The sequence below is a fragment of the Chiloscyllium punctatum genome, chromosome 22 (genome assembly GCF_047496795.1).
Source record: "Chiloscyllium punctatum isolate Juve2018m chromosome 22, sChiPun1.3, whole genome shotgun sequence".
In the NCBI taxonomy this organism is placed as follows: domain Eukaryota; kingdom Metazoa; phylum Chordata; class Chondrichthyes; order Orectolobiformes; family Hemiscylliidae; genus Chiloscyllium; species Chiloscyllium punctatum.
This window is the reverse complement of record NC_092760.1, coordinates 49,412,846-49,484,934: the sequence shown is the minus strand read 5'-3', so window position 1 is coordinate 49,484,934 and position 72,089 is coordinate 49,412,846. Positions and strand designations below refer to the sequence as shown.

Sequence of the window (72,089 nt, the reverse complement as noted above, 5' to 3'; positions counted from 1 at the left end):
AAAACAGCTCTCAAAGTCACAAACCACATCCTAAATAACTATGACAAAGTTTCCCGCCTTGACTTTCTTGACTGTCTGCAACCTTTGACCACACTACCCTCTTCCACTGCCTCTTTGCTGTCATCCATCTAAGTTGGACTGCTCTGTCCTGGTTCCACTCTCACTTGCCTGGATTCTCTTCTTGATTGGTCACCACTACCTCTAGTGTCCCACATGGATCTATTGTTATCCCCATCTTACCTCTCAGCATCATGTGGGCTCTCAGTACATAACCTGAAGGCATAGCATTAACTTTCACCCCCATCATCACCTCTCGACTCCTCCTCTATTGTTGAATTATTATGCTGTTTTTATATTACGTTCTTATTTGACATTCAGTACTAGATAGGCAGCAATTTTCTTCAATTAAATATTGGGAAGACTGTAGCCATTGTTTTTGGGGTCCGCTGCAATCTCCATTCCCTAGTTACTCATTCCATCACCCTCCCTCACAGCAATGAAATGAAGCCAAACTGTTTACACCTTGGCTGTCACAATCAATCCAGAAGTGAGTTTCCAACCTAATCTCCTGCACTCACTGCGGCTGCCTATTACCTCCTCCTGATTTTATGTCTCAGCTCATCTGCTGCAGAAACCCTCATTCATGCCTGTGACACCTCAACTATTCCATCATTTTTCTGATTCTTCATTCAGCATTCTGCCATCACAAATCTGGATAATTGAAGTAATCTGAAACTCTACTGTCCTCGTCTTCACTTTCAGCACCTTTGTCACGGTATCAAAACAGTTCTCATAATCACAAATGATATCCTACCTAACTAATATCTTCTATTGTTGGACCAAAGGGTCAATTTCTGTGCTGTACTTCTCTATGACTCTATGATTATCTAATTCTTGCTAAACTATGCTGGATCTCAGTCAAGAATTTTTAAATTCTCACCCTTTTTCCAAATTCCTCCATGGCCTCACCCACTCATATCTCTGTGACCTTCTCCAGCTCCATAATCTTCCAAGATATCTACATTCTCTATTTCTGATCTCTTGTACATCCATTTTTGTAATAGCTACACTATTGTTGCCTGCGCCCTCAGGTGCCTTGGCATCAAGCTCTTCCGAAAACTCGCTATTCATTTTCTTCCTTTTAAGACACTCCTTAGTACTTATCTCTTTGACCAAGGTTTGGATCATATGGCTGAATATGTGACTCTCAGCCATACTCTGTTCTACAATGATCCAATGAACTACCTTAAGATGGATTATTATTTTAAAAAGGTACAAATGCAAGTTTTTGTTCTAATTAAGAAAAGGCTGGAAAGAATAAACCGGAGCAAGTTGTTACATTTTGTGATGTATTTTAAAGTTGCCCCCCATATTTGGAAAGAGATTCTGATTAAATCCCATATTTAACAAATTATTTTTATAACATTAAGTTCTACTGCAGGACTGTTTAGTGATGAAAGAAAGTTGCGAAGTATCTTTCTATCCTATTCCTTTTAACTTTTAATACATAATTCAAACCTTAAAAGTGGACAATAATGACAAATGCAGAAGGCTTATTTTAAAGCATTACTGTAACGCTTCCTTCTCAAAAACACCAATAGAGACTACGCTTTTAGAAACAGCAACATTTAAGCAAATGCAACACCATGGAATGTATTGCAATGTAAGAAAGCATTTCAGCATGTAAAATGTCTCATTAGTTTGCTCCCTTGCAACTACAGCAGGCTGACAGGGATGGGTATTTTAAACAGGTTATGTTCTGGATAGTAGGCATGAAACTGAGGGAATACATAGAAGCATTGAACATTACAGCGCAGTACAGGCCTTCGGCCCTCGATGTTGTGCAAACCTGTCATACCAATCTGAAGCCCATCTAACCTACACTATTCCATGTACGTCCATATGCTTGTCCAATGATGACTTAAAGTCGGCGAATCTATTACCATTGCAGTCAAAGCATTCCATGCCATTACTATTCTCTAGTAAAGAAACTACCTCTGACATCTGTCCTATGTTTATCATCCCTCAATTTAAAGTTATACCCCCTCGTGCTCCCCATCACCATTCTTGGAAAAAGGGTCTTCCTGTCCACCCTATCTAACCCTCTCATTATCTTATATGTCTCTATTAAGTCAGCTCTCAACCTTCTTCTCTTTAATGAAGTCCCTCAGCCTTTCCTCGTAAGACCTTCCCTCCATACCAGGCAACATCCTAGTAACTCTCCTCTGCACCCTTTCAAAAGCTTCCACGTTCTTCTTATAATGTGGTGACCAGAACTGTACACAATACTCCAAGTGCGGCTGCACCAGAATTTTGTACAGCTGTAGCGTAACATGGTTCCGGAACTCGATCCCTCTATTAATAAAAGCTAAAATACTGTATGCCTTCTTAACAACCCTGTCAACCTGGGTGGCAACTTTCAAGGATCTGTGTACATGGACACCGAGATCTCTCTGCTCATCTACACTACCAAGAATCTTACCATTAGCCCAGTACTTTGCATTCCAGATACGCTGATCAAAGTGAATCACCTCACACTTGTCTGCATTAAACTCCATTTGCGACCTCTCAGCCTAACGCTGCAGCTTATCTATGCCTCTCTGTAACCTACAACATCCTTTGTCACTATCCACAATTCCACCGACCTTAGTGTCGTCTGCAAATTTACTAACCCACCCTTCTGCGCCCTCATCCAGGTCGTTTATAAAAATGACGAACAGAAGTGGACGCAATACCGACCCTTGCGGTACACCACTAGTAACTGGACTCCAGGATGAACATTTCCCATCAATCACCACCCTCTGTCTTCTTTCAGCAAGCCAATTACTGATCCAAACTGCTATATCTCCCACAATCCCATTCCTCTGCATTTTGTACAATAGCCTACTTTAGCATGAGCGTGGACATAATTAGATCATGCTCAGAGCTAGCACAGGAACACTGGGCTAGATGGTCTCCATCTATGTGATGTATGCATAGAATCCAACAGCATTCATCAATTTTCTAAATTCTGCAGATTACATACAGTCACTCCTAAAATTATATAGATTGCATTCTGTAATGACCGTTATCAAATTTCAAAATAACTACAAATTAAAGTTGATGATGCTCCACAAAAGTAGCTATACATCTGATCTTATATTGGATGATTTCGTCACCTCTTCAGAATCAAAAACAATTCCAATTAAGTCATATTTGACAATACAGAAAAAGAAATGACAGAAATATATTTGACACAATTATGTGTCCCAGCTGTAAATGTGAGATATCAATTCATCTTTAGACTGTTGTGGATTTTACGATGCATTCCATTATACTCATAACAGCATGTGGGGACAACATAAAGAACAAAGAAGGTTGGCATCAATTGCACTATCAAATGAAAACAATTAAAGAAAGATTGACAGGAGAATGTGTATTTTGTTAGATGCAAGCAATAACTTAAATATTTTGGAAATTTAACAGATATTTATTTAAAACAGGATTATTTAGTGCAGTGATATGGGACTGACTTAAAAAAAATTGCTTCCAATAGGTCATATGATGAAAGTTAAACCTTAAACTAGATTAATTCAGCCTCATCAGTGAAGTGTTGAGCATAAAATAATTATCTCTTTGAACCTTGACCTGATAGTTCAAAAGAAAAAGGTCATTTGAAGAGAGGTTAAAGAATATAATATTGTGAAATATCTAATATAAAAGTTAAACATTGCACATGGAATCATCAGCAAAGTTTAAAGGTTTGCACTTATTATCGAGCAATATTCCTTTTAAGTTTTCACAGGTCAAATGAGCAAAGTAAAAACAGATTAGGTGTATTTTGTGATTGTTGGGAAATAGAAATGTGTTGAGTTATGCTGTTCAACCAAAATAAAAGGTGTTTTTGGGCACATTCTTGTGCTTTTGTTTTTGAAAATGTTATTCAAGGGTTGTGGGCATCATTGGCAAGACCAGTAATTACCATTTTTAATTTCCCCAAAAGGATAGACAGTCCTGCAAAATGTTTGACTAAGGTACACCACTGTGTTGTTAGGATGGGGGTTCCAAACCTTTTGCGCACTGATGTGAAAGAAGGTTGATTTATTTCCAACTCAGGATTATGGATCTTACAGGTGGAAGTGGTCTGAAACGCTCACAGCCTTTTATCTTTGATGGTAGTGGCCGTCACAAGTTTCACAACTGTTGCCAAGAAGCTTTAACGAGCTGCTGGAGTGTATCTTGTTGATGGCACATATGATAGTCATAATGCACCATTGCTGAAGTCATGAATGCTTAAAGTGGTGGATGGGGTGCCAGTTAAATGGCCCCTTTGTCTTGGATGTTGATGAGCTTCTTGAACATTATTGGAACTGCACTCATTCAAGATCTATTCTATCACAGTCCTGGCTTGTGCCATGTGTGAAGTCATAACCTAAAAGATAGGTCTCCTCCTATATGCTATATCCAATGTCTTTATGAGATATTGTGTGTCAATATAAGATGTTGAAGGGGTGGTCATTTCCTCTGGTCCCCCAAAAGACAGGCATACATCCTTCATTCCAACCAAGTCCAAGTTGAGAATTGCAAACACGGAATAACCATGATGCCTGTGAAACATGCTTTCTTTTGTAATATTTATCACACATCAGTGATCCTGTTAAAGCACAGGATTTGGACAGTAGCACAACAGACCTTTGGGTTTGCAGGAATTGTCTTGATAGGTGAGTATTTGAAGAGCAAATAACTGCAGGCCACAGACCGGATTCCGTTAAGTCAGTGAAAGTAAATTAATACCTTCCACAAAAGAAACTCAAGTGATCGTGGAAGGGAAAGAATTCTGATGGCTGAAAATGTGCTGTTAAGATGCTTGGCTGAGGGTGAAAGGTGTGAGGATGATGCTACTGTAACAAGTTTTTTTTTCCTGTTTGAGTCATAAACACAGAAGTTCCATTCTGTCTGGTTTGGAGAAGTGTTAGAGCCAGTTTGAATGTAGCTAGCAGATACTGCCTCAGAAAAAAGGCTTACAAGTTAAGAAACCACTTGAACAATGAGAGGGGAATGGCCAGTTCTCCTAGCTCAGCTTTACTCTGATTTGGTTGGGTTTAGCAGCCAGTATTTTTGCAGCTTCTGGTCAAAGAAACAGCTAAATAGAAGAAGGTGTTCCATGCTGAATCTCTTTCTCTCTCTCTCTCTCTCTCTCTCTTTTGCTCTCTCTCCTGTAAGACCCTGTATTTGATTTTACCTTTTTTGCCAAGGGGTATTCATGAGGATTGTTGCAGGAATTTGGAGCTGCATCATTAAGTTGGCATGATGTATTGGGTTTTTGGATAGGTTAAGTTATTCTGTAGTCTCTTGTTTGTGTTTCATTCAGTACTCTGTAAATAAATTCTGTTTTCTTTGAAACAGAGGGGTTTTGACCAGCTGCATCCCCTCTGGAATATCCACTTTACATCTTCTCAACTAGAAAAATTAGGATCTGGGTTACCTTCCTGAAGTGTTTTGAGGGGGTCTGGCCTGGTGCATAACAGAATAGTTTGGTGGCTCAATGCTTAGCACTGCTGCCTCACAGCGCCTGGGACCCGGGTTCGATTCCAGCCTCAGGCGACTGTCTGTGTGGAGTTTGCACATTCTCCCAGTGTCTGTGTGGGTTTCCTCCTGGTGCTCCAGTGTCCTCCCACAATCCATAGATGTGCAAGTTAGGTGAATTGACCATGTTAAATTGCCCCCAGTGTTCAGGGATGCATAGGCTAGGTACATTCGTCACTGTATAGATAGTTTAGTGGGGTAGGGGAATGGGTCTGGGTGGATTACTCTTCAAAGGGTTGGTGTGAATTTGTTGGGCCGAAGGGCCTGTTCCCACACTGTAGAGCCTGTTTCCACACTGTAGGGATTCTAGTCTAGAGGTGAATTACTCACCCAGAAAACACAGCTCTAACCTCCTCCTATAGACCCTGTATTTATCAGGTTACATTTCTGATCAAGCCGCTCTCAGGACTCCGATGGTGGGAAATTCATCAATATAATGCATCCCTTGAATGTAAAGGGATGTTAATACTCTTGTGTGGCACAGTTGTTATGTGCTACATTTTAACCTGGGCTTGAACCTGTCCAGGTCTTGCCATAAGCAGATATGGATTGCACCGTTATGAGGAGTTGTAATGAAATTGAGCACTGTGCAATCATCAGCAAAAATCCCCACTTGTGACCTGATGATGGAAGATATAACATTGTTAAAGCAGATTAAGAGGATTGGTTCGAGGAAACTGCCCTAAAGCAGGGCACTATTAAATGTGTCCAACAATGACAATCATGTTTCTTTGTGCTACATATTAATCCCAACTAGGGTGGCATTTGTCCCGCTGTCTACTGATCTCAATATTGCTAGGGCTGATTAATGTTATACTTGGTCAAATACTAGTGTGATGTTAGGTGAAGTCACTCTCACCTCAGCTCTGGAATTCAGCTTCTTGTCAATGTTGGGACCAAGGCTATAATGGAATAGGGAGCCAAGACTTCCCACAAGAATTAAAACTGAGTGTTAGCAATTTATTAGTTAAGTCCAAGAAGAAAAGGTCACTGATAGGGATAGTCTATAGACCACCAAATAATATCACATGGTGGGGGCAGGGGGAATAAACAAAGAAATAACTAATGCCTGTAAACATGTATGACAATTATCATGGGGATTTTAATCCACATGTCGATTGGTCAAACCAGCTCGGTCAGGGTAGAGTTGAGAAGGAGTTCATTGAGTGGATCCGTGATTGTTTTCTTGAACAGTATGTAATAGATCCCATGAGGGAGCAAGCTATCCTATACCTGGTCCGGTGTAATGAGACAGGAATAATTAATGACCTCATAGTTAGGGATCCTCTTGGAAGGAGCGATCACAGTATAGTTGAATTTAGAATAAAATACAGAGAGAAAGTGTGAAGATAAAATCCAATATCAGGGTCCTGTGCTTAAACAAGAGAGACTACAATAGGATGAGAGAGGAGTTGGCTAAAGTATATGGAAACTAAGACATTATAGTGGGACAGTGGACGAACAATGGAGGACTTTCAAAACAATTTTTGAAAGTGCTCAGCAAATGTATATTCCAGTGAAAAGGAAGGACTGTAAGAAATGTGGTAATCTGCCATGGGTCTCTAAGGAAATAAGGGAGGCTGTCAAATTGAAAGAGAAGGCATACAAAGTGGCCAAGATCAGCAAGAGGCTAGAAGAATGGGAAAGCTTTAAAGGTCAACAGAAAGCCACAAAAAGAGCGATAAAGAAAAGTAAGATAGAACATGAGAAAAAAAGACAGATAGCAAAAGTTTATATGAATAAATAAAACGAAAAATAGTGGTAAAAGTCAACACTAGTCTTCTAGAGGGACGAGAAGGGGCATTTAGTCATGGGATATGATGAAATGGCTGAGGCATTAAACAGGTATTTTATATCAGTCTTCACAGTGGAGGACACGAATGACATGCCAGTAACTGACAAGGAGAAGAAGGTAGATGAGGACCTCGAAACAATCACAGAAGAGGTAGTGTTGGGCAAGCTAATGGAGCTAAGAGTAGACAAGTCTCCTGGCCCTGATGGAATGCATCCTAGGGTGCTAAAAGAGATGGTGGGAGAAATAACAAGTGCACTCGCAGTAATTTTCCAAACTTTGCTGGACTCTGGGGCAGTTCCAGCAGATTAGAAAACAGCAAATGTGACAGCACTGTTTAAAAAAATGTGGTAGATAGAAGTTGGAGAATTATAGACCTGTTAGCTTAACCTCTGTCATGAAGAAGATGCTGGAGTCTGTTTTCAAGGAAGGAACAACAAAGCGACTGGATAGAAATTGTCCCATTGCACTGATGCAGTATAGGTTCATGAAGGACAGGTTGTGCTTAACTAATCTTTTGGAATTCTATGAAGACATTACGTACATGATGGACAACGGGGACCCAGTACATGTGGTATACCATTATGTTGAGACAGAGCCATCTTCAGATTTGGGATGGGACATCTTCGTGAAATCCTGATGAAGGATTTTTGCCCGAAACGTCGATTTTCCTGCTCCTCGGATGTTGCTTGACCTGCTGTGCTTTTCCAGCACCACTCTAATCTAGACTCTGGTTTCCAGCATCTGCAGTCCTTGTTTTCACTCATCTTATTGAAATAACTAGTTTTGTGTTCACAATGAAATGTAAACTCCAGTGGTTACATAAGCTCTTCTACAGCAAAAATCAACCAAATTTTTAAAAAAGTTAATATACTGTTGAAATATTATTATTTGTTAAATGTTTAGCTGTGTTGTTGTATCTATTCTAACAAGTCTGAAACACAACTAACCATAACAGATGACTCAACCAGAAGGCATGAGTATCTAAAAACTATCAAGATTTTTCTGAACAGCACCGACCAGACTGCCAACAATTCTGTAGAAGGACATATCACAAGCATAAATCACTTCAAAAATGGCTATTTTTAGCCTACAATTCTGACTAACACTGATCACATTAATATGCAAATCATACATGTTTATTCATTCCTTACGAAAATTATCTAACAAATTCTGCAATGGAGTAAATTTGGTCAATGCCAATCTCTAAACTGATTCCAAACACTAATTAGTATGCATTTATAGAGTCATAGAGATGTACAGCATGGAAACAGATCCTTCAGTCCAATCGTCCATGCCGACCAGATATCCCAACCCAATCTAGTCCCACCTGCCAGAACCCGGCCCATATCCCTCCAAACCGTTCCTATTCATATACCCATCCAAATGTCTCTTAAATGTTGCAATTGATGTTAATAGACATACTCTGCTTTTAAAGGTGTAGCAACTTCACTGATTGTATTGTGAAAATAATTGTAAATCTGGTTAAACCTGTCATGTTGGATTCCAGTTTCTTTTTGTGAATTAATGTTGCTGCTGCCTCCACCACTTCCTCTGGCAGCTCATTCCATACACGTACCACCCTCTGCGTGAAATAGTTGCCCCTTAGGTCTCTTTTATATCTTTCCCCTCTCACCCTAAACCTATGCCCTCTAGTTCTGGACTCCCCGATTTGAGAGTCAATTACTGTTATTAATGTGGCTGACTGAACATGACCACAGAAATTTATGCAGCAGCAACATTAATTCACAAAAAGAAACTGGAATCCAACATGACAGGTTTAACCAGATTTACAATTATTTTCACAATACAATCAGTGAAGTTGCTACACCTTTAAAAGCAGAGTATGTCTGTTAACATCAACAACTCATGACTGCATGCCATGGGCAGCACAGCAGCTCAGTGGTTAGCACAGCTGCCTCACAATACCAGGGACCCAGTTTGATTCCAGCGTCAGGTAACTGTCTGTGTGCAGTTTGCACTTCCTCCCTATGTCTGTGTGCTGTCTCCAGATGCTCCTGTTTGCTTCCATAGTTCAAAGATGTGCAGGCTAGGTGGATTAGCCATGGGAAATGCAGGATTATGGGATACAGTAGGGGACTGGGACTGAATCTGGGTGGGATGCTCTTTGGAGTGTTAGTGCAGACTTGATGGGCCAAATGGCTTCCCTCTGTAGAGGTCCTATGATAATTAGATTCTGGTACATTATGGTACTGAGCCATATAGATCATGAACTACCCAAGTACAAATTCAAGTCGGTAGCCTGTTTGTTGTAGGTGTGCTTTGGCTATCAGTTAAGGAGAGAAAAAAAGAAACCCAAAAGCTATTACCATTATTCAGTGAATGATGCTGGAAAGTAAAATAATATGGAAATCAGAATAAAATGCAGCTATAATACTCTCAACATCGAGTTCACCTATGAATATCCTTTAGATTTGTACAAGAGGATAATCATCATGATGAAGTGATGTTCCAAGATAAATCAATAACTGTTAGAATGAGGAGACAATACTGAACAAACGACATTCTCCAGCATCTGCAGTCCTCACTTTCTCTTGCTATCTGGGGAGAGTTGTGTATTTCACAAGGAGGCTCAAAATCAATATACTGTATAATTATGAACATTTGATCAGTGTTCATAACATTACTTACATATACTTTATAAGAAGGGAAATTAGACTGTCAACCATTACAGTTAACTATAGTGATGAGGTGCTGATTTAAATAGAATCACTGAATATATCTCAAAACAGGTAATGTACTTTTTAATCTCACACACAAAACATTATTTGTCATGAAGCATTTTTTTTTCCCCAATGGGAAGTTCCAACTTTTGTCCCAGATGACCCTACTGCTCAGCAGTTCTGTAATCTTAGTCAGTAGAGTAGATTAACCATAAATATCAAGTTGTGAATTGGGTGAAACTCTCCACTATTTGATGTCATACCTAGCACAAAAGAAAATGGCTATGGTTACAGACCAATCTTTTAGCAACAGGATGTCACTTCAGAAGTTTCTAGGTCAACCATTTTCATTTGTTTCATTAATGACCTTCCTCCCCACCATGGTGTCAAAGTCAGGACATCAGCTTACTTCAAAGTTTTCAATCGTATTTACAGTTGCTCAGAAAATGAAGTTGTAGTGATTGTAATGAGGACCGCATATAATACAAGTTTCCTGATTGGAGCTGTTAATCTGGTCCAATCAGCGAGCCCTGGCTGACAGATAAAAACAGGAGATTCCCCGGGTGTCCTTAGAGAAGGAGCACGCGGGTGTCCACTGACACCCTGGAGTTGTGACTGGCCACTTGAGTGTTAAAAAAGAAAGAAAAAAAAAAAAAAAAACAGGAGATTGTCACTGGCCACTCGGGTGTTTTCCTATCTTCCTGGTGGTGGAAATTGAATAAAGATTCGTGCACGTTGTGTCTTTCACTGTGTCTCACACCTGCGCACACACACACACCATGGGTGCTGGGGAAAAAATAAGCACTACCGTACTTAGGTGGTAGTGTGGGGGTTAAATAAAAAAAAAAAAAGAGGACATCAAATAAGCACCACCGCAGTTAGGCAGTAGTGTGGGGGTTATTAAAAAAATTAACCAGGGTGTTGCTTGTCAAAGAAAAAAATAAAAAAAAATAAATAGGATGGTAAGGGCACTGTTTGTCACTGGCCACTTGGGTGAAAAAAAAGAAAAAGAAAAAAAAAAAGAGGAATATTCACCTACACACACACGCACACCATGGGTGCTGGGGAATAAAAACAGGAGATTTTCAGGGAGAGGTAGGCGCTGCAGGGAGTGCATTATTTCCCCCTCCAACTCTATTTTGATTTAATCCCTGCCCTCCCCTTCACTGTTTGATCACACAGCATTGCCCTTTTGTGAAGGGCACTGCTTGTCACTGGCCACTCGGGTGTTTTCCTATCTTCCTGGTGGTGGATACTGAATAAAGATTCATGCACCTTGTGTCTCTCACTGTGTCTCACACCTGCATACACACAACATGGGTGCTGGGGAAAGAATAAGCACTACCGAAGTTAGGCGGTAGTGTGGGGGTTAAGAAAAAAGAAAAACGACAGAAAAAAATAAGTAAATAAACAGAAGGGTCAGACATCCTGTTCACTCTGAGAGCTGTTGCTGAGGGAGCTGCATCAGTGTCAAGGACTCTCCATGTGTAAACACAGAGTGACTTGGTGGCGGGAAACCAGCCTCTGTAGTGTTTGTTCAATTACTTGGAAGGTGAACATGTTGGGGAGCTATCCTCATGCAGGAAAAAAAACAGGAGATTTTCAGGGAAAGGTGGGCACTTCAGGGAGTGGACTGTACCATTTCCCCATCCAACTCTATTTTGATTTAATCCCTGCCCTTCCCTTCACTGTTTGATCACACAGCATTGCCCTTTGATGAGAAGGGCACTGCTTGTCACTGGCCACTTGGGTGTTTCTTTTCTTCCTGGTGCTGCAAAGTGAATAAAGATTTGTATACCTTGCATCTTTCACTGTATCTCAAACCTGCACACATAACATGGGTGCTGGGGAAAAATAAGTACTACTGCAGTTAGGAGGTAGTATGGGGGTAAGGGGCAAAAAAAAGGGGGAAAAAAGAAAAGAAATAGGAGGGTCAGGGGTTCTGTTCACTCTGACAGCTGGCTCTGAGGGAGAGAACTCTGCTCTTCTCCCTGTGTTAAAAGAGGAGACTGATTCTGTTTCCTCGTGTTAAGGAGAAGTTTATTCTGAAGTTCTCTGTTTTTTCTTTATTGTTTATTGAGATTGTTTGCTTGTTTGTTTTCTGGCTTTTCGTTTCTTTTTTGCTTATTTGAAGCTGTGTTCAGCTGCACAGGCACCTTATACTATCACTGGTGCTGCTACAGCTTGGGCCTGCTCCCACTACTGGAGTCTGGACCTTGCCTGCACTGCTGCTACTGCCTGGGCCTACCTACACCTACCTTGAAGAAGTTCTCCTTCTCTCTCTACAAGAACCTCACTGAGTCTCTCTCTCTCTCACTGTAACCCCCAGGCTATCTCCTCTGCCCTGAAACTACTCTTGGCTACCTTCTCCCCAGCCCCACTTCCCTCCCATTTATCTCTCCACCCCGGGGGCTGCTTGCCTTCATTCCTGAAGAAGGGCTTTTGCCCGAAATGTCGATTTTCCAGCTCCTCAGATGCTGCCTGACCTGCTGTGCTTTTCCAGCACCACTCTAATCTGGACTCTGATCTCCATCATCTGCAGTCCTCACTTTTGCCTACCTACACCTGGAGCCTGCTCTGACCACTGCTACTAAAGCCCTATCCACACCCAGGCCTGCTTCTACTGCTGTTGCCTGGGGCCCTTTTTAAAAGAGGGAAAAAAAAACAGGAGTTTAGCTGTTCAGGGAGAGTTCAGCACTGCAGGGAGTGGACTGTACTATTTCCCCGTCCAACTCTATTTTGATTTAATCCCTCGCCTCCCCTTCACTGTTTGGTCAACAGCATTGCCCTTTGATGAGAAGGGCACTGCTTGTCACTGGCCACTTGGGTGTTTCCTTTCTTCCTGGTGGTGGGAATTGAATAAAGATTTGTACACCTGTTGTCTTTCACAGTGCCTCACACCAACACACACACGGGTGCTGGGAAAAAAATAAGCACTACTGCAGTTAGGCGGTAGTATGGAGGAAATTAAAAAAAGTAAAAAAAAAGGTGTCCCTTGGCGTACCCATTTGCCACTGGGTAGTGGGGATCCCCAGTGGAGAGCTCTCTACATGAGAGTCCTCCCCCTCTCTCTCAGAGATTTTGGGTGGGGGGTGCTGCACATAGCAGACCCATGCGACCGCTGATTGCAGTGGTTCACGGACTCCCAGCCCAAATGCTTGTTCTGTGGTGCTGTGAAGTCCGTGAACCATGTTTATATTGGGTGTGGGCACTTGTGCTCCCTTTTTGATTTTCTCAAATACCTTCTTCTCTGTTTTTGGTTGCACTTCTGTCCCACGCTCCTGATCTTTGGGCATCCAGTGCAGAGCAGGGAGGGTAGGTCAGAGGCCCTTCTCATGGATCTGTTCCTGGGCCTGGCCAAACTAGCCATAAACAGGTCCAGGCAGCGGGCTGTGGAGGGGGTCTTAGGGCCGATTGCCTGTCCCTCTTCCGTGGTTATATCAGAGCTCGGGTGTGCCAGGGGAAGGAGCACGCCATGTCCACCAACACCCTCGGAATTTTCAGGGAAAGATGAACGCTGCAGGAAGTGGAGTTTATTATTTCCCCCTCCAACTCTATTTTGATTTAATCCCTGCCCTCCCCTTCGCTGTTTGATCACGCAGCATTGCCCTCTGAGAAAGGCACTGCTTGTCACTGGTCACTCAGGTGTTTCCTTACTTCCTGGTGGTGGAATAAAATAAAGATTTACACACTTGATTTTTGAAAAAAGTAAAAACAAAAGAAAAGAAACAGATGTGTCTGAGGTTCTGTTCACTCAGAGCTGGCTCTGAGGAAGCCAGACCAGTGTTAAGTGCTATGCATGTGTAAATAAAGGGTGACTTGGTGATGGGATACCAGCTTCTGTGGAGTTATTTCAAAGCAGTCCTTATCATTTTCTAGCAAGACCTGGAAAACATTCAGCTTTGGGCATTTATTGCAAGGAAATGACTGTCTCCCTCAAGACCTTTTTCTCTTGACATTCAATGGTTTTATCATTGCTGAATCTCCAGCCATCAATTTGGTGCTTGCAATTGACCAACCACATAAATACTGTGGCTATTGAGCAGATGAGAGGCTGGGAATTTTGTGGTAACTCACCTCAATGCTTGCTCACCACCGACAATCAGGAGGGTGATGAAATATTCTCCAGTTGCCTGAATGAAAATAGGTTCAAAAACACTAAAAGAGACAAGAAGGTTTGAGTTATAAGGAGCGGCTGGATAGACTGGGACTTTTTTTCCTGGAGCATAGGAGGCTTAGGGGTGGCCTTAAAGAGGTTTATAAAATCATTTGGGGCATAGGTGAGGTGAATAGCCAAGGAGTTTTCCTCAGGGAAAAGGAGTCCAAAATTAGAGGGCATAGATTGAAGGTGAGAAGTAGCAGATTTAAAAGTAACCTGAGCAGCAACTTCCTTCACACAGACAGTGGTGTGTATGTGGAACAAGCTGCCAAAGGAAGTCATGGAGGCAGGTACAATTACATTTAAAATACATTTGGACAGGCACATTAATAAAAAATGTTGAGGGATATGGGCCAAATACAGGTAAATGGGACAAGTTTCATTCAGAAAACCGGTCGGCACGGACAAGTTGGGCTAACGGTATGATTCCATGACAGTATGCCAACTCAATCCAGGACAGAACAGCTCACTTAATTAGCACCTCAACCAGCAGCATTTACATCATCACTGGCATAGTGACATCTATGAGATGCATTGCAGCAACATGCCAAGGCTCCTTAGAAAACGCCTTCCAAGTAACTTCTGCTATGTAGAAAAAGCAGCAACCCTTCAAGTTCCCCTCCAGGTCAGGCCCCATCCTTTCTCAGAAATAAATTGCCATTCCTTCACTGTCACTGGGTTAAAATCCTGGACAACATTGAGGGTAGCCACACTGGAGTATTACAACAATTCAAGAAGGTGACTCACCACCGCTTTAGCAAAGGAGGAACGGGCAACAAATGCTGGAATGATTTAGGCTTGTGTGAATACATGCCATTCAACTTCTTCATCTCACAAACCCCCGCTTCTATACAAGTATTCAAACAGAATCGGCTGATACATTTATTTAGAAAGAGGGAGGAAAGGGTTACCATCACACTGCAAATTGTCGAACACCCATGATCAGTAATCTGATCACACACACATACGAAATTACTAAATCAGATCAAAGCTTCGAAATATTAAGGCAATTCATAGGCAACTAAAAGCATATTGTAGGTGAAGAAATTGCCCTGCACGTTTCAGGTCAGCCTAGATTCCGTCAATTAACTTCTTGAACTAGGCCAGGCAAAACTTTCAATTCTTAAACTTTTTTCTCTCTGTGTGTGTGACTTACCATTGCTGCTGTGAATTAGAGTCTCCAACTTGAGCAAAGTCGCACTGGGGTTAGCAGCAGCGAGAATGATTTGAATGCCCCCCTCCCGCCCCCTACGGTGTTTGAAGTGAAAGCCCGATCCGCAGTTGATCGCTTTGCTTCAGATGGGGGGAGCTGCTCTCAGCGGCTGGAGGAAGCTCTCTCTCTCTGCACTTCAGCTTCGGGGAGCTCGCAACGTCATCGCATGCCTGCACTCGGCTGGTCCGTGTAAAAAAAAGCGAGGGCCAGTCCGCAAGCGCCAGCGGAACTGAGGTAACCAAACTGGAACAAAGCATTGAGGAACTAGGTGGCTCCGTCTGTTTGATTTGATGTGGGTTAGACAAGTCTTCAAGCCCCAACTCTTGATTTTGTTCAAACCTGTGTATTAGGGATGCATGGCCATCACGTAGCTGAGTAATAATTACAGCAGGAGTGAAGCGGAGGCACACGTCTGTTTCCTTCTCAATGACAGACAGCTCCATGGTTTCGACCTGTCTCTTAAGAAAGATTCAGGGGAGGAACTTGTGACTGCTTGTGAGGAAGAATGATCTGGAGCAGTCTTAAATAGCTATTAAAACATTAATTATAGATGCCTGGTAAATATCTGTGTTACATTCAGGAAAATAAACCAGCAATGAACTGTAGCTTTTAACATTAATTCATTTAAAATTGAACGTGAAATTCACAGTGTAACAAAATAACAAAATGGCCCGTCTCTAGATGATAAATTTGAAGGATAAGCAGAGAAGAACATTGAACAGTATAGCGCAGGACAGGCCCTTCGGCCCATCATGTCGAAGCCGACCATGATATTATTCTGAACTGCCTGCCTGTAGTCTGCATGTCTGGACTCCTTGCTAGTTTATGTGTCTGTTGAATTGCCTCTTAAATGTTGCTAAGGTATCTGCTTCTACCAACTCCTCTAGCTGTGATGCCCATTTTTGAAATGTTATGCTGCCTTTTTGTAATGAATTGTGCTCTCAATTTGTAACATGAAAGATCATTGATTTGACAAGTCAAACCCTGAAGGATTTCACTGTTCCTTCGGGGACTGCAGGCCGAGAAAACAGAGGTGATCCAGTGAAATGATGTGGGAAGGAGCCAAGTTAAGTCCCCATTGTCTTCATGCCACTGTAAAATGCCAGACTGCCTTCTGTTTAACACCCCCCCCCCCCCCCCCCCAAAGGCATTGCAGTGGCCAATTAATGACCTCTTTCTACCTCTGGCATTTAACCAGTGGGAAGGGGCTTGAGCTTCTTACTACATATTTGATATAAAGAAAACTCTTCATTTGTTAATAGAGATGTACAGCACAGAAACAGACCCCTCAGTCCAACTTGTCCATGCTGACAGATATCCAAAATTAATCTAGTCCCATTTGCCAGCATTTGGCCCATATCCCTCTAAACCCTTCCTATTCATATACACATCCAGATGCCTTTATCATGTTGAAATTGTACCCACCTTCACTACTTCCTCTGGCAGCTCATTGCATACACGCACCACCCTCTGCATGGAAAAGTTGCCCCCTAGGTCCCTTTTAAATTTTTCCCTTCACCCTAAACCTATGCCCTCTAGTTCTGGACTCCCCACACTAGTGAAAAGACTTTTTCTATTTACCCTATCCCTGCCCCTCATGATTTCATAGACCTCTGTAAGGTCACGCCTCAGTCCCCAACACGCTAGGGAAAATAGGCACAGCCTATTCAGCCTCTCCCTACAGCTCAAACTCTCGAACACCCATGTAAACCTTTCCTGAACCCTTTTAAGTTTCACAACATCCTTCCTATAGTAGGGAGACCAGAATTGCATGCAGTACAGTTGGTTCTGCTATAACGCATGTTTCTTCAGTGCAAATTGGTTTTAATGCGATTGAAGAATTTGGACTGTTATTTGTAGAACTCATACTTTCCTTATCTGTATTGGCTATATTGTGATGTTGGCCCCATTAGTTTAAATGACGTAACTATTGTGTGATTTTCTTATAATGCGAGATTGCACGAGAACAGAACTATTGAGTTACATCAGACCAGACAATTCTAAAAGTGGCTTAACTAATGACATATACAGCATGATCTCACAACTGCAATACTCAATGCATTGACCAATAAAGGCAAGCATACCAAAAGCCTTCTTTACTGTCCTGTCTATCTGCAATTTCACTGTCAATGAACTATGAACCTGCACTCTTTGTTCAGCAACACTCCCAAGATCTTCCCATTAAGTGTATAAGTCCTGCTCTGATTTGTCTTTCCAAAATGCAGCACCTCCCATTTATCTAAATTAAATTCCATCTGCCACTTCTCAGCTCATTGGCCTATCTGATGAAGATCCCGTTATATTCTAAGGTAACATTCCTTGCTCTCTTCTATACCAGCAATTTTGGTGTCATCTGCAAACTTATTAACTATACCTCCTATGTTCACATCCAAATCATTTATATAAATGATGAAAAGCAGTGGACCCAGGTCCTTTAGACCTTATTCAGCAGCGGTACTATCACCCACACTTTGGAGACAGAAATGTTGAAGTTCCCCACCCAGGGCAAAACCTCTGCCCTCAACACTCCTGGTGCTTCCTTCAAGTGCCGTTTGTATATAGTGCTTTGAACACAACAGTCAAAACACTATTTGTATCATCAATAGTATCAGGTGAGGTGCCGGAAGATTGGAGGTTGGTAAACGTGGTGCCACTGTTTAAGAAGGGCGGTAAGGACAAGCCAGGGAATTATAGACCAGTGAGCCTCAGTGGTGGGCAACTTGTTAGAGGGAATCCTGAGGGACAGGATGTACATGTATTTGGAAAGCAAAGGACTGATTAGGGATAGTCAACATGGCTTTGTGCATAGGAAATCATATTTCATAAACTTGATTGAATTTTTTGAAGAAGTAACAAAGAGGATTGATGAGGGCAGAGCGGTAGATGTGATCTATATGGACTTCAGTAAGGCGTTCAACAAGGTTCCCCATGGGAGACTGATTAGCAAGGTTAGATCTCATGGAATACAGGGAGAACTAGCCATTTGGATACAGAACTGGCTCAAAGGTAGAAGACAGAGGATGGTGGTGGAGGGTTGTTTTTCAGACTGGATGCCTGTGACCAGTGGAGTGCCACAAGGATCGGTGCTGGGTCCTCTACTTTTTGACATTTACATAAATGATTTGGATGCGAGCATAAGAGGTAGAGTTAATAAGTTTGCAGATGACACCAAAATTGGAGGTGTAGTTGACAGCAAAGATGGTCACCTCAGATTACAACAGGATCTTGACCAGATGGGCCAGTGGGCTGAGAAGTGGCAGATGGAGTTTAATTTAGATAAATGTGAGGTGCTGCATTTTGGGAAAGCAAATCTTAGCAGGACTTATACACTTAATGGTAAGGTCCTGGGGAGTGTTGCTGAACAAAGAGACCTTGGAGTGCAGGTTCATATCTCCTTGAAAGTGGAATCGCAGGTAGATAGGATAGTGAAGAAGGCGTTTGGTATGCTTTCCTTTATTGGTAAGAGTATTGAGTACAGGAGTTGGGAGGTCATGTTGCGGCTGTACAGGACATTGGTTAGGCCACTGTTGGAATATGGTAAAAAGGTAAGGGCTTTTGCCCGAAACGTTGATTTCGCTGCTCATTGGATGTTGCCTGAACTGCTGTGCTCTTCCAGCACCACTAATCCAGTATTTGATTTTCAGCATCTGCAGTCATTGTTTTTACCTTGTTGATTTTAACCCTACTGCGAATCCTCTTGCAAGGATGCCTGCCTTGAAGAAGTTTTCCTCCTCTCTCTACAAGAATCTCAGGGAGTCCCTCTCCCACTGCAACTCCCAGGTCATTTCCTCTGCTCTGAGCTTTTATTCCTGATGAAGGGCTTTTGCCCGAAACGTTGATTTCGCTGCTCGTTGGATGCTGCCTGAACTGCTGTGCTCTTCCAGCACCACTAATCCACTGTTGGAATATTGCATGCAATTCTGGTCTCCTTCCTATCGGAAAGATGTGAAACTTGAAAGGGTTCAGAAAAGATTTACAAGGATGTTGCCAGGGTTAGAAGATTGGAGCTACAAGGAAAGGCTGAACAGACTAGGGCTGTTTTCCCTGAAGCGTTGGAGGTTGAGGAGTGACCTGATAGAGGCTTACAAAATTATGAGGGGCATGGATAGGGTAAATAGGCAAAGTCTTTTCCTTGGGGTGAGAGAGTCCAGAATTAGAGGGCATCAGTTTAGGGTGAGAGGGGAAAGATATAAAAGAGACCTAAGGGGCAACTTTTTCACACAGAGGGTGGTAAGTGTATGGAATGAGCTGCCAGAGGAAGTGGTGGAGGCTGGTACAATTGCAACATTTAAAAGGCATTTGGATGAATATATGAATATGAAGGGTTTGGAGGGATATGGGCCGGGTGCTGGCAGGTGGGACTAGATTGGGTTGGGATAGCTGGTCAGCATGGACGGGTTGGACCGAAGGGTCTGTTTCCTTGCTGTGCATCTCTATGACTCTAAGTGTCAATAATCTTCTCACTGTAGCATTATTGATGTCAATGCCTCCACCAATCAGACTCAATCTCTCTCAGATTAGTGTAAAAGCACTTCTGGAAATAAATTATAAAAGAAAAAAATGTAAAAAGGCTGTTTTGAAAGCTCTTGTAGTGCAGTGGTTCTGTCCTTACTTCTGGGCCAGATGATCTGGGTTGAAGCCCTACATATTGCAGAGGTTTATGATAACATCTCTCTGAGCAGATTGATTTGGAAATACTTTAATAAGGCTGTTTTGAGTGTTCTTGAGGTTCAGTGGTAATGAACCTGGGTTCAAGTCTCACTTGTCTAAGACAGGTGTCATAACATGTCTGAACAGCTTATTAAAAATATCAATTCTCTTCTTTTACAACTTTTTTCTTGTTTTGTCTTCAAATGACTGCAAAATGTGAAGATTTTGATGAGGGTGGCCGGCGTTTCAGTGGTTAGTACTGTTCCCTTACAGTATCAGGGACCTGGGTTTGATTCTGGCCTTGGGCGACTGTGTGGAGTTTGTGTCTGTGTGGGTTTCCTCCCACATTCCAAAAGATGTGCAGGTTGGGTGAATTGCCCATGCTAAATTGCCCATAGTGTGAGGTGCATTAGTCGGGGTCAATGTAGGGAAATGGGTCTTGGTGGACTTGTTGGGCTGAAGGGCCTGTTTCCACACTGTAGGGAATCTAATTTAATTTGACAAAGTGAGTATTTTTTCAGCTGTACTCAAATATTGTAGCAATTTTGGGTAGTGGCAACAACAACACAATCATTTTTGATATGATTTTACATTGAATAGATCAACAGCTAATTTTCTATTGTGCCTTTTAGATATAAAACAATTCAAAACACTTATAGGCACAGCAAGAAAAGTAGGCAGAACAAAAATGGGAGGCACTGGAATTTTTTGCAACGTGGTTCAAATAAAGAGAGGTATGAAGAAGGAATAAAACTGGCTTCCTTGAACAGATTTATCAGAAATCTTGTTAAATAACTTCAGGGACATTTACCAAATTGGACATGAGTTTGATAAAATGGTCCAATCTCACTCTTTAAATGCTACTGCACTGTCTGGGATGCTGAAGCTAATGTTACTGTTTTGTTACTGCAGAGATGTCCAGGATGTTCCACTTTCTAAGTGTTCTACATTTCATGAGAGACATCCTACAATATATTTTAAATATGGGTATTGGATTCTTCCTACTTCTCTATCATCCCAAACATAGGGGTGGCACAGTGGCTCAGTGAGTTGCACTGCTGTCTCACAGCACCAGGGGCCCAGGTTTGATTCCAGCCTTGGGCGACTGTTTGTGTGGAGTTTGCACATACTCCCTGTGTCTGCGTGGGTTTCCTCCAAGTGCTCTGGTTTCCTCCAACAGTCCAAAGATGTGTAGGGTAGGTGAATTGGCCATGCTAAATTGCCCATTAGTCAGAGGGAAATGGATCTGGGTGGGTTACTCTTCAGAGGGTCGGTGTGGGTTGAAAGGCCTGTTTCCACACTGTAGGGAATCTAATTTAAAATATACAGAAACAGATTTTCATATAATACCTTGTGATCTAATTATTATTCTTTTGGACAATGTGCTTTTGCCATATGGATCACTAGCTTTTTAGTTATAGGTGGCAATTTCCCCAACCACTCTGGAGGAATGCACTCTCCTAATCTTTCACCCCCATTTCAACATGTTCAGTCAGACTCAATGATTCACTAATCACTTTCTCCCTAGTAGGTATATAAGAACTGTTGCTGAGACAGTGCAGAATGGATGGGGGAATGCATTAATAATTGTAGAACATGATGAGCTTGATTACCTCACTAAACATCTGGTCTCTTCCTTAATATTATCCCCAAGAATTTTAAGAGAGCTGCAAATATTTACATAATTCCAGCTAAGTATGCACTGCTGATATATTTTGGCAGTCCATACAATGCTGAAAGGATCTCTGCGTTTCCTTGCTTTACTCTTAATAACCAGATCAATGCAACTGCCTTCTATTTGTCTCTCTTTTAGAGGTTCTCCCGTATCTTTTGCAATGATTTTGAAAGCTGGCTTCTCATGCAGCTTTAATATTTTCAAATTCCTTCTCCAAAATAAGTTGCTTGAGACTAGTTATTGCTTTGCAATATGAAAGGGCAGAATTAAAAGAATTTAATTGCTAAGAACACAATACCGTTGCTCTCTGACTTAGAGATCTGTTTTTATGTGCGTTCCTTCAAGCCTAAAGTTTATATGGATGAGAATAGCTACCTTGCCGGCCCAACTAGAAGAATCTTGATGAATAAACAATAGGAAATTTATTGCATTATAGCAACTATGTAAAGATGACCTGAATATGATCTGTATTGCTACAGAGGTTGTTAGAAGCATTGTAGCCTCAGATTTGTCTCCTCCCAGCTCTTCTTTACTCTGACTACATTCCTATGAAATTGTCATAGTGCATGGTGCTTACTGCACAAAATCGAATGCTAAATATTGCAGATCCTTTCAGGTGCATATACAGCATAACCTCCCAAGTCTTTTTCCTTTGTACTATAATTGTTGAACATTTGAAGTGTTGTTGTTACCTGTTTGTTTATGTCACAGCATGGAGGTGAATCCCGCTGTTAATTAAACAAAACACTCAGAAAAGCTTGCCTTGCCTCATAATCTGTTAAAATATGAGTGACAGAGAGCACCCAAATTCCACTATTTAAAGAAAATAACATCAATTTATTTTTTAACTCTAAAAGTGAGTATTAAATAACAATTATTCACAACTCTAAGCACCCCCCTTTCTTTTAACTGCTTATTATCTGCCACCAACTCTAAAACAATATGATGTTCCAATAAGACACTTATTAAAATTACATCAGCTTAATTTCAAAACCACACTGTCACTGTCTTCTTCTGTGTCTTTCTTCTTTTGGTTGAGGGTCTCCCTGGGTTTTCGTCTTTCTTTTTAGTGCAAGTATGTTTCATATTAAAAAGTACCTTTCATGGACAGTGTTTTCTAATTTCTTTGAGAGTAAGATTTTAGATGGGCAGTTAGCTCTCCATGAGTTTCTCTCTCTACAGCAGTTACTGTCTGACCAATTTTCAAAATGCCCGCATTTTATACCCCTCAATATCAGACCGTCTCATTGGTTCAATGTTGGCAATACAATAAATTCAAACTCAATTGGGTTTTAGTTTTCTGGGGCATAATTTAAACTGATTAAATTTGAATTGTTGTCAAAACAGCAACCAAAACTCAGCTATCCATTTCATCACCAAATGTTACATATTTTCAATTTTCCAGTACACTCTGAGACTGCCAACTTGTAATCTCTCAGTTCAGAACAGCATTCACTCTCTCTTAAAGATACAGCACACACCTTCATAACACGTACACTGCATTTTGATCTGGACACAATCTTGGAATCTGAATTTGCAGCAATTTGATAGGAATGGAAAATATTTCAGCTGGATCATTTTTGTGACAATTTCCCAAATCATTTATGATAGAAAGCAGTTTGTTTATTCCAGCATAACTCACTACAGAAGATTCTGTTTTTTAGGTTCTGCCTTGTGCTTATGGAGTCCAACAAAACTTTGAACCAGCTTTTTCTTGATTTTTTGCTGAATAATGTCTTACACATTTTTAATAAGATTGAAGTCAGTACACACTCTTATACCCAGGAGTTAAAATTCTTGGTTGGGAAATTTTTGTTTTTAGTATTTGGTGTTCCTATTTTGAAGGATTGCCTATAGCCTACATTAAGTGCAATACTCTCTGGACCATGTATTTGAACATTGGACACCTGTGAATTGTGTTTTGTAAACCAAGGCACATTTATTTCCATAGTTGAAAAGTGTGGTGCTGGAAAAGCAAGTCAGGCAGCATCCAAGGAGCAGGAAAGTCAACATTTTGGACATAAGCCCTTCATCAGGAATGTTTGACTCTCCAGCATCTGCATTCCACACTTTCTCTCACACTTATTTCCATGTCTAACTTTAAATTCATGAGACACTCATTGACACAAATATCTGCATGCAAAAATATTTGGTCTTGGTCACTGATTTCCCTCAAACCAGTCTAACCTTATCTTCTGCTGGTGACCGTCCTACCTCATTTATCTCTCTGTATGTTCATGCCAGTTGAATTTATTTCCCCTACAATTTTGGCAGACCATAAGAGCAGAATATAAGCCATTCAGACCATAGAGTCTGCTCCATCATGGCTGATAAATTTCTCAACCCCATTCTCCCACTTTCTTCCCATAACCCTTGAACCTATCGATCTCAGTTTAAATATACTCAATGACTTGGCCTTCACAGTCTTCTGTGGCAATGAATTCCATAGATTCACCACTCTCTGGCTGAAGAGGTGTATCCTCATCTCCATTCTAAAAGGTCTTCCCTTCACTCTAAGGCTGTACCCTCGGGTCCTAGTCTCTCCTACCAATGGAAACATCTACTCAACATCTACTCTGTCCAAGCCATTCAGTAATCTATATATTTCAGTTAGATCCCTCCTTACCCTTCTAAACTCCATCGAGTATAGATCCAGAGTCCTCAAATGTTCGTCATATGTTAAGCTTTTCATTTCTGGGACCATTCTTGTGAACTTCCTTTGAACCTGCTCCAGGGCCAGTACATCCTTCCTGAGATACGGGGCCCAAAACTCTGCACGATACTCCATATATTACAAAAGAGAAATACAGGAAGTGTGGAAATATCTGGATAAGGTTACCAGTAGTAATGGAAAAACAATGTTACAGAATAGAAACCAAACTCTTGGGGTGCATTCATCTTAACTACTGGCACTAATTACATACTTACAGAATCTGAATAAATCACAGAAAATGATGAAGCACATTTGATTAATTGTTTGATTAGAGAAAAGTTAGATATTGTTAAAGAAATTAATGAAGTCTGGATTATGTAAACTGTAAATATATTGACTACATAACAATAATTGCTTTGTCATGTTCCATGTCCGGTTTCATTTGAGCCTTTTTCATAGAAGGCCTACTTATCAGTGAGAGTAGTTCACTTGATACAACACCCACACAAGATTAAAATGGCTGATAAAATGGTTTACTCTACTTTTTATATTGATTACAGCAAGTTGCCATTCCCAAATCTTATCAGGAATCATACATTCCTTCAGTTTACTTCAATCCTTATTATTTACACTCCACACACTGTGGACGTGCACTCACTGTTTAATAAAGTTTTTGACCAAAAGCTTCATTATTGTACTGAAGCTTCCTGGAACTAGTACAATTCCCTCTGCCTGACTGGTGTCACCATTTTCTCCTTTCAAAGTTTCTAATTTTGAAAACCATGCTATTCCATTTAGGATAATTCATTGTGTAATCACATCTAAACCATATTTTTATTGAAAGATTTTTAAAATAAAATTATAAAAAATTACAATTCCAACAAACCAACAAAAAATATTGTATATTTATGTAACAACGAGAAAAAAAAACAACAACACAAACAAAACACAACTGTACTCATGGGCAAAATAAGAAAATCAGTAAAGGTAATGATAAATAAATAAAACAGCTCAGTACAACAAAACATTAGCTCCCGACCTCTGAGAGCATTGAATATTACACATGAATTTATTTGAAATTCTTCCCTCAAGGACATCAAGAATGCTGGATTAAACTGTCATGACTACACAAAAGTCCTCGTTAAGATGTTAGATAAATCTACATCCAGATAGTCCAAAAAGGGCTGCCGTATCCTACAAAAATTTTCAGTTTTCCAGTGTACCATATTCATAAAAATGACCAGAGCAATATATTCCATGATAAGTCTCTGCCAACCTAACAGACCGGGGCGGGGTGCGGGCTTTCAGAATCCCAACGCATTAGAATATTTTACTTTGCAGACAAAGTGAGAATATTAAAAAATTTTTCCCATGAGTGTCCAAAGAAAATATATTGGGTAGGCCCAGGAGAAGAGAGATAGGGTCCATCTTAACTTCGATCTCCAAGCCCCCTCTCTACAACTCCTGCCACAGCACTTCAATACGTACGGAGCCTATGGCAAGACCACAGACAATGCGTGAGAGTATTGATACTTATTTTGCACTTTGGACATAATGAAGATACTCCCTCCTTAAATTTTGAGAGACAGTTTGGGGCCGAATGGACCCTATGCAGAATCTTTAACTGCATGGCATGGTCCTATGACAAATCAAAATCTTCCTTGCATTCATGCAGGTATCTCCCATGTCTCCATAGAGATCTCAACCCCTATATCTCTCTCCCAGACCCCACAAAGCCGCTCAATGTCTTCTGAAAGATCACCACCTAGCAATAGATACAGAGTATTAATCGAGAGAGTACTTCTAGCATGAAGCACCCTCTTCTCCGTAATAGATCTGTAGGGGTCGGTCAAAAGTGTGGTTCCTTTATGAATAAAATCGCTGACCTGAAATAAGTGAAAAAGGTTTCTACTAGTAAAGCTATACTGACAGGCTATTTGGTCGAAGGACATCATCATTTCACCTTCAAATAAATCACCCAAGGAGGAGATTTCCCCTAGCAGGCCAGAGCTTAAATCCGGGATCTATTATCCCTGGATGAAAGCCCAGCATACCAGCTAGAGGGGTAAGAGAGCACATTTTGGATATATTACCCTCACTCTGTTGCACTGCCCTCCATGCCATAACAGTATTAATAATTATCAGATTACGGCAATATTCCATAGCCGTCTTCATTTTATCTAAAAGCAACAGGCTAATGAGGGGACACTTTGCCTGGGAGGCCTCAATATCTAGCCATATTGATGCCAGATCCTCACCAGCCCAGTCACTAACAGAAGAAGATAGAAGGGAACTTAACTGGTATCTTTTAATATCCCCCCACCCCATGAGGCAACTGCAAGTTAGCCAGCTTGAAAAGAGGTCACCCGCGGCGTCAAATAAAGGAGCTAAACCAACTATTAAGTCTCTGGAGTGTTTGCCGAGGAAACATTAAGGGGAGCATATGTATAGAATATAGCAAACAGGCGAGAGCATTCACTTTGATAAAAGCCACCCAGCCTAGTCAGGATATTGGAAGCACCTCCCATCGCTGAAGATCTTGCTTAATCCTATTGAGCAAATGGGCAAATTTACCTTAAACAACGACTAATCAAAGACAGGAGTAACAAAGATGCCTCGATAAAGAAAGCCATCCTGTGACCGTTTGAAGGGGAATGGTGATTCACCCTCGACCTCAGATATTCTCCTAAAACCCTCCATAGGCATAGTCTCCGATTTCGAAAAATTAATCTTATAATCCATAAAGGAGCCAAATGAATTGATACATTTAATCAACTGGGATACCAAGGCCACTGGATTTGACAAAAAAACAAGAACATCATCTGTGCATAATGTGATCTTATGCGATTTAGATCCTACTTCCCAGGTGGCTATATTAGGATCATTACGGATCGCCTCTGCCAGCAGCTCAATCAGCCAATGTGAAAAGTAATGGCAAGAGAGACTGCCTTGCCGACTACCCCTACAAATATTAAAATTTCTAGACCTCATACTGTTGGTGAGAACTGCCACCAGGGGATCAGTGTAGAGGACCCTCACCCACCTGATAAAAATCTCCCCCAGTCCAAATCATTCAAGGATGTAGAAAAGATATGGCCACTCGACCCAAACAAGTGCCTTTTCTGCATCTAAGGAGATCACTAATCCCAAAACCGACTGCTGTTGACAAGCTTGAATCATATTCAGCAACCTCCTAGCGTTATTAGAGGATCGATGGCCTTTTATAAAACCAGTCTGGTGGTCCTTGACAATGGAAGGCAGTACAGTTTCCAATCTTAACGCAAGAACCTTAGACAAAATTTTAAAATCAGAATTTAAAAGTAAGATTGGTCTATAGGAGGCACATTCCTCTGGAATCTTCCCTTTCTTAAGAATGAGAGTAATATTAGCCTCTGTCAAGGATGGCAGGAGGCAATTGTGGCTATATGAATAATTAAACGTGTCTAATATTGGTTCCGACAGTATACTTATAAATTCTTTGTAAAACTCGCCTGGCCCTGATGGTCGCCATAGTATCTTCCCACTCTGTATCTGTTTCACAGCCTTCTGTACCTTTTTTACTGATAAAGGGGCATTAAGGAAAGATGCCCGTTCAGAGGTAACACCTGGAACATCCAGGTTCTTAAAGGAAGACTCCATCTTAGCCCATCCATCCTCACAACGTTCAGACTGATATAGTTCAAAATAAAATTTCCGAAATGCAGTATTGATCTTTTTGGAGTCTCAAGTGACCATCCCAATCCCATCCCTAATTGAGTTAATGGTTCGAGGGGCATTCTTTCTCCTGCCTGACTTGTCACCATGTTCAAATTGTCTTTGTTTCACAAAGGAAAGTTCCTACCATGCTGTCTGCATAAGCACAGAATTCAAGGTGGACTATAGAGCTGTAACCCACTGCAGCTAAGCCACCAATGGCTTATCAAAATATGCCTTTTCAGCGGTCTTTAACTGTGCCTCAAGCAGGCATTGTTGCTCCCCTTTCTATTGCTTCTGACTGGCAGAGTAGGGAATAATTATCCCCCTGGTTGTAAGCCTTAGAAGAGTCCCAAACATTGCTCTTTACCTGAGTCTCTAAATATACTGCAGCGTAGTTTGAAATAGTGATATTTTCAATTATACAGGATGTTGCCGAATCCAAAGATAATGCAGGGGTTAGGAAAAGATCAATCCTAACATGACACTAGCGGAAAAGGAAAGAGAAAACAAAAAAAAATTAACAAGGAAATTAAAATTAGACACTCAACCCATCCCCAAATATATATTAACACACATTAATATAAAAAAAAATTCAGTGACATTTTCTTAAATTAAAGGAGAGAGAAAAAGGAAAAAGAAACACTGTTGTCCATGTACTTTAAGTTATCCGATCTCATTTTTAAAAAATATTTGAAAATATTTTTCTTTACAAAATTAGAAAGTTACAAAAATATGAAAATATAGCATCATAACATCAAAAACAACAATAAACAATAAACCAACTACTACTCTACAAAAGAAATCAAAACCACACTTATTACAAATCAATGAGTAAATAAGTAATGTCGCTCAGCGCAACAAGACCATAGCTCTTAACTTTCAAGAGCATCAATTATTAAACCTACATTTGTTTGAAATTCTTCCTCTCATGGCATTAGGTTTATCAGACTAAACCATCATGGCTAGACAAAAGCCCTAATCAAAATGGCAAACAGATCTACTTCCAAATAATTCAGAAAGGGCTGTCATGTCTTGTAAAAGTTGTCCATTTCTGGTGCACCATATTTGTAAGAAAATCTAAAGGAGTGTGTTCCTTAATTAATTTATGGCAGCCCAACAAACCCGGGCAGTTCTCAGACACCCAGCTCATCAGCCTGTTCTTCCTCACACAAAAAGTGAGAATGTTAAAAAACTTTTTCCCATGTACATCTAAGGGACGTAAATTCGGCAGACCCAGGAGCAAAGAGACCGGGTCCTCCTTGACTTTAGTCTCTCTGTTACTTCTGCCACAGCACTCCAATACACACGGGGCCTGCAGCAGGACCATAGACAATGAGTGAGGGTACTCGTATTTATTTTACATTCAGGGCACATTGAAAATGCTTCCTGCTTATACTTTGCAAGATGATCTGGAGCTAGATGAGCCCTATGAAGAATCTTTAACTACATAGCATGGGACCTATTACATATCGAAATCTTTGTCACACTCTCACAAATGTCCTCCCCTGTTTCTGAAATGATCTCAACTCCTAACTCTCTCTTCCAGACCTCACATAGACACTTGATGTCACCTAAGGAACCGCCCCACAACAAATAATACACTCACTGAAAGAGTGCTCTTAGCCTGAGGCAGCCTCTTTTCCGTATCAGATCTATAACACTTGGTCAAGAGAGTGGTCACCTTTTGGATAAAATCTCTAACTTGAAAGAAATGGAAGACGTCCCTACTTGACAATCCATAGTTCCGAGTTATTTGATCAACGTTTCACCCTCAAATAGATCATCCAAACAAGAGACACCCCTATCCGCCCAAAGTTTAAACCTGGGATCCATTGTCCCTGGCCGGAAACCCGGCATGCCAATTATTGGAGTAAGAAAAGATATTTTAGACAAATTACCCTCCATCTGCCTCATTGCCCTCCATGCTATGACCATCTTAGTAACTGTTGGATTACAGCAATGTTCCACAACTGTCCTCTTTTTGTCTAAAAACAACAGGTTGATAAGAAGACACTTGGTATGGGAGCTTCAATGTCCAACCATGTCGACATCGAGTCTCCACAGACCCAGTCACTTAGAAAATATAGGAGAGAGCTCAGTTTATATCTTCTAACGTCCAGGAGGGCCACTCCCCCCAGTCCCTGCAGTAATTGCAATTTTGCAAGCTTAATAAGGGGCCGCTTATTGCACCAAATAAAAGAACTACACCAGCCATTCAATTTCCAAAATGTTTGCCTAGGGAAGAGCAAAGGGAGCATCCGCAAAAGTACATTTGGTGAGAAAGAACATTTATTTTGATAAGAGAAACTCGACCCAAACAGCATATTGGAATGGCACCCCTATCTTTAAAGGTCTTGTTTAATCTTGTCAAACAAATGAACAAATTTAGCCTTGAATAACTGATCAAAGCTAGGGGTAACAGAGAGGCCCAAGTAGAGAAAACCTCCCTGTATCCACTTACAGGGGAACCTCCCTTCAATGCCAGGTATTCACCTAAGACCCCTCCATAGACATAGCCTCTGACTTTGAAAAATTGACTTTATAACCTGAGATAGAATAAAATGAATTAATACACCGTATCAAACAGGGCACTGAGACTGCTGGGTTTGAAAGAAAAATAAGAACATCATCCGCATATAGTGTAATCTTATGTACCTTTGACCCCACCTTTTGGGCAGCTATATTAGGGTCCCCACGAATAGCCTCCGCCAATGGCTCCATCAACGATGTGAAAAGCAAAGGTGAAAAGGGACAGCCTTGCTGACTGCCCCGACCAATGTTAAAATTATCAGACCTTTCACCATTGGTGAGAACCAATACCAAAGGATCATCGTAAAGGACCCTTACCCATATAGTAAACACTGCATCCAAGCCAAACCACTCCAGAGTATAAAATAGATATGGCCATTCCACCTGATCACATGCCTTCTCCGCATCCAAAAAGGCCACCAACTCTTGAACCAATCGCTGCTGGCATGCTTGAATCATGTTAAGCAACCTCCTAACATTATTAGAGAATCTGCAACCTGTTATAAAGCCCATCTGGTCTTCTTTAACAATAGAGGGCAACATCCCTTCCAACCTCAATGTCAAAGTCTTAAACAAAATTTTAACATCAGAATTTAAGAGCGAGATAGGTCTGTAAGAAGCGCAGTCTTCCGGTACCTTCCCTTTCTTGAGGATAAGAGAGATATTAGCCTCCCACAAAGATGGCGGGAAGCAATCCCGACTATATGAATAGTTATACATGTCTAGCATCAATCCTGACGGTATGTTTACAAATTCTTTATAATATTCACTGGGGAGTACATCAGGGCCAGGTGCCTTTCCACTTTGAAGTTGCCTCACTGCCTCCTGTATCCCTTGTGCCGTTAGTGGAGCACTAAGAAGAGACGCCTGGTAGCAGACATCCCGGAATTCCAATTTCGTAAAAAAGAGATTCCATCTATCCTCACAACATTCAGATTGATACAGTTCAGAGTAGAATCTCCAAAATGCCGCATTGATCTTTTTAGCGTTACAAGTAAGAGTCTCATTCCCTTCCCTAATAGAAGCAATAGATTGGGAGGCATTCTTCTTCCTAACTAGTTATGCCAAATGTCTACCTGGCTTATCACCATGCTCAAACAATCTTTGCTTTGCAAAGGAAAGTTCCGTCCTGGCTGTATACATAAGCATGGAGTTTAAGGTGGATTGAAGGGTTGGGATCCGTCACTGAAGGTCTACTGTAATATGCCATCTCAGCTGCCTTCAATCGTGCCTGGAGCAGATGCTGCTACTCTCCCTTCCATCACTTCTGACTGGCTGAGTATGAGATAATTATCCCTCTAGCATAGGCTTTAGCAGTCTCCCAAAGAATGGATGGATTACTAGCCATACCCGAGTTGGTGGCCAAAAATGCTTCAAATTCCCTCGAAAAGTACTCAATGACCTTACTGTCTTTAGGATGAAGGGATCCATTCACCAGTACCATGAGCTCATTGCATGACCCTTAATCTCAACCACTAAGTATACTGCTGCATGACCAGAGATGGCACTGCTCCCAATTGAACAAGAATCTAGAAGAGCCGTGGGAGTTAGGGGGAAAAAGAAATCAATCCTCGTATGGCACTTATGAGGATTGGAAAAGAATGTAAAGTCCCTGCCCATAGGGACTCTCCAAACGTTTACCAACCCCAATTCCACACATAGATCATCCAAATATTTAGATTGTGGAGAAAGCTTTGGGGGGGGGCTTTGGGTATTCTAACCAGCACAGGATCCATTAAGCAATTAAAGTCCTCCCCATAATGATATGCTGTGATGCAGCTTAGATAGTGCATTAGTCAAAAACTTAAGGGGTTCAGCTGGAGGACAATAGACAATCAAGGACCATATTCCTCACCATGTATTCGAGCCTTAAGGAGAACAAGTTGACCATATTCATCTTTAACACAATTAAATTAAATGGATGAGTATGGTCATCCCCTGCTTTTAATGTTAAAGGATGAGAAAAACACCTGATCAAACCCACCCTGCTGTAATGTCAAGAGTTCCTTGTCATTAAGTTGAATCTCATGCAACAGGGCAACGTCCACCCTCTCCTTTTTAAGGCTCGACAACATCTTTTTCCTTTTAACTGGTGAATGGATCCCTCTAATATTCCAGGTGCACCATTTAAGAACACTGCTCGCCATGATCCTTTACAACCACCTTTGACCTGTTGAGAGGAAGAATTCGACTCACAGCATGCTGGGCAATTTCAAAAGAAGACTCATGGAGTCTATTTATGAAAAACCAAAACACTGAACTAAATACAAAACACGAAAGACACTTAATGGGGAACTCTACCCCTGCCCATAGAAGGCACATTCACCTCTCACGCACATCTCCATTCGTCCATCCAGCTTGAGGTGCGCCCCAGACCAAAGCAATAGAAGGAAGCAGACAAAATAATGAGCACTCTGCCCACCCCCGACTATGTGCAAACATCATCCTAATCAGATAAATAAAAACACACCAACAGCAGCTTCTTTAAGAAAAGGGTAACGTTACAAGAAACACAGCAAGAGTAAAAAAAACAAACATTATTGTCCAGGATATAAATCCATCCGAATAATATTAAATTGCCCAAGAAATTTTTCACTTGCTCTGAGGATCAAATGACCACATTGTCTCCTCATGAGTAACACAAAACACCACTGGGTATCTCATTAAATATTGAATACCAAGGTCCTTTAATTTTTTCTTGACCTCATCAAACAATTTCCTTTGATGATCACTGCCACAGAGAAGTCCTGAAAAATCATTATCTTAATTCCCTGATACATCAGGGCTTGTGGATCTTTCCCCATCCTTCTAGAAGATTCCAGGACTCCCTCCTTGTCCCTGTATCTTTGAAATCATACCAGGACGGGGTGGGGGCGCCAATCCAGACTGGATCTGAGCAACCCGGTGAGCTCTGTCAACTTTCAGCCGGTCTACCTTCACACCCCAGCCAAGAAACTGTGGCAACCAGTCTTCAAAAAAGCTTGCTAGCTGTCCACCTTACACTCCCTCTGACAGTCCAACGATCCGATATTTTTCCTCTGACCTCAATTTTCCAGATCATCAACCTGTTCGGTCAAGGCCCCAACCTATTTGTGGGCCTGGAGTGCCCTGCCGAGGACTCAACCTCTGTCTCTGATGCTGTGGTCTGCTGCTCAACCTCTTCAACTTACTTCCCAAACCCTTCTAACTCCTTCTCATACTTTTGTAGCATGGCCAAAATTGTCTCCAGCTGAGTACGATTGTCTTCCAACAATTCCTTGATCATCCCTTGGATTGCCACGAGTTCTTCAGTGACGTTCTGCTGCGCAGATACCTTGTTCTCAGCTGAGGGAGCTGCAGCTACATCCACAGTCGCAGTTGTGGGCCCACCCAGTGCCTTCGGCGAGTGTCCTATGTATGTTGGAGCTTGGCTGAATGCATTTCTTTCATCATCCTCACTTGCTCAAAAAGGACTTGCAGTAGAACTTTGACTATCCAAACACCAACCATCTGAATCCCAGACCATCCAAACAAGATCCCAAGGCCCTGTAAAAATGGCATCAGCAACCCAGCATTCAGTTGACAGTAAAACGGCATTATGGAGTGCATTGCCGTATAAGCGAGAGATGTTTGATAACCGGCACTCAATCAGCTATCAGCTAACCGTCACTATGACGTGAATTGCCAGATAATCGAGAGACACTCAGACAACCGGCACTCGTGGATTACTGCTTGTTTCCGGCCACCTGAACACGCCACCTGTCTCATTCAGACAATCGAGGCTCTACTGCAAATGGATTTAAATTGTTTCACAACTATTTAACATCAATTTTCTCCAAGACATGGGAAGGTGGGGATGGGGAATAAAAATATCACTACTGCTTAGCTGGAGTGCAAAGCTCAGCAAGGCAGATTAACTCAGATCACCGCCATCTTGGATCACCATGATCTATTTTAAAGTGTCCAAAAAAGTTCCACTTTTTCATAAGAGTCAAAAGAGCATACAGACCCATCATAAATGAAGCAAAGCATCACCGGATACCTCAGGGAATACTGGACAGCAAGGTCACTCAGTCTTCTCTTGGCTTTGTCAAAGGTTTTCCTTTTGTGAATCACAGCTTCAGAGAAGTGCTGGAAGAACATTATCTTGGAACCTTCGTAAGTTAAGGCCCGTGGACCCTTTCCCTTTATTCTGAAGGGTTCCATAACTTTAACTTTGCTTTTGTAGTAGTGGGGTCACACTAAGACCATGCAAGGGCGCTGGTCTGAGTTGGGCCTGTGCACCATGACTCGATGGGCCCTTTTAACTTTCACCAGTCTGACACAGCCTCCAGACCAAGAAATCGCGGTAGCCAGCTTTCAAATAAGCCCACTGGCTGGTCGCCTCCTATTCTCTCTGGCAGCCCCACAACATGCATGTTCTTCCGCCGACCTCTATTCTCAAGGTTGTTGACTTGTACCTGCTTCTCCTGTATTTGAATTCATGCTTTTGTAAAGTCAGTCGCGGTTTCCGAAGCTTCAGGCCTTCTTTAGTTCAGCATCCAAGGCCTTCCAGCTGCTCCTTGTGCTTGTACAGCATGTCTGTGATTGGGTCCAGTCTGGCGCGGAACCCCTCCTCAATCGGCGACTCAATCATCTCTCGCAGTTTTGCAAACTCCGTAACCAGGGCCTGGTGAGTGAGCAACTCCAATGGACTTGTGGAAATAGCTGCAGCTGCAGAAGTGTCCGATTCCTCAGGTAAGTGTCCCGTGCGTTGGGACTTGCTGGAGCCTTTACCCTTTGTCATTTTTCTTTAATAAAACAGACTTTATAAAAAATCTGTATAAGTTCTAGAGCTCTGTATATGCTGAATTTTCATAGAAATAATTTAAGTGGGGGGGTGAGTGTGCCACTTCGCCTGAACTGAGATACAGAGCTCAGCAAAGCAGACCTCTCAGATCGCTGCCATCTTGGATTCCCCCAGTTTCCCTTTTATTCTTTTCCCTCTAACCTTAAACTGATGCCCTCCAGTCCTCAATTCCCCAACCCTGGGAAAAAGTCAGAGTGTATTCACCGTATTCATTCCTCTCATCATCTTATATACCTGTATAAGGCCCCCCCTCAATCTCCTATGCTCTAAAGAGAAATGTCATTGCTTGTCTTACCTCTCCCTATAATTCAGACCATTAAGACGAGGCAACATCCTTGTAAATTTCTTCTGCACTCTTTCCAGCTTAATAACATCCTTCCCATAGCAAGGTGACCAAAACTGAACACAATACTTCAAGTGCGGCCTCACCAATGTCCTCTGTAACAGCAATATAACTTCCCACCTTCTATACTCAGTGCTCTGACTGATGAAGGCCAGTGTGCCAAGTACCTTCTTCACTGCCATGTCTACCTGTGAACCCAGTCTACCCTTTCACTTTCAGAGAACTATGAACCTGAATTCCAAGATCCTTCTGTTCCACTACACCCCTTATGGCCAAACCATTCACCATGAAACTCCGACCTTGATTTGACTTTCCAAATGCTAGACCTCACACTTATTGATATTAAACTCCATTTGCCATTTCTCGGCCCACTTTCCCAGCCAGGGACCAAGATCCTACTGCAATTTCTGATAACCTTCCTCATAGTCCATGATACTGCCTATTTTAGTGTAATCTGTAAAATTACTAATCATGCCTTCTACATTCTCATCCAACTCATTGATATAGATAAAAAACAGATAAACAACACTGACCCCTGAGGCACTCCACTAGTCACAGGCCTTCAGTCTGACAAGTATCCTTCCACTATTACCCTCTGCTTCCTACCATCAAGCCAATTTTGTATCCAATTTGCCAGCTCGCCCTGAATTCCAAGTGATCTAACCTTCCAGAACAGCCTACCATGTGGAACCTTATCAAAGGCCTTACTGAAATCTATATAGACTAGGTCTACTGTCCTGCCCTCATTAACCTTCCTGGTCACTTCATCAGAACACTCTGACAAATCTCCCACTCACAAAGCCATGTTGACTACTCCTACCAAACGGTGTTTTCATAAATGCCTGTTTATCTTACCCCTCAGAATCACCTTGAGTAACTTACCCACCACAGATGTTAAGCTTATTGGTCTATAGTTCCAATACTTTTCTTTGCAGTGCTGGCTGGACAGCTTCTACTGGCCAAGGCCCATCCCCCAGAGTGATGTCGCAGTGACACTGTGACTGACCAGCAAGGCCTGGAAAGCTTGGATTTGATTAGCAGGAGAAATGCGGCCCAATCCCAGGACTGATATGGCAAAGTTTCCTGGTCTCAAATTAGACCAACTGCTTGAACTTGTGATGTGTGTTGAGATGACGCTGCTCCTTTAACAAGGTTAAGTTGTCCTTGTTTTTTTTCAGAGAGATTGTAAAATTATAGGTTCTGAAATGTCTGGGTTTATCTACTTGAAGATAAGTTTTAAAAAGAGCACTTGTACAATGAAATGGGAGTAGCCAGTTCTCCCAGCTCAGCTTTACTCTGGTTTTGGTTTGGTTTAGTTTTAGCAAGCAGTTTGAGGCTGCTGGTCAAAGAAACAGTTCCAAGCTGATCCTCTCTCTCTGACATCTCTCCTATAAGAACCTGTGTTTGATTTTACATTTTTTACCAAGGAGGTGCTTATGGGGATGTTGCAAGAATTTGGAACAGCATCATTAAGTTGTGATAGAGTCAACTGAGTTTTTAAATAGTTAAGTTATTCTGTATTCTCTTCTCTTTTGTTTGTGTTTCATTCATTAATCTTGCAAATAACTTCAGTTTTGTTTAAAACTAAGTGGTTGCGCCAGCTGTGTCCCTCCTGGATAATCCACTCTACTTCTGCTTAAAACAACTAGAAAAGTTAGGGTCTGGGCTACCTTCTTGAAATGTTTTGAGGTGTCTAGCCTGGTCCATAACAGGGTGATGCAGCACCTTGCTTTACAGTGACATAATCCCCTTCTCTCCAACTGTTACACTTAAATTACACAAGCTACCTGCCTGTCTGTCTGAATGAAATGTTTAATTCTCAGCCAGAGGTTGCTTGCTGCTCCTGCCCACAAAAGCTATCAAAGAAAGAAGTGCTGTCTGAGCCTGCCCAATAACAAGCAACTCAATTTTCTAAGATGGGTGTATTAGATTAATTTATTTACAGTGTGGAAACAGGCCCTTCAGCCCAACAAGTCCACACCGACCCGCTGAAGCGCAACCCACCCATTCCCCAACATTTACCCCTTTACCTAACACTATGGGCAATTTAGCATGACCAATTCACCTGACCTGCACATCTTTGGACTGTGGGAGGAAACCGGAGCACCCGAAGGAAACCCACGCAGACACTGGGAGAACGTGCAAACTCCACACAGTCAGTCGCCTGAGTCGGGAATTGAACCCAGGTCTCTGGCGCTGTGAGGCAGCAGTGCTAACCACTGTGCCACCGTGCCGCCCCTAAATGTTGCCATTGTCCAGTTGTGTGGCTGGAGAGTCCAGAAACACATTCTATCCAGTGACCATGGAGGCACCTGCTGCAGGTCTAGTAGTTTCATCTAAAGTGAAGGGAAGGAAAATGGTCAGCAACAGTTGCAACTTGGGGCACCTCGACTTGGGGCAAAAGCCCCCCAACTTGACATGTACGAGCTTCGTTTTCGAAGCATTGAATTTCCCAATTGCACTGAAACTAATTCACAAAACATGTCATGACACCGAGTTGTGTAATTAAAAAGGTACAAATATCTGCAAACTTTATCTTGCCATCGAAAGAGGGAGGAGGTAGTTGTGACAGTTTAACTCAACAGCAAAGAGCTGATTTTTGACTCACGCCCGATTATGTCATCAGACTCATCATTATTCTCACCACCTTAAGGAGGGGATAATTGTGCCTGAGGAGTCTATCTATGTTGAACATTTCAGCATGGTGCAACAGTTTAAAGGCAATCACTGAATTGAGAATCTCCAAGTAGAATTTTTGCCATCTTGGAGGTAGTATTTAAAATTCCATTATATGTTCTTCAAAAAAAAAAGCCATCCTCCTTTCTAAACTTATCAAAGTCCGATTATGCCTCAAATGCATTTATAATCTTCTTACTCATAAAGTTTGTCCACAAATTATTATAGCATTTCTGCAAAAAGCATGTCTCCAGCTCTGAGAACACTTTACCTCTGTCTTTGCTCCTAGCACTTCTACAAAGTAAATTCAAATACAAACTTCATCCGAAAAAGATTATTGAGCCCTGCCTCATAGAACATCAATATATTTATATCTCATGGCATACATGCACAATACTTGATTGGAGCTGCACTTGTTTTTTTTAAGTTGTTGCTGATTCAGCCTGAATTACTGCACCGTTCAAGGTTTCCTTTTTGTACAATGGATTTTGGCTTTAACTCAGGCAGTCATAGAGTCATAGAGATGTACAGCAACCTTTTTTATACTGAGAGAGATTGAGTCTCATTGGTGGAGGCATTGACATCAATAATGCTACAGTTAGAAGATGATTGACACTTAGAGTCATAGAGATGCACAGCACGGAAACAGACCCTTTGGTCCAACTCGTCCACGCCGACCAGATATCCCAACCCAATCTAGTCCCATCAGCCAGCACCCGGCCCATATCCCTCCAAACCCTTCCTATTTATATACTCATCCAAATGCCTTTTAAATATTGCAATTGTACCAGCCTCCACCACTTCCTCTGGCAGCTCATTCCATACACTTACCACCCTCTGTGTGAAAAGTTGCCCCATAGGTCTCTTTCATATCTTTCTCCTCTTACCCTAAACCTATGCCCTCTAGTTCTGGACTCCCCGACCCCAGGGAAAAGACTTTGCCTATTTACCCTATCCAAGCCCCTCATAATTTTGTAAACCTCTATAAGGTCACCCCTCAACCTCCAACGCTTCAGGGAAAACAGCCCTAGTCTGTTCAGCCTTTCCTTGTAGCTCCAATCTTCTAACCCTGGCAACATCCTTGTAAATCTTTTCTGAACCCTTTCAAGTTTCACAACATCTTTCCGATAGGAAGGAGACCAGAATTGCACGCAATATTCCAACAGTGGCCTAACCAATGTCCTGTACAGCCGCAACATGACCTCCCAACTCCTGTACTCAATACTCTGACCAATAAAGGAAAGCATACCAAATGCTGCCTTCACTATCTTATCTACCTGCGATTCCACTTTCAAGGAGATATGAACCTGCACTCCAAGGTCTCTTTGTTCAGCAACACTCCCCAGGACCTTACCATTAAGTGTATAAGTCCTGCTAAAATTTGCTTTCCCAAAATGCAGCACCTCACATTTATCTGAATTCAACTCCATCTGTCACTTCTCAGCCCATTGGCCCATCTGGTCCAGATCCTATTGTAATCTGAGGTAACCCTCTTCACTGTCCACTACACCTCTAATTTTGGTGTGACCTGCAAACTTACTAACTGTTCCTCTTATGTTCTCAGCCAAATCATTTAAGTAAATGACAAAAAGTAGAGGATCCAACACCGACCCTTGTGGCACTCCACTGGTCACAGGCCTCCAGTCTGAAAAATAACCCTCCACCACCACCCTCTGTCTTCTACCTTTGAGCCAGTTCTGTATCCAAATGGCTAGTTCTCCCTGTATTCCATGAGATCTAACCTTGCTAATCAGTCTTGCATGGGGAACCTAGTCAAACGCCTGACTGAAGTCCATATAGATTACATCTACTGCTCTGCCCTCATCAATCTTCTTTGTTACTTCTCAAAAAAACTCAATCACAAAGCCATGTTGACTATTCCGAATCAGTCTTTGCCTTTCCAAATACATGTAGATCCTGTCCCTCAGGATTCCCTCCAACAACTTGCCCACCACCAAGGTCAGGCTCACCGGTCTATAGTTCCCTAGCTTGTCTTTACTGCCCTTCTTAAACAGTGGCACCACGTTTGCCAACCTCCAGTCTTCCAGCACCTCACCTGTGACTATCGATGATACAAAATATCTCAGCAAGAGACCCAACAATCACTTCTCTAGCTTCCCATAGAGTTCTCAGGTACACCTGATCAGCTCCTGGGGATTTATCCACCTTTAATCATTTCAAGACATCCAGCACTTCCTCCTCTGTAATCTGGACAAATTGCAAGATGTCACCATCTATTTCCCTACTGTCTATATCTTCCGTATCCTTTTCCACAGTAAATACTGATGCAAAATATTCATTTAGTATCTCCCCCATTTTCTGTGGCTCCACACAAAGGCCACCTTGCTGATCATTGAGGGGCCCTATTCTCTCCCTAATTTACCCTTTTGTCCTTAATATATTTGTAAAAGCCCTTTGGATTCTCCTTAATTCTATTTGCCAAAGCTATCTCATGTCCCCTTTTTGCCCTCCTGATTTCCCTCTTAAATATACTCCTACTTCCTTGATACTCTTCTAAGGATTCACTCGATATATCCTGTCTATACCTGACATATGCTTCCTTCTTTTCCTTAACCAAACCCTCAATTTCTTTAGTCATCCACCATTCCCGATACCTACCAGCATTCCCTTTCACCCTGACAGGAATATACTTTCTCTAGATTCTTGTTATCTCATTTCTGAAGGCTTCCCATTTTCCAGCCGTCCCTTTACCTGCGAACATCTGCCTCCAGGCAGCTTTTTGAAAGTTCTTGCCTAATACAGTCAAAATTGGCCTTTCTCCAGTTTAGAACTTCAACTTTTAGATCTGGTATATCCTTTTCCATCACTATTTAAAAACTAATAGAATTATGGTCGCTGGCCCCAAAGTGCTCCCCCACTGACACCTCAGTCACCTGTCCTGCCTTATTTCCCAAGAGTAGGTCAAGTTTTGCACCTTCTCTAGTAGCTACATCCACATACTGAATCAGAAAATTGTCTTGTACGCACTTAAGAAATTCCTCTCCATCTCAACCTCTGACACTATGGCAGTCCCAGTCGATGTTTGAAAAGTTAAAATCCCCTACCATAACTACCCTATTAGTCTAACAGATAGCTGAGACCTCCTTACAAGTTTGTTTCTCAATTTCCCTCTGACTATTAGGGGGTCAATAATACAATCCCAATAAGGTGATCATTCCTTTCTTATTTCTCAGTTCCACCCAAATAACTTCCCTGGACGTATTTCCGGGAATATCCTCCCTCAGCACAGCTGTAATGCTGTCCCTTATCAAAAATGCCACTCTCCCTCCTCTCTTACCTCCCTTTCTATCCTTCCTGTAGCATTTGTATCCTGGAACATTAAGCTGCCAGTCCTGCCAATCCCTGAGCCATGTTTCTGTAATTGCTATGATATCCCAGTCCCAGTCCCATGCCATGAGTTCATCTGACTTCCCTGTTAGGCCCCTTGCATTGAAATAAATACAGTTTAATTTATTAGTCCTACTTTGTCCCTGCCTGCCCTGACTGTTTGACTCACTTCTGTTCTCAACTGTACCAGTCTCAGATCGATCTCTTTCCTCACTATCTCCCTGGGTCCCACCCCCCCCCCCACTTTACTAGTTTAAATCCTCCCAAGCAGTTCTAGCAAATTTCCCTGCCAGTATATTAGTCCCCTTCCAATTTAGGTGCAATCCATACTTCTTGTACAGGTCACTTCTACACCAAAAGAGATTTCAATGATCCAAAAATGTGAACTTCTCCCATAGACCAGCTCCTCAGCCATGCATTCATCTGCTCTATCCTTCTATTCCTGCCCTCACTAGCTCATAGCACCGGGAATAATCCAGATATTACTGCCCTTGAGGACCTCCTTTTTAGATTTCTGCCTAACCCTCTGTAATCTCCCTTCAGAGTCTCAACCTTTTCCCTTCCTATATCGTTGGTTCCAATGTGGACAATGACGTGTTGCTGGCCCCGCTCCCCCGTGAGAACATTCTGCACCCTCTGAGACATCCTTGATCTTGGCACCAGGGAAACAACACACTATTCAGCTTTTTCTCTGCTGGCCACAGAAATATCTGTCTGTACCTCTGACTACAGAATCCCCTAACACAATTGATCTCTTGGAAGCTGACGTACCCCTCATTGCATTAGAGCCAGTCTCGATACCAGAAACTTGGCTATTCGTGTTACGTTTCCCTGAGAATCCATCACCCTCTCAATGTCTGGTCAGCCTACCAGCTCAGGTCAGACTTGGGATCACTTTCACAGACCACAGCCTCATAATACAATTTGCACCTTTGCCTTGGAGCTGCAGATCTGTTCTGTTCTTGCATATTTTCTGTCATAGTGGATAGATATCATGCTTTCTGTGTAGTACCCTTAAATATTCCTCAGTGTTGAGTGTTGTCACAGAGTTTGTGAGCTTCGCTGTCATTACCAATGACATACCTGTTTCATTTGCAGTCTTCCGACCTACCAGCATGTTTTTTCTATCCTGCTTTTACTCTTGAAGGTCTGAAGGCTAACTTCTGCTCACATCAATGAGAAATATTGCTTGTTATCAGTAATTTTCAAATTACATTGAACCCCACCATTGGCAGGACATTGCTGTTGTTATGGACTTGGCCAGACCACTCAAAACATTCTTCAGCAGGCAGCCCAGACCATAACTTTGCAATTTGTTTTGATAAGTGTCCAGCGAAAATTACCCGGAATAAGTCAGCGAGGTTGACTACCAGGTTTTAAAACAGACAAAAATTCATTCACAAAATTACACAATGAAGCACAAAGAACAGAATAAAGAGCCCCGACAGAACACAGTCTATCCAAACTAGACTTAATTATGCTGTTCAGAATATACACAACAGTCCCAATGAGTAAACCCCTGAAACACAGTAAAAATGGAACAAAGGCTTACAGGTCAAGGTTAGAAGGGGAGAAGGAGAGAGAGTTTGGGAGAAGATTTGTAGCTCGGGTGCTCGTTGTTGTGGTTCTGTTCACCGAGCTGGGAATTTGCGTTGCAGATGTTTCGTCCCCTGTCTAGGTGACATCCTCAGTGCTTGGGAGCCTCCTGTGAAGCGCTTCTGTGCCGGAGAAATGCCAGAGGAAACATCACAGAAGCGCTTCACAGGAGGCTCCCAAGCACTGAGGATGTCACCTAGACAGGGGACGAAACATCTGCAACACAAATTCCCAGCTCGGCGAACAGAACCACAACAGGAAGGAGAGAGAGCCAAAGCAGCCTGTTTCCACACAGCCCACAGTTAAACTCACCAACTAGTTCTGAACTGAATTGCTCAACTAGAGAGCTGGCCATGCCCACTTGACTTATACAGGTTACTTCTAAAAACATAAAAGCTTTGGCCTAAAGTCTCATTTGTTTACGTATAAACATAAAGGTCTTTCATCTCTGTACAAAAAACAGCCATTTTGGAGCCTGGCCCTGTTTATGACCCCTCTGAAAAAAACTAAGGACACAGCATTCTTGAGAAAAGGAACAGCTTTTAGGAAAAAGGATCAGCTTTATGACATCTCCCCCCTTAAAAAAACCATCAGTATCAAAAGATGGCTTCATTTTTAAAACCCTTCAAAACCAAACTGGTTAGTAGTCTAAAACACACACACACACACACAGTACTAAGTATACACATGCAAACATGCCCAACCACATATAAATTCAGGCCGTGGCACACCCGCCACCGAATGCCTCCGTATCTCATTCAAGTCTCAATAACACATCGGCAATCACGTTTTTGCGACCTGACACATGTACAATTGTCAAATTGAATGGCTGCAACAACAAGCTCCATCTAAACAGTCTGGCATTTTTGTCCTTGAATTTCTTTATAAATGTCAATGGGTTATGATCAGTGTATACGATTGTCTCAGATGCATTGCTGGTAATACAAACACTGAAATATTGTAATGCCAACACCAAGCTCAAAGTCTCTTTCTCCACCAATGAATATTTCTGTTGATGAATGCTCAACTTCCTATAAAAATAGCCGAAGGGTCTTTCTATTCCCTTGTCACCCTCCTGCAGGAGCACTGCACTGACACCCACATCACTGGCATTGATAGCCACCTTGAAAGGCTTGGTGTAATCCCATGTGGCTAATACTGGGGCAGTCGTTAACACGGTTTTTAGGCTGTCAAATGCCTTTTGACAGTTCGCTGTCCACTGAAACTTCTTGCCCTTTTTTAACAATTCGGTGAGTGGAGCAGCCACACTGCTAAAATTCGACACAAACTTTCAGTTACATCCACTCAGTCCCAGGGACTGTAATACTGCTCTTTTCGTCGATGTTGTGGGAAATTTCCCAATTTCTTTCGTTTTCGCATTCCATTGGGCTATTTGTCTATGTCCAATAATATGACCCTGGAAGGTGACTTGGGCTTTGGCAAAGTCACTTTGAGCTAAGTTTACCACCAAGCCTGCCGTCCCAAGTTGATCGAAAAGTCCGACAAATGCTGTAAATGAGTTTCTAAAACTCACCAGGTCATCAATGTAAACAGCACAGTTGGGTAATCCAGCAATTACCTTATTAGTCAGTCTCTGAAATGTGGCTGGAGCATTTTTCATACCAAATGGCATGACTTTGGACTGATACAGTCCATTTGGCATTACGAAAGCTGAAATTGCCTTTGCTCTCTCTGACAGAGGTACTTACCAGTAACCTCTGCGCAAGTCCAACTTAGAAATGTTAAGTTGCTTGTCCCACTTTTTCGACACAGTCCCCCAACCGGTGAATTGGATATGTATCAGTCTTTGTAACTGCATTGACTTTGCGATAGTCCACACATAACCGTTGGGTACCATCTGGCTTGTCACCATGACTATGGGTGAGCTCCAGCCACTTTAACTCACTTCAATAATGCCACCTTGGAGCATGCGTTCTATCTCCTTCTGAACCTGTGCCACCTTTAGAGGGTTATCCCTATAAGGATGTTGCTTAATCGGAACAGCATCTCCTATATCCACATCATGCACAATTAGGTTAGTACTTCCAAGTTTATTTCCACATATCTCCCCATGTGATAGTAATAACTCTTTCAGGTCATTTTGATTTTCGTGTGGAAAATAACTCAATAATTTATCCCAATTTTTGTCAACTTCCTCATTGTTCAATTTGATTTGAGGAATGTTCAATTCAGAATCTTGTGAACCTGGTTCTTCACTCTGTGTTGTAATCATTAACACCTTCTCCTCCTGCTTTCCTTTCCTGTCAAAATACCTTTTGAGCATATTCACATGGCACACTCTGTGAGATTTCTTCCTGTTTGGGGTCATTATCAAGTAGTTCACCTCACTCAATTTCTTCTTAATTTGATACAGTCCACTAAACCTTGCTTTTAAAGGCTCACCTGTTATTGGAAGTAACACCAATACCTTATCCCCAATTGCAAAACTGTGAATTTGTGATTTCTTGTCTGCTTCCTGTTTCATTGTATGCTGTGATATATTTAAATGCTATCAGCCAACGCCCCAGCTCTATTTAATTGTTCTCTAAAATTTGACAGAGTCCAATGTGTGATCACTGAATTCTGACTTATTAATTTCTCCTTCGTCAATTTTAATGGTCCTTTTACTTCATGCCCCAAAATTAATTCAAATGAACTGGATTTGGTTGATTCATTTGGTGCATCTCTGATCACAAAAGTACAAAGAGAATTCCCTTATCCCAATCATCTGGTTAATCCTGACTATAAGCCCTCAACATGGTCTTTAATGTTTGATGCCATCCCTCTTGCACTCCCTGCAATCCTGGATGGTACTCAGTAGGTTTGAATTGCTTTATTCCCAAGTTATCCATAACCCCTTGAACAGCATGGATGTGAAGTTTGATCCTTGCTCTGACTAGATCTCTATTGGTAGTCCATATCTATTAATGTATTTAAGTAATTCTTCTGCAACCCTTTTGGTTGTGATATTGCATAATGGTACTGTCTCTGGTAATGTAGTCGATACATCCATTATTGTTAACAAATACTTAATACATTTTCTTTGAGGTAGGGGACCTACGCAATCAATCAAGACACTTGTGAAAGCTTCCTCAAACGGTGGAATAGGTATTAAAAGTGCAGGTCTTATTAGTGCCTGTGGTTTTCCAACTGGCTGACATGTATGACATATCTGGCAAAATTCAACTACATTCTTGTGTAGTCCAGGCCAGTAAAAATGCCTTTGTATTTTAGCCTGTGTTTTCCTTATTCCTAAATGACCTCCCAGTGGTAGCCCATGGCCACTCGCAGCACTTCCTTTCTATACCCTACTGGCAAAACAATTTGATGAAACTCTGCCCATTTCTCATCTGCTCGAGTATGTGATGGTCTCCATTTTCTCATTAAGACATCACTTGTTAAGTAGTAACACACAGGGATTCATTTACTATCCTTCTCTGTATATGCCTTTTGATACAACTGTTTTAAGTTCTCATGTTTCTGCTGTAACTTAATTAGCTTAGCAGAGCTAAAGATACTTGAATGTTTACCAATTTGCTCTGTTCCACTTAGTTGATCAAAAAACGTCACTGCTAAAGCAATGCCAGCTTTCTTATCTGTGCTTTTGATCTGTTCTACTTCAGCTTGTGCCTCTGTGATCTTGTGACCACACAATTCCTGAATAAGTGTCCTGCATTTCTTCAGTTGCCTTCAACTCCACTGGCTTTTCAACCAGAGTGGGCAGCATGCCTACCAGTGAATCAGTGATATCATTTGCAAGGACAAAGTATATTCCTGGAGCTGAGAGTTTTCACTTTTCTCTGGACAGTCTAACCTCACTTTACATAATTGAACACTTCTTGTCTCACCATGAATTCCTGTAACCAGTACCTTTTCTGGCAACAGTCTCTCAAGAGTACATATCTCCTCATCCTTCAGCATTACAGACTGAGAGAAACCTATGTCCCTTAATGTTGTGTCCTCTTTACCTACTACTTCTGGCCTATGTGAATAAACTTTACACTTGCATGTATATTTTTTAAACAGATCTGACACTTCCTCCTTAACCAACCTCTGAACAGCTTGTACACTCTGAGGCAGTTGTCTAACTTCCCTTGTGCTGTTTATTACTAGTCGAACAAAACTCCCAAGCTTGTTCAGTTTTCCTACATCTGTCTTTATCCTAGCCCACTAACACTATGATGTCATGTGGCCCACTTGATTACAATGAAAATACTGGAGCTTTTTGACTTCTTTGTCCCCTTCAAGGGTTTCTTTTTTAACCTGTGGTAAGTTACCCTCACGATGTTCACTGAGATCTACCTTTCCCTTTCCATGTGAGGATTTCTCTTTGCCCCAGTTTCTATCCTTCATGGACTGAAATTGATTCTGGAAGCCAAACCAAGTTTTATGGACCAGCTCATAATCATCAGCCACTTCAGCTGCTAACCTTGCTGTTTTAACACTCTGCTCTTCCACATGAGTTCATGCTGCTCAGGCAGTGAAGTTTTGAATTCCTCCAAAATAATTACCTCCTAAGGACTTCGTAGGTTTGTTCTATTTTTAAAGCTCTTATTCATCTATCAAAATTACTCTGTTTGATCCTTTCAAACTCAATACAGGTTTGACCAGAGTCCCTCCTTAGATTCCTGAAACATTGTCCATAGACTTCTGGTACAAGCTCATGTGCACTTAAAAAGGCTTTTTTCACCTCCTCATATTCCCCAGATACCTCCTCTGATAGTGATGCTAGCCCTCATTAGCCTTATATACAAGTCTTGTTTGGATCTACAAAACCCACATGGTCACTTGCCATTGCATCTGTTCAGCCACTTTTTCAAATGAGATGGAAAAGGCTTCCATAGCCTTCTCGTTAAATTTAGGCAATGCTTGAACATACTGAAACAGTTTCTCATCAGGCTTTTGCCCACCATGGGTTTGCTCATCCTCATTTTTTTTCCTCACTAGACTTGCCTTCAGCCTTCATCTCCATCCTTTTAAACTGACTTTCCTTTTTTAAGTGTCAGTTTCTGAAGTTCAAACTCTCTCTCTTTTTCTTTCTCTTCTGCTAAAGCCCTTTGTTCTTTTTCTTTCTCTTCTGCTTTTAACCGTAACTCAATCTGTTTCATTTCTGCTGCCCTTTCCTTATCTCTCCACTCTAACTCAAGCTGCTTCATTGGCAATTGAACTTTTGCCATCTCTATAGATTCTGGTAATGTTTCCAGCAAGTTTAAATGCTGAGCTACTGCTGTAATTATCTCTCCTTTCCTCACAGAGGAAGGCAGCTCCAATCCCAGTTTGTCTGCTAAGTCCTGCAGCTTGGTCTTATTCACCTTTTGCAAAACTTCCAAATTCACTGCATTCACTTCCAGAAAACTTTTGGCAACTGAAAGAACCATTTCTATCCCAAGTTTTGTCAATCCAACCAAACCAAAAATAAAGACACTAGCACCTACCACTCGCTGTTTAAAATCCTGCAAACAGCCCTCAATCTGTTATGGACTAGACCAGACCACTCAAAATATTCTTAAGCAGGCAGCCCAGGCCATAACTTTGCAAATTGTCTCGCTAAATGTACATTGAAAATTACCTGGAGTAAGTTAGCGAGGTTGACTACCAGGTTTTAAAACAGACAAAAATTTATTCACACAATTACACAATGAAACACAAAGAACAGAATAAAGAACTCCTATAGAACTCAGTCTATCCAAGCTCACAGCTGAACTCCCTAACTAGTTCTGGACTGAACTGCTCAGCTGGAGAGCTGGCCACGCCACCTTGACCTATAGAGGTCACTTCTAAAAATGTAAAAGCTTTGGCCTGACGTCCCATCTGTTTATGAAAAACAAAAAGGTGTTTAACCTCTGTACAAAACCCAGCTGTTTTGGAGCCCAGTCTGTCTATGACCCCTGTGAAAAAACCCAAGAACACTGTATCCTTGAAAAAAGGAACAGCTTTTAGCAAAAGAGGGCCAGCTTTGTGACACTGCTCACCATGTTGCTTGTGTGGGCTCCTTCAAGCCCAAAATAGTTTAGCATGAATGAGGTTTTAAGGTAAGAGGAGAGAGATTTTAAAATCGCGACGGGCAAACATTTTACACAGAAGATGGTTCATGTGTGAAATGAACTTCCTGAGGAAGTGGTAGATATGACACAGTTGCAACCTTTCAAAAACATTTGGATAAGTACATAAATAGGAATGGTTTAGAGGGACATGGGCCAGGAGCAGGCAGATAGGACGAGTTCAGTTTGGGACTATGTTCAGTATGGACTGGTTGGACCGAAGGCTCTGTCCCCTCACTGTATGACTTTATGATTATATAGGAGTCCTGTTGAATAAATAATTAAAAAGTTTATTGAACTGTTGCAACTCTTTATAGATTACATGACTATGATTCACATTACTACAGAGATTATTAAGCACACTAGCCTCAAGTTTGTCTCCAATACCTCATATTTAGTTTGACCACATCCTCATGACATCATCCCGGTGGGTGATGCTTATTGTACTCTATCAAGTATTAAGCCTTTCAGGGGATCCATGATGGCAGCGATCTAGGAGGATCGTGTTGCAAAGCTCTACACCGCAGCACAAGCGGGACAAACATCTAACCCGCCCAACCCAGGCCATTGCGATATCCTGGGATTCTGGAAAGGTCATGGAGTCCCAGGAAACTGAAAAATCAACTTACCTGTGTTTCGCCATCCAGGGATGTGAAGAAGGGAGGAGCAGCGTCTGAGGCCGGGCCCATGGCCCAGCGTGCAGGATCCTCAGACTCTATTACCTACAGGCCCTGGTGAAGGAGCTTGCGAAATCTTGCAAGGTGTTGGGTAAGCAGATAGAGGAGAAGCTGGCCCCGATCTCTATCATGCTCCAGAAGCATGAACAGCAGCTGAGAGACCTGGAAAAGAGGATGGATGAAGTTGAACACAGAGTCACAGTGGTGGAAGCTGATACCAGTTCCTCCAAGGATAGGATCCAAGCTCTGGAGACGCAGGTATGTAATTTGCATGACCAAGTGGATGATCTTGATAGCAGGTTCAGGAGAAAAAATATTCGGATTGTTGTCTGCTGGATGGAAAGGAAGGTAAGGTGGAATTTATTGAGGACTGGTTGCCAAAGTTCCTTAACTTGGAGGCTGGAATGAGAGGCTCGAAGATTGAGAGGGCTCAACGGGTCATGGCGCGGAGATCAGGTCTGGGTCAACGTCCTCATCCTCTCTTGGTGAAGTTTCATAATTATAGAGATAAGGAGAGAATCGTGGAAGGTTCCAGAATCCAAGGGAAGGATCCGAAGGCTCTAAGATGATGTTCTTTCGGGACGTCTCAGCGGCAGTGATCCAGACAAGAAAATCCTATGGTAGTGTCAAGAGAAGACTGAGAGAGCTTGTGATCCAGTACTGTTCGAGGTATCCAGTGTGCTTCAGATCACCAATGAATCCGTACACCTCTTTGACACATTGGAGAAGGTAAGAGACTTTGTGGACAAATTAACCGAATCTGATCAATTTAGTATGTACAAATAGTAGTGTTGTTTGGGTGTGTCTTTGTTTTCTTTTCTTTAAAAGACAGAGGAAGTCCAGGTGGAGCTTTCTTTTCCTTTCTTTCATTGGTAATAATCTGGTTTAAAATATGCTTGGCAGTGGTTGAGATCTGTACTTTCAATTTCTAAGTTAAGTTATACCAAAGGATGGGTGGGTTATTTACCCCTTTTTTAAAAAATGAATTGTTTTTATTCTCATTGCTGTCCATGGTGTATTTTCTTTCTTTTCTGCTTGAGTTTGCAGTGCGGCTCTAGCTAGGAGGAGGGAAAATGGTTGGGATGGCTAAATGCCTACTTATGGGCAGTTTATACCCAGTTCAGGTATTTAAATGCCTGGCCTACAGTCTTGGCAGTGGGATGGGAAATTGGGTTTTGGGATGGGTAGTTACCCCCTTTAGGCAGGGGGTGAGTTTATATGTTAGTTTGTTTTTTAGTTTTTGTTGTATATAATCTTTGATAGCTTTGTAGTTTTGTTAACTGTAGTGGTTTTAGTTTATGTAGTTTTTCTGTGAAATGGACCTTGCAACACTAAGGCTCACGCGGTATGTAGTTTGAGTTCCTCCTCTCAGGAATTTAAATGTTACTGCAGAAGGTTATGGCTAATGACCTGGAATATCAAGGGGAGTCACTCACCAATTAAAAAGAAGGAGGTACTTTTGAGTTTTAGAAAGGAGAAGGTGGATATTGGTTTGTTACAGGAGACACACTTGGACGACAGGGAGCATTTGAAACTACAGCAGATTGGCTTTGATCGGATTTACTTTTCATCTTTTAATACCAGAGGTAGGGGAGTGGCTATATTGATTAGGAGGAATCTCCTATTTAAGTTACTAGAGTGTGCTAAAGATACACACAGGAAGTTTGTAATTCTCAAAGCCCTGATAAACGGGGAAGAATATGGTGCTTCAGCTGTTTATTGCCCTCCAGACCACCCCTCAAATTTTTGATAGGTGCGTTCTCTAAACTGATCAGTCTCAAGTCCCGGCATATCATTATAGGAGGAGATTTTAATTGTCTCATTGATCCTACAGTAGACAGGTTGCCCAAAGACACCCTGATACCCTCTGTACAAATTAACAATTAGTGGATCTGTGTGTGGAGTTAGGGTTGGTGGACATCTGGAGGCATTTCCATCCTACAGGCAGGGATTTTACATTTTTATTGGACCCCCATGGCAACTCTGGACTTGGTGGCATCCTGTACGATTGGTAATACTACCATCTCCGATCATACTCCAGTGTACCTGTTGGTTAAGATTGAGGATGTTACAGAGGGTTCGAGGCACTAGTGAATGGATCCCTTTATCCTCAAGGATAATAAGTTTGTTGGAGTACTTTTCTCGGGAATTTCGGGCATTCCTAGACATTAACTCAGGCTCGATTAGTAGCCCATCCATCCTTTGGGAAACTACCAAAGCCTATGCCAGGGAGTTAGTTATTTCCAACTCTGCTAGCAGGAAGCAGGAAGGCTTACTTTGACAGACCCTTGTTGGTCAAGCTACAGAGGATTACATTGCTACAGTCTGCATTGATTTCTGTGCTCACATAGACAGCAAAGAAGGAGCTTACTTTCGCAGAGCATAGGTTATACGAGCATGGTGACAAGCCAGGCCAGTACCTCACGTATCTCACCAGAAAAAGGAGTGCCCCTCAAGCCGATTAGGGAAGTGTCTGGGAACCTAACATGTGACTCCAAAAGACTAATGTGGTATCCCAGAGATTTTACTCTAAATTATACCAATCTGAGGGTTGTGAGGAGGGGGGCCAAAATGGAGTCTTTTTTAAGGATCTGGAGCTCCTGGGCGTGACTCCCAAACAAGAGTCTTTTCGCAATGCCCCCTTATCGGAGCAAGAGGTGCAGGGACCTGTGAAGCAGCTTCAGAGTGGAATGCGCCCAGTCCTGACGGACTTCCCAGCGAATTCTAGAAGGAATTTATAAACATATTGTTAGGCCCAATGCTCAACATGTTTAATTACTCGTACAGCCATGATTGTTTCCCGCCATCTCTGAGAGAGGCCAATGTTTCGCTTATTCTTAAAAAAGGGAAGGACCCAGTGGAGTGTGCTTCATACAGGCCCATTTCACCCTTAAATGTGGACTTTAAAATCCTCTCTAAGACTTCTGCTTTAAGGCTGGACACTGTGTTACCTTCTATTGTTAAAGAGGACCAGACGGGTTTCATAAAGGTTTGCACATCCTGTTTTGGACAAAATGAGGACAGTCAGGGAATATTGCATTAATCCAATAGTTATCAATACTGTTAAAGCATGGAGGGCAATTTGGTAGAGGGAAGGCAATATTGGCAAGACATCTTCTCTCACACCTATATTGGGTATGCCGGGTTTTCAATCGGGGATGGTAGACTCAAACATCGGGCAGCTCGGTGTGTGCCTTGCATGGCGATTTATTTAAGGGAGACACAATGATGTCCTTTGATCAGTTAGCACGGAAACACGAACTATCTAACAGGGACCTCTATCGATTTTTTTCAAGTTAGGGATTTTATTTAAAAAAACGACACGTTTGATTGATCCCTACAAATCTGACATAGAGAGGAGGGTGCTCAATGCTAAGACTACACTTCAGCACTTTATATTATCAATTGGGGTGGGCGCCCCCTCAGATGAGTTGAACCGACTCTGCAGGTTGTGGGCGAGAGAGCTTGGCATTGAGGTCTCCTCAGAGGCATGGGAAGATATTTGGGAAAATACAAGAAAGATATCAATTTGCAAAAGGACCCATACTTTACAGTTGAAGATTCTCCACAGGGTCCACTTGGCTCTGGACCCTTCGTCAAAATTTAAACCAGGGGTGTCTTCAACATGTCCCCAAGTGCAAGGTTGATATGGGCACTCTTATCCATTGTCTCTGGTCCTGTGATAGGCTTCAAACATACTGGAACATTGTGGTGGGTGCAGTGGAGACGATTTTGGGTGCGAGGGTGAAGAAGGACCTGATCTCTTTTCTTCTTGGCTTACCCAGTATGTTCCCTGTGGATGCATGTAAGAAAAAAACTTTTCAACATCCTCACTTTCTGCACAAGAAAAAATATCCGCGGATGGTTGACGGAGGTGCAGGGTTGGGAACAGGGTTGGGGCTGCAGGTTTGGGGGCGGGTGGTGGGCGGATGGGGGCTGATGATGGACAGGGTTGGGGGGCGGGGTGGGAGCAGACGGGTTTTGGGGCGGGCAGGGTGGGAGCAGCCAGGGTTGGGCGCAGACAGGGGTGCTGAGTGGCAGCAGATGGGTTTGGGGTGGGCAGGGGGCAGGGTCTCGCGCACACTGCTGCCGAGTCTCCCGAATGGGGAACAAACTTCACAGAAAACTCTGAGCCCCAGAGGAAATCAATTAACCAAATAATCAATTATCTGAACGAAATAGTGCCCGCCCATCACATTCGGATAATCGAGGTTCCTCTGTGTACATTTGTACATGAGGGCAGGTTGGGTTTTTTTTTACTTTTTTTGTGTTCTTTCTTTGTATTGTTTTAAATTGTATTGTTTTGTACTTGTTGTAATATTTTTAAAAATCTATTTTTCAATAAAAATATATTTAAAAAAGAAAGTATTAAGCCTTTCAGACCCATGTACAACATCAACAGAAAGATGGAGAATCCCTGAAACATCTCGGATTTTGTGCTGGCAAAACCTCTTGTTACATGTAAGCTAATTTCTCACAGTTGTTTAGATTTAACACGATGCACTGTGTGTTCCAAATAGTACCAACGAACTGGTTACTTCTCTTGTCAACTGGAAGGTCAGCACTAAGAAATGTTGTCATGTCTTTATCCATTCTACTGAATATAAGCGACGAACACTCTCTTCATTTATCTTGGCCAACTTTGAAGTAAATTGAATTTTCTGCCATTGCTCTGCCACCTTTCTTCAGAGAAGTCTCAACTTTGTTCTGTGCTTTCTGTCTTTAGCCCTGCCTGTGACACTCAGATTGGTGGAAAGATGAGTGTCAAGTGGAGGTTAGATTCTGCATGGTAATGGACAGTATAAGCAAATGAGCAAACATTTGGCAAATGAAGTACAACATGTGAAAACGTGAACTTGTCCATTTTGTCAGGAAGAATTGAAAAGCAAAATACGACCTAAACAGACAGATGTTGCAGATGTCTGTGCACAAATTACAAAGTTTTAGTATGCAAGTACAGCAAGTTGTTAGAAAGGAAACAGAATGTTGTTGTTAATTACAAAGGGGAATAGAATATAAAAGTAGGCAAGTTTTACTGCAGCTGTATAGGACCTCAATGAGACGACATCCGGAAGACTATAGTTTTGAAACTGCTTATTTGAAAATCTGTTACTATTTTAGAAGCAGGTCTGAGAAAGTTCATCCAAATTATTCCTGGAATAATTGGACCTATACACATTAGAGTTTAAAATAATGAGAGGTGATTTTATTGAAACCTATAAGATCCTGAGGAGACTTGTTAGAGTGGATACTACGAGGAAACTCCCCCTTGTTGGGTAGATTAGAACTAGGGTCCACATTTTAAGAATAGGAATTCTCACTTTAAGACAGAGATGAGGAGATTTTTTTTCTCAGAGGGTGATTAGTCTGTGGAATTCTATTCCCCAGAAAATAGTGAAGACTGGTTCTTTAAATTTATTCAAGGCTGAGTTAGATAGATGTTTTATGGACAGAGGAGTCAAGGATTAGGTGGGACAGCCAGGAATTGGGGATGAGGGCAGAATCAAATCAGTCATAATCTTATCGAATGCTGAACAGGTCTGATGGGGTGACTGACTTGGTGCTGCTCCCAAATCTGATATCACATTTTTCTGGTCTGGACTTTATTTCTGTGAAAAGGGCATTCACCAATAAACCAGGAAGACCTGCACTGACTCCAACAATGATGTTCCCTCCTCACCCACTGCACTTACCTGTTACTCACTGCCAGAAACATTGGGCACTTCAAGTCAGCACCATTGCTTGCAAAGCTACCAATTTCACGTTCTCTCTCCTAATAGCAGGGAAATAATAAGCAATAATTTTATTACTGCCATTCCACCAAACTATTGAGGCCAGTCCAGTAAACCTGAGCAGGCTGAAGATAATGTGTTCAAGGTTGGTGGGGACCCCTTCCATCATTAATCCACACAATAGAAAATACTCAAGTCATTTTTGTCTTTACTTAAGGATTAGGCTGTGGTGTCTTCCACACCTGCCTGCGTGGAATTAAATTTGTTTTCCAAAGAGAATGGTCTATGTCTACCATGATTGTGTAAATGCTTCCAAATCATTCTGTTAGCCAAAGTCTTGGCTTTTGTAGTGTCCCTACCTCAGGTCAGAGGATCTGGGTTCATGTCCCACCATAAGTGTGTATAAACACCCTTGCGCAGGTTGATTTTAAAAACACGTACCTTTTGTCTGCCAGTGGCCTCTTCAAATTAGCATTTTTATTCCTATCCATGAACAATGGATGAATCTGTGCTGCTGGTGAGCAGAACTACAAATTTGCTTGCCTTGCGGATTATTGAATTTCCTTTAGGTGATTTAGACGAGATTCCTGCTATGCTTCTTTTGTGGAAAAAATAAACACGCCAGAAAATGGCACAGATTTTGTCCAGTCTTTCCTGTTTCAGAAATTTTCCAATCTGTCTTCCTTGTGAAGAACCTCCACCAGTCCACACACAGGAGTAGATCGATGCAGGAGCTCTGGAAGGCTGAATGCATCCAAAAATTAATCCCAACAAAACCAGAGAGATTGTCTTCTGCAGATTTGTATAGTTGTTGCAGATTCTGCTCTGCATTATTTGTAAGTTACTTCACACTACTTGGAGCTGGTATGGTTTTGGATGGTTTTGGGCTATTGGTGGCTTCCCATTACAAATTGTCCATTTACGTCAAGTATCACTTCACTTCTACAAATAGTTTTTAATCAATGTTAGAATTGAGAGAATAATTGATTCCACTTTTATGATTTCATTTATAAAACATTTATATTACATATACTTAGGTTTCTATCAAGTTGTGTGAACATAACAGCGAAGTTTATCAGTTGCTGAACAAAGAGACCTTGGAGTGCAGGTTCATACCTCCTTGAAAGTGGAGTCACAGGTGGATAGGATAGTGAAGAAGGTATTTGGTATGCTTTCCTTTATTGGTCAGAGTATTGAGTACAGGAGTTGGGAGGTCATGTTGCGGCTGTACAGGACATTGGTTAGGCCACTGTTGGAATATTGCATGCAATTCTGGTCTCCTTCCTATCGGAAAGATGTTGTGAAACTTGAAAGGGTTCAGAAAAGATTTACAAGGATGTTGCCAAGATTGGAGGATTTGAGCCAAAGGGAGTGGTTGAATAGGCTAAGGTTGTTTTGCCTAGAGCAGCAGAGGCTGAGGGGTGACCTTATAGAGGTTTACAAAATTATGAGGGACATGCATAGGGTAAATAGGCAAAGTCTATTCCCTGGGCTAGGGAGTCCAGAACTCGAGGGCATAGGTTTAGGGTGAGATGGGAAAGATATAAAACAGACCTACGGGGCAACTTTTTCACAGAGGGTGGTACATGTATGGAATGAGCTGCCAGAGGAAGTGGTGGAAGTTGGTACAATTGCAACTTTTAAGAGGCATTTGGATGGGTACATGAATAGGAAGGGTTTGGAGAGATATGGGCCGAGTGCCGGCAGGTGGGACTAGATTGGGTTGGGATATCTGGTCGGCATGGATGAGTTGGATTGAAGGGTCTGTTTCTGTGCTGTGTATCTCTATGACTCTATGACTGTATTAAATGAAATTCCAGAAACATCTAGGGATAACTCTGTTGAGAAGGTCAAAACATGTTGAAACGTTGGACATTTTTATGCAACTTCAGGAATCTGTCAGCATACCTTGTTGAGTGTTGTCAATCACCTGAAAATACTTCCACATCAATTCAGTAATTCATAGATATTTCAACAGTAAGAATTTTGTGTGTAAATGTTATTTTGTTTAAATATTAAATATTCAAACAATTTGGGCACTAGAAATATTCGCACAAATTAACAAATCCTGTAGAACAACGAACCAACTTAAGTTCGTCATTTTTTCCCGAAAGATTAAAGCTTATTGTTACACCAGTAGGGAGAACAGCTTACTATAACCATGTGTCAATGTTGTCATTGAGTGCTACCTCTCTCCCCATCAGGGTAACAGAGAGAAAAAAGTAATTGAAGAAGCCAAAGAAAGGTAGCCTACTGATTATGGTATGTAATAAGCAAATCTGTGGTGGTCGGGTAAAAATTGCATCATTCTAAAGGTGAAGGCCCAGGGATGTCAAGAAATAATATGGCAGCAGCACAGGCAACATATTCAATGAAAGCATGAAATTTCAAGTCAACTGTCTCTGACCATGGTCATGATAAAAGCAAACGGGTGGCAAATTGTGGTCGGCAGGTCAGCAGGAATAAGAACACCAAATTTGCCCAGCTGTTGCTGCTTCTTACAAATCCCCCCTCTAGAGACACTTTCTAACATTTCTCCTTACTGTTTATTATTATCTGACAGATTCCTTTCTATTGGTCCAACTATTCCAGTTATTATAGAAATTGTACACAATGCCGAGGTGAGGAAAGACAGCAACCCTCGGAGGGGAATTCATGCATTTCAAGGCAAAGGCTTGTATGTTCCAGGTAAGAGAAGCAATTTTGTCCGTCAGTAATTGCGAATCTCACCTATAGGTTCTTATAGTGAGCTTTAATGTTGTAGCTTCCTTGCTGACAGGTGAGGGTGCGCATATGACAAAGTTGAGAGGTGTGCTCAGTTTAACTGTCATGTCCAAACAGATCTGTTAATTTGACAAGGCTGCAGTTAGGTGGTATGACTAATACCTTAATTAAGCAAAGATGCTGAAGGCACACTATTATATTGGGGCTGGAGGTGGTGGAAATGAAGTTTAAAAGCAGTTTGACCTTGTTGATTTTTGCTAACTCACCATCTTTTGATCTTTCAATCTATGTCCATCTGGAGTTCGTTAATTCCTTGCTTCCTACAGTTCAGAATTTTTAAATATTTGCAAACTTTGAAATTATGGACTATAAGCCCAAATCCTCATTATTAATATTAACAAAGAGCAAAGTGATCCTGTTATCAATTCTTGTGCAACACCGCAGTAGTAAGGAAAGCAAATATTTAGTACTACGAACTGCTTTCTGTCCCTAACCAATTCTAGATCCATGTTACTAATGTCCCTTCAATCTCATTATCAATAATTATGTTAACAGGGGTACATTAAATGCACTACCTGTATGAATACTCTTCCTCTTCAACACACAATTTAAATACAATTCTCTGATAACAAATGCAAGCTAACATTTATGTAGTCAATTTTTCCATATATCAAATAATTTTTTCCCACATTTTTGAGTGGGACATTTGCTCAGAGGGACGATGAGAAGAATGGCTGGTGGGCAACATAATTGGGGAAGAGGCAACATGTCAGAATCTTACCACCAACTTTGGTGATCCAGGTATCTGCCTGAAAAAGTGGGTTGACCTTCTCATCAGCAGCTATTGAGAAGCTTGTCTGCATCTATTAGGATGCCACTAAAAGCGCAACCCCCAGAACTAAATCAAGCTCCCCAGTCAACCTGTCCATATTAATTGAGAAACTTGATGCTTCAGATAACTGACTACATGCAGCAGGCATCTAACCTGCTTTGCACTTCTTCCTGGACTCAGGCTGGAGGGTCACTGGGGAAACTGGGATATCATTGTAGTGAGTTAGATAGAAAATGCTATCTAAAGTGAATGACAGGGGAAGCTGGAACTCGGTACTTCACAAAGAGTAAGTCTCACCATGTAGAGATTTATAAAATCGTGAGAAACATGGATAGGGGAAATAGACAAGGCCTTTTCCCTGGGGTGGGGGAGTCCAGAATTAGAGAGTAAAGGTTAGGGTGAAAGGGGAAAGACTTAAAAGGGACATAAGGGGCAATCTTTTCACGCAGAGGGTGGTGCATGTATGGAATGAGCTGCCAGAGAACGTGGTGGCGGAAGGTACAATTAAAACATTTAAAAGGCATCTGGATGCATATATGAATAGGAAAGGTTTGGAGGGATATGGGCCAAGTGCTGGCAAATGGGACTAGATTAATTTAAGATATCTGGCCGGCATGGACGAGTTGGACTAAAACTGTTTCTGTACTGTATATCTCAATGACTGTGATTCTATTATTGAAAACCAACTCCTCAGTTCTTCTTCAATGTCTAAAATGCTTCACCCAAAGCTGGAGGGGTAGGTTTATTTTGAGGGGGTTGAGTTGCAGCTTAGATGTTCTGGCCCACCGAAAGGACATCCTATTAATTATGATATATATTTTGAATCATCATCTGCCGAGCTTTATTACATATCCCTGGAGCAGGTGGACTTGAACCCAGGTATCCTGGCTCAGAAGTAAGGATGATACCATGCATCCCAAGAGTCCTTACTAAATTTTGTAGGCTACCTCTAGACAAAGGGTCATCTTGAGTAAGATGGAAGAGCCGCGTGCACCTCTCTATAAGACTATAAGATCTAGGAGCAGAATTAGGCTATCAACCCATTTGATCATGACTGAAATGTTTCTGAACCCCATTCTCCTGCCTTCTCCCATAGCTTTTGGTCCTTTACTAATCCAGAACCTATTAATCTCTGTCTTAAAAACATTCAGTGAGTTGGCCTCCAAAGCCTTCTTCAGAAATGAGTTCCACAGATTCTCGCAGAAGCATTTCCTCCTCATTCAGTTCTAAAGGGCCATCCCTTCACTTAGTGCATTCCGGTCCTAGTCTCTCCTATTAATGGAAACATCTTCTCTATGTCAGCTCTATCCAGGCCTTCTGGTATTCAATAAGTCTCAGTGAGACTCCAACGCCACACCCCCAACTTTCACCATCCTTTTAAACTCCAATGAGTACAAGTGCCAGAATCCTCAACAGCTCCTCATTTTGCAAGCCCTCATTTAGTAACATCCTTGTCAATAGCCTTCTGGAAAAACAAATAAGTTATGTCAACTGGCTCTTCTTTGTCTAACTTGCTCATTACCTCCTCAAAGAATTCTAACAGATTTTTGAGGCGTGTCCTCCCCATGATGAAGACATGCTACCTCAGCCCTGTTTTACCACGCACTTCCAAGTATTCTGCAATCTCATCCTTAATGATGGACTCTGTAATCTTACCAATGATTGTGGTCAGGTTAACCAACCTATAGTTTAGTGTCTTACGCCTCACTCCCTTCTTAAACAGTGGTGTTACATGAGCCATTTTCAGTCTTCTGGGACCCTCCTTGACTCCAGTGAATCCTGAAAGATCACTGCAATGCCTCCACAATCTCCTCAGCTATCTCCTTCAGAACATTGGGTGTAGTCCATCTAATCACCTTGCCAGTGATGCTACATTCCTATGGCTGGACTGATGGAGCACAGGTCTGAGTGCATATCAACAGCCACTGAGAGTGCTTGTGGTACTGTGTCTCCAATGTAGCAAGCAGACTTTTCATGGAGGCAGCCAAACATGTTAGAGCCATGACTTTAATCATAAGTTAGATGGACTCCTCTGTCTGCCTCTCCAGTCCAGTGAGGGCCTTCACCATCACTCCTAGTCTCCTCCTCAGCTACTTCCAAGATGCGTCATTGGTGACAGCCACAGGTTTCCTCTTTAAATTGCCAGAGAAGGCCTCCAAAGCCTTCTTCAGAAATGGGTTCCACAGATTCTCGTACTACTGCTACTTCTGTCTACATACAATAGTAATTCCAGTCAGATGTCATTCAATCGAAATGCTGTCCTCTCTCAATATCCATTGTCCATCCTGAGGGTGCAGTTGCAACTAGTTATGTCAGATGATTCGTAATCTAGAAGCCTGAACTGATGTTCTGGAGACATGAGTTCAAACCCCACTCTGGCAGCTGTGGGAATTTTAAATACCATCAATTCAATAAATGCAAAACTGCTATCCGCAAAAGAGACAACGTTACCAATGGTGTTTTGGGAAGGAGATCTGTCCTTACCTGGTCAGATCTGTATGTGCTCCGATACTCTTAATTGCCATCTGAAATCACATACCAAGCTACACAGTTTTATTCAAAAAGGCAGCTTATCATTCCGTTTCATAAAGTGAATTAGGCTGTGAGTGAATTAAAAGACATCTCCATTTGTGCAAAGTCCCTTCAACCCAGCTGAGATTGCAAATTACATCAGGCTTCTGCTAGCAGCATTGAAATGTGAGAGTTGATACAATTGAGTTGAGATTCCAGACTTGGACAATTCGGTAGAATTGGGTCGATCTAGTGCTTCATGCATTTCATTCATTCAACGTGAAAAGGCACCAGACTGCAGGAAGCACCCTCTCCTCCCCCACCTGATTTTGGACTCTGAGACCATTTTCTAGGTCTCAGAGTTCAATTGGTTGAGGGTTTATTGGATTGTTTTTAGGATCATAAACAAATAATCCTGGACATTTCCACTGCGACATCATTACTTTCAGCCAGCCATTACAATTTTATTGCCACTCACATGGTCCTGCACCAGAAATTACTGTACTTTAAATTATGATTTATGACTGTGTAATCGCTGATATAAATAATCTGAATCAAAGCTATTCCTATGTGTATGTGTATTTATAGTTTGTGTGTGTATAGTTTGAATGCTATTGTTGCCAGAGGAGACAGTTGAGCTGTGCTTTGAATGATTGTGTGGCTTTCTGCAGTGCAAGCTGGCTTTATTTGTGACAAATATTAGAGTTTGAATCAGTTCTATGAGGGGACCAGTGCTCAGGCCCCAATTATTTACAGTATGAATTAATTACTTGGGTTATGCAAATAATGTACTGTTGCCAAATTTATAGATGATATGAAGTAGCTGGTAAGCCAAGTTGTTCGAATGAAACCATGAGTCTACAGAGGGTTAGGTGAGTAAGTAAAAACTGGGTAAATGGAATATAATGTGAGGTCATGTGTGTTGGGTTTATACTCACTGAGTTTAGAAAAATGAAAGGAGATCTTTTTGGAACTTATAAGAATCTTTAGGGGTTTGACAGATAGATGCAGAGAAGTTATTTCCCTTTGTGGCAGAATCTAGGATCAGAAGGAATAGTCTCAGAGTAAACAGTTGCTCCTTGAAGACAAGGATGAGGATGAATTTATTTATCTCAGCGGATGGTGAACATATGGAATTCGTTACCGCGGAGAACTGTTGAAGTTAAATATATTAACTACAATTGTAAATATACTATGTATTAAATATATTCAAGGCCGAAATAAACAAATTTCGAATCAACAAGGAAATCAAGGGTTACAGGAATAAAGCAGGAAATGGAGTTAAAGATTATCACATCAAACATAATCTCATTAAATGGTGGAGTAGACTGGATTTGCCAAATGGCCTACTTCTCCTCCTAATCCTCATGGTATCTTATTAGGATTTAACCAAAGTAACCATTGTTATTATTCATATTTTAGCAACTATGAAAAAAAGTCAGTTAAATATCTAGGTTTGGCTACATTTCTCTAAAGGTTGGACCGCATATATTTGTTACCTATAAAAGAACAAAGAATCACATATGATTTACAAGGCTTTGGAATAATCATTCTTACTTTTGCTTTTAATGTAGGGTATAAAATTAACCATGCCATGTTTTCGTATTCACATTATAATGTAGGATGCACAATCTTGGCATCGGGGGGAGTAGCCTCTATCAACAGCTAACAGGTGAGAAATCAAGCAACAGGAGTGCAAGGAGGATCAAGAAGCAAAAAGGAGCAATGGGAAGGGAGGCTACAACCGAGGTAGCCTGTTATTGCCCAACTATATGTGAAAGACTAGTTCAGGTGTAATACAACTAACTCACCCACAGTTTCTAATTCATTAACACTGCCATTCACTTTATATTCTCTTTTTTGCTGATCACCACATTGCCCCTTGGTCTGTTTCAAAGCTAAAAGCCATTACAGAGGATATATTTCAAGCCAAATTTATAAATTAAACTGAACTATTTTGTACACAAAATGAAACTAATCACCTTCATGCATCCCCTTAGTACTCCTATGCACTGCTTCCATAGTGACTGCAAGATGGTCGCTGGAGGAGACTGAACATGGCCTTGAAGGATCACTTTGAGAGCCTGCAGGCCCAGCTTCAGACTGTATCACATTAGCATGGGTGCTGGAATCCGGACTGGCTGGATGGTCAATTGCTGCCAGCCATGAACAGCCTTCAGAGTGCTTCTAGAGGACGAAAGACCAAAAGAAAAGCTTGAGAGAGCATATAGGTGGCCCAGGTGACATTTCATTGGAATTAGTAGCTTATATTCCTTTATATTGTACTATATTACATCAGCCCTTGTCTGGTCAACTGTCATTGTAACTGCAGTTGGAAGAATAAAACTGCACAGGTTGCATCCTGAACATGTTATGCCCCATCTAAGGGAGAGCTTTTTTTTCCTTAATGCCCAGTATAGCATAACATCTTGTCATTGTACAATGTTGGAGCATCACATATTGAAAAAGTTTTAAACAGTTGAAAACTTTTACTTCGTAATAGCAAAAGAAGAAAACAAATAAAAATCAGCTGCAATACTGAGAATAAACAAGTGTCTTGTGATCAACAACACATTTACATTCATTTCACTCAACTCAGGTCTATCAGAACTGGATGCCAAATAAGTAGTACTGGCGCAGACTTCTAAGATGTGATAGTGTTGCTCACATATGCTTTGTACATTGTTGGAATTAAACCCTTTTCTGCTGATGAATTCAGCAACATTATGATATGGCCCTCTCAATGCAACATGTATACAATCTACAACACCCTGCATCTTGGAGAAGTCTCCTGTGTTATCAAAGTCTTCTTCTCAGGCTGCAGCACTAATCTCATCCCTGAGAAACAAGATGAAGTGGTGTAATCTGATAGAAATTACATTGGTAACAGCCTTGATGTAATTGTATGTTGAGGATCCCACATGGGTTCCTGGGGAGCAGACAATTGCATAAAAAGTTAGTGCAGCTGTCACCTTGTTGGCTAATGGGATAGGACGACCACTCAGCCCTTCAGATCATAGGTCCCACTCCAGCTAATATCACAATCCTGTGACAGTGATCTGAAATATCCTCAGCCTGCAGTGACATTGCTCATTTGGAGGATATATCATTGAGGATAATAGATTCTGGATGTTCTATACCTTCTCCACATCTTGAGGGCACCTTTAGCTGTGATTTCTTCATCAAGAAATTGCTGGGAAGTTGTTGGAATTGGTTACTGGTCCTGGTCTTGCCGAGGTATCTGTTCTAACTCCAATTCTCTATGCCTTCATTGCATTACAATAACAGTGATTAAGATCACTGTCGTGGCTGGATTCATTGACCATGGATCTAATGAAGCTGTGTGTGGGGGTGTCAGCAACAGAACAGGTTCTTATTAGTGAGAGTAGTCAGCATTCACATTAAACACAAATGGTTCAGAGGAATTCAACAAGGAGAGTCACTGAATTAGCATACGTGGAATTTGACCAAGTGGACTTTATTCCAATGATTGCAGCACACGCCACGTTGTACAAATGCAATGATGCAGATGTAGGATTACGGGAACCCAGCTGCCACCTACCCACCCTCTGAGAAAACCAGCAATAAAATGAAGAGCCTGTTGTCAAGTGTTATCAGTTCAAGGTGAGCAGATATTACTTCTGTACCATTGTCCAGTTTATGAAATCTTGCGCTATCTTTGTGAACTGTAACTCACAGGAGACACTATCCTGTGATTGCTTCTGCTTTACAGAGGTGACAGTGATCAATTTGTGATGGTCAAAATTGATTGTGACCAGGACTTGTATGCCATTAATTTGGTCACTGCACATTCAGTACTATATGCTGAATATTATAATTACAAATGGCTTCCAACTAGACTGTGTTAGTGCCTCATTGATGCAATTATCCCTGAAGTACCTTATATCATCAGTGTTTGCAGAAGGAACAAAACACTACTCCATCTACTCCACGTGTTGTGGCAACCATTTTTATTTCCATTGCACATTTGTGATTCAGATGGAAAGTGAAGGCAATGCTTCACAGAGTGAATCAGAATGAGCCAATTAATCTTGGTGACCAGTAAAACCTTTGTTTTTATTTTGTTCTTACACTCCCCGTTGAGCTCATCAGTTATGCAGTTCAAAAGGTTCCAACACAACACTAGGTGGGATGCTCTTCAGAGAGAAGCTGCAGATGTGATTGGCTGAATGGCCTCTTTCTGTACTGTAGATATTCTATGATTCTACACCCTCCTCCAATGCATGAGGTGAATAGCTGTTCCTGTGCACAACGCTGCCCAACAGCAGCATTGAAATGAAAATTGTTGGTACACTCCAAAGTATAGCATTGAAGTGGAGGCCTGGCATCTAAATGAGTCAGCGATGTGCCATGATGAAATGGAGATGCTGGTGCATGGCTCACAAGCAAGATTCTGATACCGTCATTCAAATCTTGTGTAGAAAAACAGACTTTTTTCTCTATTTCAGGAGTCTCATGTTTCTAATCTAGTTATAGCTTCCCAACTGACCACCATTACTCATGTCATTCAGGGGCTGGGATAATTCCACTCATTGTCTGGTAGGTATAATTCTATGTATATGATGAGTCTTTGGGACAGCTCTCCCAGTTTTGGCAGAGCCCCCAGATGTTGATAGGACTGGGTTTGCCATTGTTGTTGAATTGCAGTACTTGGGTCAATGCTGTTTGGTTTAATTTCTTTGCTTCGGCTTTGATTAAACTGAATAGTTTGAACTGAAAATTACCATAGGAGGACCATAGGTTACTCTCCCATCAGAGAAAGAGAGAGAGACAACTGGTGGTCAGTTTAACCTGAGAGTCACCACACCTCCGGTGAGGGGTAAGGTTGAGAAGGCAGGATCTTCACAGTGATCTTAGCCCTCACTTAGGAATGGAACCTGTGGTACAGGCATTACTTTACGTAACAAATCAGCCATCAAGTCAACTGAACTAACTTAGCCATTTCAGAGGGCAAGTAAGACTCAATGGCATTGTAATGGGCGTGGAGTCATATGTTGGTCAGACTAGTTAAGGATGGCAGATGTCCTTCCATAAAGGTCATTATTGAACCAAATGGGCTTTTACAGCAATTAGCAATGGTTTCATCGAGACCATTAGACTAGATTTTAATTCCAGATTTATAAATTAAAATGAAATTCCATCAGCTTCCATGGTGTGATTTGAACCCTGTTACTGGATTATCCAGTTAGTCCAGCAACATTATCACTACAACATCTCCTCCTCTCAATGACTTGTACAACAAAAGACTGTTTTAAGGGCCATTTTGCAAGGCTGCCAGAATGTTGCTGATGGTGAGGTACCTTCCACCCCACTATATGGGGAGTCTGTCAGCTTTGTGGAGTTTGCATCTGTGTGGCAGGCCAAGGGGGCATCACAGCTAGAAGCTGCATGACACGATGGATGGTGATGGACATAAAAACCAGGCACTGAAGTCCCAATGATCCCATTTATGAATACTGTACAGCAAAAAGCACCAATTTCTTCTGCCTATCAAAGAAAGGAGAAAAACAAAGTTCCAACTATACAGTGTGGTCATTCAATAAAAAAGTGAATTTGCAGAAACTTCCATGGCAACCTACAGATTATATTGAAAACAGGTTTATGAAAGTAATATGTTGCATCTCATTACAGATTTTTTCACATCAAGATGATGAGAATGTAGTCTCCTTATGTGACAACAGTCAGAGGAAGAGGTTTCAGAAACAAGATCAAACTTCAGTGTTACTTTGTATGGTCTGAAAATTATAAAGCATCTGAAAATGGGTCAGAGATCTAACAATGTATTCATGAGGTTCAGAGTTAATGTTCTGGAGGCACATTCATTGCTGGAGTCACAGGTGACATGTTAATTTTTTGTTGTTGAATATTTTGTATCTGTTTAAGAGCTATGTCCAATAAAGAACATTATTTGATTCTAGTAGCCTGTACTCATCGTTCATAGAAGATAGTACAGGCCCTTCGGCCTGTTGCGCCGACCTATGAAACCAATCTAAAGCCCATCTAAGAGAAAGTGAGGACTGTAGATGCTAGAGATCAGAGCTTAAAAATGTGTTGCTGGAAAAGCGCAGCAGGTCAGGCAGCATCAAAGGAAGAAGGGCTTATGCCCGAAACATCAATTCTCCTGTTCCTTTGATGCTGCCTGACCTGCTGCGCTTTTCCAGTAACACATATTTAAGCTCTGAAGCCCATCTAACATATGTTTATCCAATGAACATTTAAATGCCCTTAAAGTTGGCAAATCCAGTACTATTGCAGGCAGGGTGTTCCACACCCCTTCTACTCTCTGACTAAAGAACCTAACTCTGACATCTGTCCTATACCTATCACTCCTCAATTTAAACCTAAGTCTCCTCGTGCGAGCCATCACCATCTGAGGAAAAAGGCTGTCATTGGCATCCCTATCTAATTCTCTGATAGTTTGTCTATCGCTATCGTCATCTCTCAACCTTCTTCTCTCTAATGAAAACAACCTCAAGTCCCTTAGCCTTTCCTTATAAGACCTTCCCTCCATCCTGGGTGACATCCTGGTAAATCTCCTCTGCACCCTTGCCAATGCTTTCTGATCGTTCCTAAAATGTGGCGGCCAGAACTATATGCAATACTCCAAGTGCAGCTGCACCAGAGTTTTGTACAGCTGCAACATGACCTCATGGCTCTGAAACTCAATCCATCTACCAATAAAAGCTAACACACTGTGTGCCTTCGTAACAAACCCTATGTGGCAACTTTCAGGGATCTACGCACATGGACACCAAAATCTCTCTGCTCATCCACACTACCAAGAACCTTACCATTAGCCTATTAATCTATATTCCTGGTACTTCTTCCAAAGTGAATCAACTCACACTTTTTTGCATTAAACTCCATTTGCCACCTCTCAACCCAGCTCCGCAGCCTATCCATGTCCCTCTCTTACCTACAACATCCTTTTGCAGTATCCACAACTTCACTGACTTTAGTGTTATCCACAAATTTACTAACCCATCTTTCTATGCCCTCACCCAGGTCATTTCTGAAAATGACAAACAGCAGTGGCCCCAAAACAGATCCTTGCTGAACTGAACTCCAGGATGAATATTTTCCATCCACCACCACCCTCTGTCTTCTTATAGCAAGCCAATTTCTGATCCAAACTACTAAATCATCCTGAGTCCCATGCCTCTGTAATTTCTGCAATAGCCTACCGTGGGGAACCTTATCAAATGCTTTACTGAAATCCATATGTGCCATATCAACCACTTTACCCTCACCACCTGTTTGGTCACCTTCTCAAAGAACTCAATAAGGTTTGTGAGGCACGACTTATCTTTCACAAAACCATGTTGAGTATTCCTAATCAAGATTTGGAGATGCCGGTGTTGGACTGGGGTGTACAAAGTTAAAAAAAATCACACAGCACCAGGTTATAGTCCAACAGATTTAATTGGAAGCACTAGCTTTCGGAGCACAACAACCTGATGAAGGAGCAGTACTTTGTGTATCCCTAATCAAATAATTCCTGTCAAGATTATTATAAATCTTTCTCTTATGATCCTTTCCAACACTTTACCCACAACTAAAGTAAGGCTCACTGGTCTATAATTACCAGGGTTGTCTCTATTCCCTTTCTTGAACAAGGGGACAACATTTGCTATCCTCCAGTCTTCTGGCACTATTCCTGTAGACAATGACAACATAAAGATCAAAACCAAAGGCTCTGCAATCTCCACCCTGGCTTCGTATAGAATCCTAGGATAAATCCCATCTGGCCCAGGGGACTTATCTATTTTCACTCTTTCCAGAATTGCTAACACCTCCTCCTTATGAACCTCAATCCCATCTAGTCTAATAGCCTGTATCTCAGTATCCTCCTCAACAACATTGTCTTTTTCCTGTGTGAATACTGACAAAAAATATTCAGTTTGTGCCTCCCCTATCTCCTCAGAAGCCACGCACAGCTTCCCACTACTGTCCTTGACCGGCCCTAACCTTACTATAGTCATTCTTTTATTCCTGACTTATCTATAGAAAGCTTTAGGATTTTCCTTCATCCTATGTGCCAAAGACTTCGCATGTCCCCTCCTGGCTCTTCTTAGCTCTCTATTTAGGTCCTTCCTGGCTAACTTGTAACCCTCAACCACCCTAGCTGAGCCTTTATGTCTCATCTTTACTTAAGCCTCCTTCTTCCATTTGACAAAAGATTCAACTTTTTAAGTAAACTATGGTTCCCTCGCATGACCACTTCCTTCCTGCCTGATGGGTACATACTTATCAAAGACACACAGTAGCTGTTCCTTGAATAAGCTCCACATTTCAATTGTGCCCATCCCCTGCAGTTTCCTTTCCCATCTTATGCATCATAAACCTTGCCTAATCGCTTCAAAATTGCCTTTCCCCCAGCTATAACTCTTCACTAACCAAACAAGAATGAACCAAAAAGCTTGAACTTTAGAGTTGTTGTACTCCTTGTAAATATGCAGAGTTGAAAAACTAGATTTTATGTCTGAAGAGGAGTTTTATTTAATGCTTCAAAATGTTTGCACTCACACTCACAGCTGCTTGCTTCAGTTTTCAGTTTCAATTTCTCTGTAACCCCACTCTTGCTTGATTAATAGCACATAGAACAGAAAACAGATATCAGACATACACAAACACTGGACAATTGATTTGATGTTGAAAATTCCTTATTTTTAGCTAAACAATTGTAAAAAACAAAGACATAAAGATTGCGTCATTTCTCAGAATTCAGTGTTACCATTTTCTCGAAACACAAAGATAATCTTTGTGATATGAAGGTCGCTGATGATAGCATTGAGATCTAGGAACTTGAGTTTTCAATTTTGCGTAATCAGCTTTGAGATGGATGAACATAATGGTCTCTCATCAGAAAATAAAATGTCCTTATAATCAATGTTCTTCTAATATCCTGATCTGCTCACTATCAAACATCCTATATTCCATTTCTTCTTGTCATCCATTGGTGGTACCAAGCGACCATTTAGTCTGCTTTAGACCTGGTAAAGATGATGTGATTTATGATTGCAATTTGGCTGTTTGACACAAACCTAATGTCCAATATCAAATCAGAGTTTCCTTGGACATGTTCATTCGTTGAAATATGTTTTTGCATTATTGTGTCACTTTATGATTTCTTCTCTTTTCACGCTAACATCCTCAGTGGATAGCAATGAAGGCTCAGAAGTGATCTGCAGCATATAACACCTAAAAGCAGTCATAAGTTCTATTCCAGTCAGAGTATGGGGGGAAATCAGATGGCGCAAGATGGGAATGGATCATTCAACTGTTTTCCACTCTAACAAACTGGCTTTCAGACTTCCTCTAACATTCTGTACAATTCTTCACATCATCATTCTATTGCAGGTTATGTCATGACTTTACACAGATGAATTCTGTACTTTGTTAGCAACTCTATGAACTATCTAGTAGCATTTCAGTATTGTGATTATAGTCTCCAGCAAATCACATTTTATGAACAACTTGTAAACAATTGCTTTTTTTTTAAAGATTACTTTCAGGCCCTTTGGCCCAACAAGTCCACACCGACCCGCCGAAGCTCAACCCACCCAGACCCATTCCCCCACATTTTACCCATTCACCTAACACTGCGGGCAATTTAGCATGGCCAATTCACCTAACCTGCACATTTTTTTGACTGTGGGAGGAAGCCGGAGCATCCGGAGGAAACCCACGTAGACACGGGGAGAATGTACAAACTCCACACAGTCAGTCGCCTAAGGCGGGAATTGAACCCGGGTCTCTGGCCCTGTGAGGTAGTAGTGCTATCCACCGTGCCTCCCTCTACTGCTTTAATGTTGAGAGATAGTCTGCATTTGTCTTTTTTGCGCCATGTAATGATTAAATACAATATCTGTGACAATGAAGAGCAACCCATGCAGACTCATTCCCATACCCTATATTTACCCCTGATTAATGTACCTAACACTACGGGCAATTTAGCACGACCAATTTACTTGACCGGCACATCTTTGGATTGTGGGTGGAAACCAGAGCATCCGGAGGAATCCCACGCAGACACTGGGAGAACATGCAAACTCCACACAGACAGTGGGCCGAGGAGGGAATCAAACCTGGGTCCCTGATGTTGTGAGGCAGCAGTATTAACCACTGAGCCACCATGCTGAAT

The 72,089-nt window shown here is 41.6% G+C and overlaps 1 long non-coding RNA gene across 1 annotated transcript; it reads left to right on the top strand.

The window, feature by feature from the left end:
* Positions 1 to 15,390: 15,390 nt before the first annotated feature.
* LOC140493620 (uncharacterized) lies at positions 15,391 to 67,954 on the top strand. The gene is made up of 4 exons (XR_011963725.1): positions 15,391 to 15,647; positions 58,421 to 58,545; positions 65,421 to 65,548; positions 67,577 to 67,954. It is a non-coding gene; the product is annotated as an uncharacterized lncRNA (long non-coding RNA).
* Positions 67,955 to 72,089: the final 4,135 nt, after the last annotated feature.